Below are 72,089 nucleotides of genomic sequence, written 5' to 3'. Positions count from 1 at the left end.
TAAGGTATGAGCCGAGATATTTGTGATATGGTGTTGTACTAATCTAAAATGATCGTACATTTGTGATTGTTATGCATGAACGACAAATACTTATGAGCTTATGATGTGAACATGTTTGTTAGTTATTGTTATGGATATCATGATTTTATGTTTGAGTTGATATGTTGTGAAGTTTCATCATGGTAACTTGGATTGATTGTGCAGACAAGATTGCCTCCCCTGAGATACATTAAGGTATGAGTTTTCTTATGTCGTATACTTGGTACTTGACTGTTTGATTATGTTGTCTAGTTGATTTATTTAACATAGTATGGTTGCAAGTTGGTTGAATGTTTGATGAATTGCATAATATGAGTATGTGTTCAAATGATCTTGTTTTAAGATGGTTGTACTTATACATATGTGTTGAGACAATTGATATGTACTCGAGTGTAATAGGTGACAGTTGTAGTGTTATGTCTAATGACTATGAGTTGACTATGGATTATGACATGATTGTTATTCTTGGTAAAGATTAATTTAAAATTGATAGATATTACTGTCTTGATATTTGGAACATGTGGTTGAGGTGTGTGAGAAGTTGCAGTAAACATGCTTGGTATTAACGTGACAAGGTAATATTTGATGTATTTATATAACTAACAATTGAGTGACGTGACAGTACATAGTAAGCCTCAGTTTCAACAAGGTAAAATGATAAAAGAAAGGAATTGGGCAAGAATCCATTTGGCTATGTTTGGAAACCCTAATTACAAATGAAAGAGTGCCTTGCATACAAGGAGTCTTTTTAACCATGATTTTGTCTGACATTATGTGGATATGTGTTATAGTCACGAACATGTACTTAACAAGTATATTATTCAGTCTCTAGCTACAGGAGGATTTGTCAAGGGAATTGGAGTCCCTTGGGAGATGGCGTGGATGTGTTCGACTGCAAGCAATGTGCCTTGCACAACAAGGTAACGTAACCAGTGTATTGTTATGTTTATTTATGCACTGACAGTTATGTGTTTATGGAAATATGATGTAGGGGATTGCATGGAAAAGAGATTTCCATGAAATATTGAAGAAGGATCGGGTTGAGCATTCCTTGGGAACCATGGGGATTGAGTCATGGTGTCTGTTGTTAGTCATATGCTTTCGGTCTTTTTTGATTGTTACGCTTGATTTTAGATTTTGATTGTGTCTAGTGCATAGTTATGCCAATTGGGTTGTGGTGTCGTTAATGGTTTCATGGTTTCCTTCTTGGTTGTTTATTGTATTGCCTTTTTTGTTTTGAGTCTTGGGAGTTGGTTTGCGAAAGAGGTAAGTTGATGGAGCATGGGGAGAGTTCTGTGGAACCCAATAGGTCATGTAAGAACTCAGATGAAGCTATGTGCATGAGTAACTACAACGGAAGGTAAGACTATGACAGTCGGTTGTACTGGTTGGGTCCATTGTGGTAAATAGATGATGGTTGTACAAACATGAGAAAGGTAACCAAAATGGTAAAGTAAATGGACTTGAGATGTCGGATGGATTGACTAAGTTGGGAACGGTGGTTCTCAATGTTGTACATGAATAAAGGAAGTTCTCTTAACCTTGACCTTGATATCTAGTATTTATGTTGTGATCATGATTGATTTATGCTAATGATCATACGCATATATGTATGTATGTGCATTTTTATCAGAGAGGGTCATCATGGATCATGATTGTTTTATGATAATGTTTATGTATATGTATGTGTGTGTCTATGTGTCTATGTCACTATCGGGTGTGGTTATTAGGAATCATTCTGGTGGAGGAATGACTGCTTACGTAGAAAAATGACATGAAGAGGTTCTTGTTCTTATGAGGAATCAATTGGGAAGAGTAGTCATGACAAATATATGAGGTTAGTATCATGTGGTTATGAGTTGATATTATGTGATTATATTATGACTATGTTATGGACAGGTATGCCAAGGGATACATCAACAAAATGAAAGCAGTGTGGTCTACGACATGCTAGGATAAGCATGGATAAGACACTAGAAGTAAGGTTTCTTGGTAAGAACAATGTGGTTTTGGATGTGTGGTACTACTTTTGTGCATATGTTGTATATTATGCTTTACATGTTTCATTTGTGATGTTGTGTGCATCCAATATTGTGCATATGTAGTGTGTGTACATGTTGTTTATGAAATATTATGTACATGGTGTTAGTACAAATAGTGTTGTAAGAATGTTTCATATTCAGTGCTAGGTATAGATGGTGCTATGTACATGTTGGATATACAGTGTTGTCTACATATTGTACTGCGTGTATGATGGATATGTGGTGTTCTATGCATATGGTGCTCTATGTGTGTTGGATATGTGGTGTTGTGTACAGATGATGTTATGTACATGTTGGATATGTAGTGCTATGTACATGTGGTGTTACGTGCATATTGTACATGTGGTGCTATGTACATATGTTGTGGTGTGCATGATTGTACAAGTGGTGTTGTGTGCATATGGTGTTGTTTACATGTTGTACAAGTGGCATTGTGTGTAGGTGGGGTTATGTACATTTCGTGCATGTGGCGTTGTGTAGATGTGGTGACGCGTACATGTCGTGCGTGTGGTATTGTGTACACGTTGTACAATGGTGCAATGTACATATTGTGTTGTGTACACGTTCTGCAAGTGGTGTCATGCACTTGTGATGTTATGCACACATGGTGCATGTGTTGCAGTGTATAGGTGGTATTGTGTACATGTGGTACATATGGTACTGGTGTAGATGCATGTATTGCATGTTGTTGTATGACGTGTGTAGTTGTATGTGTGTATGTGCACATGGTTGAAGAGAAGGCGCTGGGTGTTTTTCAGGTGTGGCAACTGATCTTGAGTGCATACGACATAAAGACAAAGGTAGAAGCTAATGATTGATGAAAGGATAAGTATCAACATTTTATTTTATTTTTATTATGCACATGATTTATGACTATGGAATATGATGATTATATGTGATCTATGATTCTAATTTATGATGGTTACATGTTGATTTATGATGGTTGTGTTTTGAGCTAACCTTAAGTGATATTTTTATACATGTTGATTTGGTCAAAGACGTTAGTTTGATTTCTTGTGACAGGAAGCGAACAAGATTGCACGTGTACTTTATTGTCAAACTACTAATGAGGTAGGATTTGAGGTTATTTCAATTGATTTGAATCTAATGGAACTTATGTGCTTGGAACATGAATGCATGAACATGCCCAGTTGGGTGGTCGAAATCGACTGCAAGACTTTGCAGTAGTAGCAAAAGAAATTGGAACATGCAACAATGTGTTGGTAGAGTACTTCATGAGAAGGGCCATTATGGGGCACTAATATCCAATAGTGTCCATTGATTTCCATGAGCATGCTATGACCGGTATGATGGTTTTGAGGTAGGTATATTTTCTTGGTTTTGTATCTTTCGATGCGAGGAATCCTTGCCAAGGGATGGTGTTGTTGGGAAAAGTATCCAATTCGGAATGCCCCTATCCCACTCTAATATGTGATAGTGCCTTAGCAACAAACGAGGTAAACTAATTGAGTATTCTTCTTTATGAAATGTAAACGAGGAAGAAGGATCTAACTAACCTGTGTCTTCCGCTAGTTTGTCGATCCAAATCACTCCTCTCTTCAGTAGCTCCCAGCTTCTTGCTCCTTCACCGGCCCAACTTCACCGAATTCCTGCAAGATCACAAGAGAGAGAAACTACACGAAGATACAGATATACATTCATAAAAAGCTCAAGATCAGATTAAGCTAAACATGTAAGCATAACAAAACATCATTGGTACACAGCATGTAGGAGAAACTCAAATAGTTTATTGATATGATAATAAAGTCCAAGAGGAGATACAACCAAGTGAGTTCCGATCCAGCATCTACCTCCCAGCAAAGGAATCCCTTCCTCTCCTCCAACAAAGCATAAATCACCCAATGTACTAATCTCAATCTCAAACCAACAGCAATTCTCTGCAAAGTACAAAATTCCAGCCTCCTGAACCTCTGGGTGAGAGATCCATATATATATGTAAGCAGAGAGGATGAGTCAGCTTATGTTTTGACTTGTGGCTTCTCTCTGTCAGTTCTTGTTTCCACTTGGAGGTTGAGAGCCTCTTACTCATCACTAGTCGAATTCATTGAGGCAAGTGTCATTGGAGAAGATTCTGGAAGCTTCCAGGGTCTTTCCACCTCGTTGAATGAGCTTGCCATTTGTCATTTCCCGCTCAGCGCACCCTGGTAGTGCTTCCACCTACGTTGCAGTGCACCTAGCCAGTGTAGTCTCTGCATTTCAACGCAGGCAGCTAGTGGAGCCTCTGAATTGATCCTGAATTGACTATTTCTGAGTGGTTTTTGGTGGAGAACTTCTGGGAGAAGCTGTCATTGGTTGACCTTGTTCCTTTAGGAGCTGTAACAACATCTTTAGGGACTTTGGATCCCTTGAATTATGGACATTTCATGCTTATAGCTGTAAGGCACAAAAATGTCTATAACAGTTGCCCCCTAAAGTATGAGGCCGTTTATCGGGTGAAATGCTTTATTAGGAGGATCCGAAGTTCATTCAATGCTGGGAGGAGACCTGTAATAAGATACAATACAATACATTATTTTTCATACTGTTTTCATGATCTAGATGAGGCGGGCATTCCCATGCTCAGCTTTATAAATTCATTGTTGTGTACATAGGACAGACAATTGTCTGATGATAGACTGATGATCCTGCTGAAATCATCATCCCTTGGTAGGACGATTGTCTGTGCTGCAATGCTGTACATGTCAATGTCTTTATTTTTCCTGAATATATATTGCAACCCGGATGGATGAAACTAGATCCGGGGTCTTCAAAATCGTTCGATCTTCACTCTAAGTACAAGTCGATCCATGTGAGAGATGTTCTGAAGTCGAACATGGAAAGACATCGCTTGATTACCGGTCAATGAGGTAAACCGTTAACAAGCGCGAGAGGAATCACCGATAATGATAATGACCCTCAAGGTACTACAGTACAATTCACGTGGTGTGAATAAAGGACTTGGCGTCGAACACCACGCAAAATCTTTCGGTCGAAGGTCATTGATGTATACCTGTCGCCGGAAGTGAGAAACTTGCCATTGAGGCATGCAAGCTTCAAAGTACTGAAGGGGGTGTTCCTAGATCAACTTCTTGGATAATGAGTTGATGTCGACAAGAAGCGATCCGTCAAAGGAGGGCATTGATGTATCCCACATCAGTGACACGGAACGGAGCAAATGATTTTGATGGAGGTGAAAACGATCTGATGATATATGGTTCAGGGTGGCGGTCATGAAAAGAATGAAGGATAATGTATGGTAGTGGATGGGGCACGGTTGAATTCTCTGGATGACTTCTCTTGAACATATCGACGACACTTATGTGATGGATTGGTAGAATTTACCCCAAAGATGGATGGTATGGCGAGACCATGGCGATGTGACCGGTGAATGAAACAACCCAACCCGACTCAGGCACGGAGTGGAAGTGTCATGTTCAAGAGCGACTTGCTACCAATAAAGTTCTTTGAGTTTCTTCCCAATTTTTCCCCAGTCATTGCTGACCAGTACCTCTTTATTTTTGTCAAGCTTGAGGAGGATAACATATGCTTGTTCTATAATTTTCCCTTCGGGCAAACCCATCGCTATGTTTTAACGAGCCTAGCGATAGTGAAACTCGTTCTCGTCTAAAGACAAGTTTGTCGCTATTTAATGTTTTTAACGAGTCTAACGACAAAGATAACTCGGTCCTTTTCATTTTTAGAGAGTCTAAAAAGGTACGTAAATTCAACTCCGAAAGTCCTTTTTCGTCATCTAATCCCTTAAGTCCGAAAAAGTATAAAACAATACAGAAGGGATGCATTTTCGATCGTTTTTACGAGCCGAACAAAACAAGCGCTCGATCTTTTTGTGCAATAATCCCTCAGGTCCAAAAAGATTAAAATCTAGAGGAGGGATAGCACTTCCGGTCACTTTAACGAGCTGGAAGGCCAAAACTCGGCAATCTTTTCATATTTTACGAGTCAGATGAAAAGAGCTTAAAGAAGACTCGTCTTTTGAGGAATGAGTGATAAAACGGGTTAGCAGTTGATTCTAGGTAAGGGTTGGAATTTTCGAATCATGACAGTGTCACAAGGATGGCTAGTGAAATCACTCTTCGCAGCTGTTCCTCAAAATGGGTAAACAATCATATGGAGGTGAATGATCGGCCAATGGAAAAGTGGAGGTGACGGTGCAAACACGACCAAGGCTTTAATGGCTGATAATGTTACGTTCACGGTGGTTATTTACCGGAGGGTAGTTCATTTTTTAACGAGCTTAAACGCGGAAAAACACTGCTCGGCCTTATGTTTATTTTTTAACGAGCATGAACTATGTGCTAAAATTGCTCGATCTTATGTTTATTTTTTAACGAGCATGAACTATGTGCTAAAACTGCTCGATATTCCAGTCATATGATAAGAATGTCTCATGTAAGATGCCATTTTTTATGGAGCTTGCGCCTTACCAAAGCTATGCCCCGCATCCTTTCTTTATGCAAGTTCGGGAACGACTAATCCTACGAGTTTAAAGGGTTAGACCTACAGGTTTAAAGGGAGGACCTAAAATTTTAAAAAATAAATAGCCACCCCTTGCTTGCACTCAAAAAGGTTTGCATGCCCCCAGGCATAAAGTACGATTTCAAGGTTACCCCTTCTTAGTCCAATAAAACATTTGTTTTATCGGGAGAGGCCTACCTCTTTCAGGTTACCCAAAGGTTGTTCTATTAATCTTTCAAACAAACACTTCTTCGGCGATGTCCACCAAGATAGACAACGGTGAGTGACAACGAGCGCCAAACACATAACTTTGACAAAAGAATCTTATTCTAGAATAACCCCTCTTCCAAGACAGACAGGGTACAGACTAGTCATATTCTCCCGCGAAAACCTACCCTATACCCAAATTTTTCCTGCCGAAGCAGACCAGGACGCATGCCCCTTGGGTTCCAGTCATATCCTTCCGAATTACTCACACTCATCGGGAGGACGGATCGTGGGTTGAGACATTTCTTGCGTGAAGAGACCATTTAGGGACGGTATATGACTATTTGCGATGCGTGATCCGGGAAATGAAAGTTGGTCCACGAGCTTGACCACTCTTCCTTCGTGCGGAAAACACATTACTCTAAAGAGTGAGGAGACGATGGCTCCCATGCAATATATATAGTCTCGTCCAAGGAGTAGGTTATAATCCAAGGGTCCTTGAACGACCATCACGTTCATTTGAACGGTCTTCCCTTTCAATGTGATAGGCACATTGGGGAGGATCCCTAAAGGTCGATTGGTTCCTTTATCAAAGCCTGTCAGATTTCTCATTTCAGGCAAAAGTGCTGGCGAACCAAGCGCTTTCCAAGTAGTGGAGGAAAGGATACTCACAGATGCCCCTTCATCAATGATGGTGCCAGCCATGACCATTCTGTATATTTGGACGATAATTCTGAATGGTATGCTTGCTAGCAAACGGGGTCTGCCTAGTTGGTTCCAGTCGAAGGAGACAACTAGGTTTCTTGGTGGTGGGACCGAGTAAACGGCCGGGTATCGCTCTGACTAACTTCCTTCCTGCGATAAAGGAATGGGGGGAGTGCCCCCGTGCTCGTCGAAGTCTGTGTTGATGAAGAGAATTTGGATGGTGTCATCTTTATCCTCTTCAGTGACTGTATCATTCGAAGATAAATCCTCTGAAGGCAAGACTGGGTCAACTGCTGCCTTGACCTTTTGACTTTCGTCGGGTATGGATTCAGCTGGTTCATCTTCAATGACCGGCGCTTCAGCTGACCACTTGAGCGGGCCAGCTGGATTTTCAACTAACGAAGGACTCGGCAAGAGTTTTTTATATCCAGGAGGAAGTTGTAACGGTGAAACCGGACGATCATCCAAAACTCTTTTCGCTTCGTCTAAGAAGGGACAACGGTGGATGGCGTGATCGCCTTCGCACAGTCTACAGGGAGATCTAGCTCTCCCTTTTTGTCCAAGGACTTCACTTTCGCTAGTTGACGGTATGCATTCAACATGGCTATCAGAGGTTTATGCCACCGGATTGTGCAAACGGGGAGACCAGTCCCTTAGTATCCGAGGGATGCAGGGACAATCTCTGTGGAAGTGGTCTCCCTTGTATATGACACATGGCGATTTAGGCCTAGTCAGTGTTGTGTGTGGATTTTTGTCAGACGACACTTGTTTGCCTCGAGTCGCTTTTGGCTCCTTCTTCTTCTTTTCTTTCTTCTTCTTTTCCTTCTTCTCCTTAGGAACTTGGTTTTTTGTTTTACTAGTTTCGTCAAGCGAAGAGGAAGGAGGAGAGGAAGAATTAGAGGAAGTAGAAGGCTGGTGGGCAACTCTGGACTGGTCTAACTGTTGATTCAACTGTTCAGGAATAGTGGTGTTCTTAACGACATTGGTTGAGAAGAGCCAGACCGACAAGCCAGTTGTCAGTCCTGGAAGCGACAATGTGGCCATATGGGGCGCACCAACATCTCCCCAAGAGGAGAAGGGACTAGGATTTCCACCAAGAGGAATTCCTTGGTTGGTGGGTTCCATTTTCTCAACTTAAAGATCAACGTAGGAAAAAAGGGGTGATTGTTCCGTTTAAAATAAATTTTAACAACGCTTTAGACACAACTTGCTTTTTCAGTTTTAAAGAGTCGAGAAAAAGCTAAAGATGACTCTAGTCTCCTTCGATGTTTTAACGAGCCCGAAGTGACAAATGCTCGGATGGAATTTTTCCATTATAGAGTCTGAAAAATGCCAAAAGGAACTGCTCTGGAGTTCTAGGTAGAGGGTGTGCCAAACTTTTCGCAAAACCGCAGAATACTTTTTAAGGTACGGGCGGTCAATCTTCCCGAATGCTGTGTTTTAAGGATAAAGGTTTTGTTCCTATAGGGGTCTCCCAATATATACTCGACGGTACGTGGGAGCACAATCCGTACTGGCGCTATCGTCCCTCAGGAGGAATCACCCAACCATCAGCGAGATCGACAGTCACCAGGTTTTACGACGCTGGAACACGTCTCTAGCCTAGACCTCTATGTTGTGCGTTAAGTTACAAAGCGTTGTTAAGTTCATTCAATTTATTTTAGGTTGATTTGTCTTAGAAGTTTGCCTTTTTGGATCACCACGAGATGTATGATACAATTCCTAAATGCAGTCTAAAGATGATAAGCAAGCTTTTATATCTTTTCAACAATGAAAATCCTAGCTACAAGGGGAAAAGAAAGACACAATATTTTCTCAAAGAGCATAGAGCACACTGTAAATGCACTTTTCCTAAATCAAAGCATGCAAACTATCAAAATGCAAATGCACATATGCATGTATTTGTTTTTGCTTTCTTAATATTGATGCCTAAAAAGAAAGTTGTTGTACAAATTCGAATTCGATTTCAAGTGAAAACATAAACAAGTTCCTTTTTCAAAATCAAAAAGACGATTACGACACTTTATGATTTACTTGTTTCGACACTAGAAATGCATAAATTCAAACCAAATGACAAAAGTAAAAGCTCAATCAACTGTGAACAACAAACAAACTCACTCCTAAGATCAAAACGACACTTACGACAGGTTTAGATCTAAGGGCGACAGTATGACTAGTTTACTTTTGTAATGGGAATATGCAAATGATGTAACAAATACACAAAGAACAAATACAGTTTCTTTATACAACTGAGGTGGAATTGAGGCAAAGGAAAGGGGTTTCAGATAGGTACACTGACTGATAACAGGCTGCCAAAAACAGAGATAAAACTGAGCAAAAGGAGGCAGGGAACCACAACTGCACAAGTCAAAGGTTGATCAGCGCACCCTCAGCACAGAGAAACTGAACTTCAGTGCAGGTATCCTTCACGGGACCTGCGTTGAAATGCAGAACCTCTTGACAGAGTCTGCGCTGAAGCAGAAACGAGAGTTGTTTCTGGGTTCTGGGTCACGGTTTGCAGTTAAAACTACAGTTTTTGGCCGGATAAAAGCTATCAATCAAGTACAATTAGGAGGATGATTTAAAGGAGGACTAAGATATATCACAAAGGGCTGTTAGAGCACTTGTGGATCAGTTTGTTCAAATCATAAAAACAGGCCCAGTGAGTGGACTACAGTGGCAGATCTCTACTTTGCATTTGAAAATGGCAAATGCATTTCGATTCGGCACTCCTGAGTTTATGAGAAGAACAACAATAGAAACACAAATAAACTAACAAGATACTCTCCCTAGCGGAGTCGCCAATTTGTTGTTGGGAAAAGTATCCAATTCGGAATGCCCCTATCCCACTCTAAGGTGTGATAGTGCCTTAGCAACAAACGAGGTAAACTAATTGAGTATTCTTCTTTATGAAATGTAAACGAGGAAGAAGGATCTAACTAACCTGTGTCTTCCGCTAGTTTGTCAATCCAAATCACTCCTCTCTTCAGTAGCTCCCAGCTTCTTGCTCCTTCACCGGCCCAGCTTCACCGAATTCCTACAAGATCACAAGAGAGAGAAACTACACGAAGATACAGATATACATTCATAAAAAGCTCAAGATCAGATTAAGCTAAACATGTAAGCATAACAAAACATCATTGGTACACAACATGTAGGAGAAACTCAAATAGTTTATTGATATGATAATAAAGTCCAAGAGGAGATACAACCAAGTGAGTTCCGATCCAGCATCTACCTCCCAGCAAAGGAATCCCTTCATCTCCTCCAACAAAGCATAAATCACCCAATGTACTAATCTCAATCTCAAACCAACAACAATTCTCTGCAAAGTACAAAACTCCAGCCTCCTGAACCTCTGGGTGAGAGATCCATATATAGATGTAAGCAGAGAGGATGAGTCAGCTTATGTTTTGACTTGTGGCTTCTCTCTATCAGTTCTTGTTTCCACTTGGAGGTTGAGAGCCTCTTACTCATCACTAGTCGAATTCATTGAGGCAAGTGTCATTGGAGAATATTCTGGAAGCTTCCAGGGTCTTTCCACCTCGTTGAATGAGCTTGCCATTTGTCATTTCCCACTCAGCGCACCCTGGTAGTGCTTCCACCTGCGTTGCAGTGCACCTAGCCAGTGTAGTCTCTGCATTTCAACGCAGGCAGCTAGTGGAGCCTCTGAATTGATCCTGAATTGACTATTTCTGAGTGGTTTTTGGTGGAGAACTTCTGGGAGAAGCTGTCATTGGTTGACCTTGTTCCTTTAGGAGCTGTAACAACATCTTTAGGGACTTTGGATCCCTTGAATTATGGACATTTCATGCTTATAGCTATAAGGCACAAAAATGTCTATAACAGATGGATCGCCTGGATTAGGTTATTCTGGGGAACTTGGAAGGTGAGTGACTATACAGAAGGGGGTGACCAAATTTACCGAGGGATTGTACAACACAGAAGGTAAGGTAGCGTATATATTTGTTTTGGTCATGAGCTTTCCAAATTGAATCATATGCACATTGGGAGTGCACCCTGGAACATTGAGCTGGTAACTGTTCACTAAGAGGACAAGTGGTGTTGGATTGGAGCGTTGTACATTGGATGCAAATTTGACTTTGCAGTGGATTCTGGACTTCCTAGAAAGGAGGTGAATCCTGGTATTACTTTGAGGGTGGAGGTATGAGCCTCTGGATTCCCTTGTTGCAGATGTAGACATTGTATCCTTTATAGGTTAGTTTAGAAAATGTGCATATACGTATATGTGAATTTTGGGCAGGACATCCTAGGGGGTGTTCATTTCGTTATTTATGGCTAAGGAAATTGGGAAAGGGAATGACTAAGGCTTTGGAAAGGAAAAATGATATTTTTGGCACATTTATTTATGAAAATAATGAAAATTAGGAGAAAAGGAAGGTGAAAGGTCACAGGTTGCAAGTGAGGAGGAAATTGAAGGAAAATAATGGAAATAAAGAAAATAGAGGCCTCATATATAAAAAGGATTTTGAGGATCAGTTGGTAACCTTTGTTAGTTGAGTTTTGGAGCTCTCTCATTATTCTATCTCTCTATCATAATCTTGGACACTTAGATTTTTCTTGGAGCATTTTGGCATTGGAGCAAGAAAGGAAAAGAAGGCAAGAGGAAGAAAAGATCAAGTAGGGAAAGATAGGATCAAGCAACTACAATAGGATTCATTGTAGGTATCGACTTACATGTGTATTTTCCTTGCTAGATTTGGCATGCATGGTATTGCATGTGCTTCTTTTCTATCATGGCATGTGTTTTTCCAGGTGTAACAATGTTTTCAGCCTAGCCTTTCCATTTCTGGATAACCATGGTGTGATGGGGTTCTCATGTTTTGGTTGAGCTAGATTGTCAGATGGATTCGAAGCTGAGTGGGGTGGATCTCCAAATGATAGAGCACATGGCCTAGTGGTCTCTGAACCAGACTGTGGATCACGGTAAAGTCACTGGCCTAGTGACCCCTGAGTCAGAATGTAGGTTGCGGTAAAGCCAGGATTGTGTTGCCTCAGTGGGCCTAGGAATCCTTTCTGGTGAATGGAAGGATATATGGTAAAGCCAAGAGGTGGTTGCTCTCCATTGGGCTAGTAATCTTGGGTTTGGGATATGCAGTAAATCCTAGAGAGTGGGTCTCGGTTTAGGGCCTAGTGATCTGAGTTTGGATTGCGATTAATCCCAAGAGACTAGGAGATAGGAAAATTCCTCACATTGTAGGTGGATAAATCTGGTGGCATCCATGCTTGTTTGGCCTAGTGATCAGGTGGAGATCATGGTAAATCCTGTTATGATGCATTCATTGTGTTGGCCTAGTGATCTGAGATGGATTACAGTAAATCATGGTTTCTGTTTATGAGGGTGAGGTTGTTTAGCCTCGATATGCCCTAGTTGGTTCTTTTGGTTTGAGTCCCACATTCATGTATGGAATATTGCATGGGGTGAATGGATGAAGAGATATTTGGCTCAACCATTATATGGTTGGGTGGAACATGGTAGTCCCATCTCCAGTTGGTTCATTGCATTCATTAATGAGAAATTCATTCCCTTGATTTTCATGTGTAAATGTACTGATTTATATGTGGATTTTGATGGCTGATATGTTTATGGTATTTTTGTTCCTATTATGCAGGTTATATGCATATTTTATGACATCAGCTATGTATGCCTCTCAAAAAAAATTTACTTGTACATGAATGGATAATGTGTCTATGACTTAATATATGATAATGTAGCAAATGACATGAGGGAACAATGGTTCATAGCGAGTCTCAAATAAGTATGACATCCCTACGCTTAATCATGTTGTTTACACCTGTAGGTTACATGTTGATGATATGTTTGATGAAATGCTTGTCACGACTAGTATGGGATAGGTTATGGTCTTATTCAGCTTATTTATCTTGTATCATTATTTCCTTATATTTTTACTAATTCTAAGTTATCACTCCATTCTGGGCAGTGGCCTGAAAATGTGGCTTAAATCTCAGGGTCGCCGGCACAAAACTGGAAATTTTGGTTTCTGGTTGCTAGCATGTAAGTCTATGAGAGCAAATTGAGGTTTTTGGTCTCTCCCTTGCCATAGCATGAGAGCGACTATGGCCTAAGAGATCTCGAACAACAGTGGGACCTAGGGACAAGTTGTCTAACAGGCTGACATGTCTCCTGAGGGTTTTGTTGTTGATGTTGGATTACTATGTTTGATGTTTCCATCGATTCCACTTCCTTAAGGTCACATAAGAAGTCGAATCTGATCATAGTAGCCTCTCGTCTCATGTTTACCCCTGTTGGCATGGTTACTTGGGTGGATGTGGGAGGAGGATGTTACACATGCGAGATGCCAAAGTGTATTTGCTACCAGTTGCTAAGGTATCTGAATTTTATGAGGTATGTATAGAATATCATAATTGTTTCAATATTATATTTTGATTTAACTGTAACATTGGGATGGAAATTTAAGCCCTGAGGAATGACAAAATATTACTCTTAACACAAGTTAAAATTCATATAGCACTCTTGAGTAATGCATGGCAATCATATAAATATGTGAGTAAGTTTTGTTCCTAGTATATTTGGATATCCCGATGTTGTTTAAAGATAAAGCATAGCTAGAAACACAGACTTTGATATATGGTATATTGATATTGTTGTCAATACTTGTAATGATTATGGTGACCCTGATGGAAATAGTGTGGTTGTAAGATTGATACTTATGATCTATTGACTATCTTCTTATTGATCTTAATAAGGCTTTGATAAACTGTAACTGCTATGATGACTTAATGGATGCCCTGATTTGATAATGTTAGGACTCTGATGGAAATGATTGTATAACATGATTGTATGAAATTATACCTTGATGATTGATGACATATACATCAAATCCAAATTGAATAGATGATATTTACATGTCATGAAAATGATATATATGAGAACCCAATATAGTTTGACTCTTGGATCTGATATATTACAGTTTTGCATGAACTGATATGACTATGTCATGAAGAAAAAATTATCCTGATCCATTGATGATGACTATAGAAGCCTCCAATTTAGAGGGAGAGACCCTTGATGAGATCCTTGCACCCATTATTATTTACATAATAAATATAAAATTGAGGCTTCCTCAGAAGTTTTGAGATGGATGAATATGAGACCTATGATTGCAAATTAAAACTACTCTCCTGAACTTGGATTGATGATCATTTGATGTTTTCTTTGTTAATAAACTTTATGAGCTAATAGTTCATTGCTGACAGGAATGGTTTACGCTAAGAAATTTTAGGAACCTCTTCTCGTGTAGAAGTGTTTTGTTAGAATCATGGCATACTAGATTGCATTGATGAATTATTGTTGCTATATTTGATGAATCCTTGCATTAATTCACCCCAAACTAAATAGATTCTGAACACACACACACACACACACACAAACACAAACACACACAAACATATAGCTAGAACAGATACATCTTCATGTGTTTAGAGAATGTTGTTGTATGAGACAAGTTTAAGCTTGTGGTTGTTTCCTCCCTACGTGAGAGGGAGAAAGGATGAATATGGTATTATTTTCTTTATGATATGTATTTTCTCTAATAAAATATTTTATTGATGTCCAGTATGAACGAGAAATAAGAGGACTACTACTCGAAACTATTGCATAAGGCAGTGTGGTTAAACTCATTAATGAGTTCTTTGAATCAGTGTTAGATATGAGCACTTTGATATGTTGTAGAGAGAAGTAATGATGCTCCATCATATTTTCTAATATTTAGAGAGAAACTTGGATTGATGTATGTGAAATTATTGGGTAAGGGTCATAGTTGATCGAGAACACTTAGTGTTCCTTTCCCCCCTTATTGAGATCTCAGGGTGAGGAATGTAGCAGTAATGGCTCCCGGGGTTGAGGGACCTCTGGACAATAGGATAGAGTGTGTATCCTTACCCCTGTGGTGAGTCGATCTTGTCTATTTTTGCTTTTAATGAGTATAACCCAGTTGGAACCTTACCCACAAGTTGGGCTTGTTGGGATGCACCTCCCCATCTAGCTAATGGGTTGAGGTGACTTAAGATAGGGTGTGATCCTTACCCAACCTGGTAAGTCAATAACGCTCAAGTCTTGGATGTAGGTGTTCTACCACTTGACTCTTTAGGGTCTCGATGGAGGATCAACAAGGAATAGGACTAAGTGTGATCCTTAAGTTTATCTTTCCTATTGTCACTAGATGAGGACACAATGTGATCCTTGAGTAGATATCTCCTATTGTACCAGGTTAATAGGACAAAGTGTGACCCTTTCACTTATGGTAAGTAGATCTCACCTATTGATATAGGGTTAAGCTAGGCTTCCCTGTGATGATTCATTGGATAGAGGGTGGTATAATTAGCTCCCATATGATGTCAAATTCTTCTTCTTTAGATTCAAGACTATTCAACAATTGGAGATGGGAAGAAATGAGCCGAGACAAGATATGAATTGATGTCAATGATGATTTTACTTCATTTGACTGAATTGATTATTTGATATAGAGTGAAATCATGATGCTCCCCTATGATTCTTCTTCTTCTATTAGATCGAAATTGTTCAGCCGATGATCAAAGGAATTAAGTTATGTCGATATATGATGTGATGGATGTCTTATTGATATAACTATGGGATATTTATTCAAGACATGTAGGTTTTGGAGGGTTGATCTCCCCTACCATTGGTTATGGATTCCTTTTCTTTTATGAGATGATATGATATAGTCCTTATCGATGATACAATTGTTTGTCTTCCTTGTGATTGAGATATAGATATGATGAGATATCCTAGATAAGGCTTAATGTTGTTGATGGAAATTCCTCCCTAGCTAAGAGGGAGTGTTAAAATATGGGGCAACTTTGGGAATAATTTCCCTTAAGAAATCAATTAAACCTCAAGGGTAAAATTCAAAAGTAATTATTATTAATTGGCAAAAAATTTATTTGCTCTTATATTCAAATTTGAATTTAAATTTTAAGTTTCTTGCCAAAGCTCAAGGTCATACTAAAATATGGTTATGTCAGCTTGACACCTTTGACTCCCTTCTAATGGCTATAAATTAAAGTCCAAAGTGTATTTGTAGGGTACCATGAAAATGATCTGAGGTCAACTCTAGGAAATGGGTGTGAAAGTCTATTTTTTATTCGTGGATTGTTTGGTATATATGATCACATCTCTTTGCTTGGAATTGGTTCAGATAAACCCCTCGTGGTTCGCATTTAATTGATTAAGATAAAAATATGATGGCTTACACCCTTGATATATCTCATAGCTCGACTTATATTTAAGAAACATATATGTTTATGGTTCTCATGGATCAATTGTTTATGGTTTACATGTGGCCCACACTCATTACAATGATTCACATGATCTGATCACATGGAAAATCCTACAGACCCACATTTTGATGTGTGAATTGGAATTTTATCTTCTCTAGGATCAACTATACTTTACACAATTCATTGCATCTCTCTGTTGAGGCTCACATGTCACAGTGGTCTAGTTCAATGGTTGGCTCTACATGGTTCGTATGGCCCAGATATCTCGCTCAGATGTCCCACTCACTACATGGTTCGTATGGCCTAGATAGCCCACTCAGATGGCCCACTCATTGCATGGTTCATATTTCCAGATAGATCGCTCATATGGCCCACCCATTACATGGTTCATATGGCCAAGATAAGCATCTCAAAATGCCCACTCATTACCTGGTTCGTATGGCCTAGATATCTCACTCAGATGGCCCACTCATTACATGGTTCGTATGACCTAGATAGCCCTCTCAAATGGCTCACTCATTACATGGTTCGTATGCCCTAGATAGCCCACTCATTACATGGTTCATATGGCCCATATAGATCACTCAAATGGACTACTCATTACATGGTTTGTATGGCCCATATAGATTGCTTAGATGGCCCACTCATTACATGGTTTGTATGGCCCAGATAGCCCTCTCAGATTGCCCACTCATTACATGGATCGTATGGCCTATATAGCTTGCTCAGATGGCCCTCTCATTACATGGTTCATATGGCAAAGGGTGGCATGGTTCGCATGGCCCAGGGTGGCTTGATTCACATGGCGTAATGTGGCTTGGTTCCCATGGCCCAATGTGGCCTAGGGTGGCTCGGTTCCCATGGCCCAGGGTGGATCCTTTAGTGACAGTGGTTCGCATAGCCCGAGGTGGCCCACTTAGTGCTTGGTTTGTATGGCCCATAGTGCTTGGTTGGTATGACCTATAGTCCCCATTTGGTATGTCCCACAATGTCTGATTGGTATGGCCTGTAGTGCTTGATTGGTATGGCCCGTAGCACCCACCTGGTATGGCCCGCATGGCTTGATGGTATGGCCTGCATGGATGGATGATATAATTATTTTACAATCATGTTTGTATATCTCACTATGGATGTACTTTTTATCTTAGTTGAACAATTGATAAATATATAATATAAGACGAAGAATTTAATTCTAGGATTTTCCCCTTGTGGTATTTTTCCCTAGTCTCCAACCAAATCATGGTGTCTCTATTTGTGCATGCTTTTCTTCTAATGTTCCTTTTATAGTTCTGTTGCATTGTTGATGATATCGTTCTTTCTACATAATTGCTAACGATGTGATGATGTTATGGGGTGAATGCATATGTAAATAATAAAAAGTATAAAAATGCAATTATCAACAACAAAGAAAAATATAGGCCTAAGAAAAATTAACATGAATATATATAATACGACATCGACAAAAAATGTATGAAAGGATATATCAATGTATCAATGTATGCCAATTTATAACACAACAATACCATATATAATGTAACAATAACATCAATGCCTTATAATATATATAACAAAGTAATAATAAATATGTAAAGCTATGCTTCCAATACACCACTATATAACACTCCCAATACACCATTGTATAACACTGCCAATAGGCATGTGCTACCAATATAATGCTCACACTGTATAACACAACCAATATAATGTTGATGATATTTATAATGCACCATAGCATTATAATGTTGTGCATTAACACAATCATCAATATATAAGTGTCAAATAATATAAAGGCAGTGGTATAATATATATCATTGCATTAAAACACAGTGGAATTATATATATTGTGGCACTTGAATAATATAATCCTGCCAATGGTTGTATAATATATGCCACGGTGGTATCAACCTACATATGGTGGGTCGTGTTATTCAAATGTACAAAATTTGATCAACATGTATTCAAAGTGATAACAAATTTTTAGATTTCCTTTTTCTTGTGCAAATAAGTAATCATATGTCATTTTGCAGCGGCCTGGCATTAACACATAGATTCTTCTAGCACATCCTTTTTCCTTATAAAATTTGATTGGCATTGCTTCAATAACCTTAAAAAACGCAAAACCAACACCATTTGAGGCATACAATGCACCACATTCATAATGTAAGATATGTCCAATTGGCTTCTTAGTCACCCTCTAGCATTATAACTTATTCAACCTCTAGCATTCCTCTGTCAACCTGGCATGATTGTCATTCCAATGTTTTTGACTTGTCATTATTCCTCTAGCATTTCTCTGAAGTTTTGATTACTTACCTGACTACTTTGCCTCTCTGTCATTTGTCATCTTTTTCGTCCCCATCACATAATATTATTTGTGTTACCTTTGCTGAGCAACTTTCTTAGATACTCTATTCATACATGTTGTCTTACATATATGAACTCTCCTGGTTGCTCAAGTCCCTTTGGGTCGTCATTTTTTGCATCTTGTGTTTTATCTCTGCAATGGTTTTATCCCTACATTTTTATCTCTACTTATACAGTAGTAGTAAATGTTCACATGTATTTTCTACTTGCATTATCTGAATCGGCCTGGTTAAATTCCTTAGTGCCCATCCGATAACGTTATATTGTTGAGAAAATGTAGCAAATTCAATTGTTGTGGCTGCAAGGTTACTAACATGAATATTTTAAACATATTTTCTCTTTGTTTTGTTATGCCCATAGGTCTTCTTGATTTTATGCTCTGGATTTTGATTTGATGTTCTTCATGATGTGTGCGACTAGTGTTTGAAATTTGCAGTTTCTTTATTCCTGTAGTTTCCATCCTTATTTGTATTGTGTAATACGGAAGATCATTATTAATAGAGGACGATAATAGAGTTCTCCATTTTTGCATCTCTTATATCACTTCCCTTCCTTATGGTCTTATAGAAATATTTCATTTAGCATATTTCACTCACCCTCAACAAAATTAAATTTAGTTTAAACATACGATCCCTTTCTTCTCCTCATTTCATATGAGTTGTGTTACTATTTTTCATTCTTGTTACCTTCTTCCTTGGTGTTCTATCAAGTTAGTTCCCATTGGGAAGAAAATAATCCAAAGTGCATCTTGTAGGTCCTTGAATGTTAAGAGCATTGAATCTATGACTGGCTCATCTACTTCCCATTTTATTTCAGATAGAATGAACTCAAGAATGTGGAAACCCCAACCAAAAGTTGGTGCATTATGGACACTTCTCTTGAGGATGCACTTAATGTAACCGAACTGACCTTTACACAAAGCAAGGTCCCATATGTACAAACAATCTACTTTTGTATGGCAGTCTGCAAGAAAAAAAAAAAAAAACATGCTCCCTAGTAGGAACATGTTCTCCAGCAAATATAATCTTTGATCCATTTATTTTCTCAACCCATAGTGGCCACATGCCTATCCAAAGACCAAATAAAAAAGATATTACCCTTCTGCTATAATTTATGTTAAATAGGCATAGTACCATAAATGAAGAAGAAGCAAAGACAAAAAAAATAGTGTTATAAATGTTGTAGAAATAAGAACCATAGATATATTTCCCCTCTTTGTACCCTCCAAAATTTCAAGGGCCTATGTGTTTGAACTTTTTGATTCTCCAACAGATTATTTTTCTCTGTAAATCTCTCTATAAAGTTCAAATTCTTTAGTTCATGAGACTTCAAGATTCCAATTTTTTTTGCTTCTAGGATAGTATGATTAGGGATACTCATAGAATTGAATTTCCCATCCAACTCTTCATGATTCATACTTTCATTTCCATTCATTTTGACTTTGTCACCCATAGGTCTATATATCAATTGAGTACCTTAACTTGCAGAAGAAATACTCCAAATTATAAGTACTTTCACTATTTCCACACAAATCATAGTGAGTTCATGCTTTCCCTCTCCTACCGCTCAAGTATCTTTCAAAACAATGATTATAAAGCATCATAGTTGCTTTCTATGAAGGACTCCTTCTTCCCAAATACCACCATGCTTGAGTTCTTTTAACAACTTCACAAATTTCAATTGCTTGTGTGCAAGGATCTTCTATTTTATTCTCGCTCTTCAATATGAGCCAAGAAATTATTCAGTTGAGTATTGGTAGTCACAAGGACAAACCAACTCATTTTTTTCTACCTATATAGGAGGAAAAAATGACTTATCTGTCATTCTACTCTTCTTTTGTTGTTGCTCGCATGATTATAGAGACTTCAAATTTGACAACGACTTCTCTAACACTGAAAAAACCTGATTTTTTAAGCAACTCCCCATGAGACTATGTTGACTTCACTTTGTCATTGAAGTCAGAGGTTACTCCTTTTTCATTTTGTTCCATACTTTTGTAGGTCACCTTTTGTTGTTTTCCTTTCCTTTTGTCTCATTGTTTGGTCTATTTTTACTAGCCTCCATCTTTTATCTCAACTTCGTTAGGATACAAACCAACTTGCATTCTTTGGATTTGTGGCCAAGATTATTACAAAAATACCACCTTATATGTCTAAGAAATGGAGGAAATGGTGTGTTTATTCTTGTGTTCAATTTTTTCTTTGCATACATTTTGCATTCAAATGATTTATGTCCAAATCCATTACTCAAATAACAATAACCAAAGAAATGATTTGTGTACCTGGTGATGGTTGTCTTCTCCATTTGCTTGCTTGAGGGAACCTTCTTGTTTGTTGCTTCTTTTGTTGTTTAGTACTTGTTTTCTTCTCTTACACTCTATTACTACATGTCCAAGTTCATGACAAGAAAAACACTTGATATCTTTCGAGTAAAGAATCTCCTTTGAGATCTTCTAAATTTGCTCAATTCATCTCCGGGAGAAAATGATATTCTTGTAAAGAACCTTTTCTTCACCACATTCTTGGATTTTGATGTTGCTTCTTGTTTTTGTTTGCTTCTTCTACTGTAGGACATTTAGATATTGGTGTATTCTATTTCATGGTTCCTTATCTGAGTTCTTCATGGAGACAATCTCATCTTGTATATTTGTATACAGTCTATTATTTTCATCTATTTCATTTCTGGCTAAAATAATCTCAACCTCTGATCTTTCATAATTTTTCTTCACTCTCCTTCAGTTTACTACTAAAAACTTCTTTTGATCTCATTTCTCATTTGCAAGTTTTTTTATTTTAGCTAAGGCTGAGTCAGTCTTGGCTTAATGTTCATCTATATTTTCTTCATGAGAATCATGTACATTAACATTAGAATAATTTCTGCCTAATTTGATTGATCACTTTCCTTTTTAGATGCCTTTTTCTTATTATTATTTCTCTTCTCCTTTTTGGTATTACACCTACTAGTATCTCCTTCATGCATGAGCCACAATCTATCCCATATTTATTTTGCAGAATTTAAATTTGTTACTGTATCAAAATCCTTATTATGAATATTTCTATACATTTCCCATTTTGCCTCAACATTCCACTATTTTTCTTTAGTAGAGGGGGAATCATCTTTACTATATCCATCTCATACAAGCTTCCATACACCAAATCCATAAGCTACTAGTTCTATTTTTACCTTATCTCTCCATTCATGAAAGTTTTTTTCACTTAGCATAAGTACACTATGATAAGCCAAAATCAACCAGGTCTACCTTCCAATTGTTAGGTTGTTGCATAAGGAACCGACTCTGATACCAATTGCTGGAAAAATAACTAAACTAAGAGGGGGGGGGGGTGTGAATTTGTTTAGTACATTCATGACCATTAAATTTTGATTACTTTTCAATGGTTAAATTAAATATTAAATGAGTAGAATACACCTTACGAACAACATATTTAATATGTAAACAACATATAAAATGTAAATCTCAGCATAACAACTTTCATGACAACATACAATCATAATTCAAGATCATCACATGTGAACACTAGATATAAGTGGAAACCCATAAAGGGAGAAAACAATGAATTTATTATTTTTATGATGCAAAGGCAAGCTCCTAATGTCTTATTACATCTAATTTTCCAAGGCTCCAACCTACAGGAGGATTCTACCTCAACTCTGTAAAATTCAACTTGCAAGGAAGCTCCGACTCCTACAATTTTTTTGTAGGCTACAACACATAGGAGTATCCTACCTCAACAAGCTCCGACCTATTATTTATCGAGCTACAAATTGAAAGGAGACTAAAATCCCCCGATACACAAAATAAATAATATGTTGGTTTACTTGGTGTATAAATCTACATACCTCCATCTCAGTTTCTTTTCCTTCTTCACTTCAAAATTGCTTCACATCTTCTCTATATTTTCCAAGTAACTAATGGACAATAACTCATTTAACTCTCACATTCTCTAACTCTCTAAAAATGAAAATTTCCAACCTCACATATTTTTATAAATATACTTTGATGGTTTTTGGTATTCCAAACATGAATATGAAGTGAAAAGACTTGTCTATTTGCATTCTACTCGTTCATTTCACACCTTTTCATATTTTGAATATTAAAATAAAATAAATGCTTCACCAAATATTTTTTTCAACCACCTGTAATGATTAAATCGACAAGCATAGCAACCACATTCTTTGTAACATACATTAGCAATACACCAACAACTATAACATCACAACATCACAAGAATAACAATATTCTTCATGCATTTTCCTTTTTTTGTGCCTTATACCTTTTCCTTTGCATTGCATCACAAAAAACTGCAATATTTTTTCATTAGCAACCAACAAGCATATGTAACCAACACAGATGTGTAACATAAGAACTCCAAGAAAACCATGACACCCTTTTCCATCTTACATTGTTGCTCCTTTTCCATAAAAATATATGCAACATCATCAACATGCAATTAGATCAACATGTAATAACAACATATGAAAGAAAGGTCTAACAAGTTGTTCTCCTTCACCTCCAAAGCATAAAAATACTTGCATCAACACAAACATGCCATCAAATATACATGTTCAACTATGCATACATTAACTGTGCCATTATACTTTGTTTCTCCTTTGTAGTGTCTTCAACAAGTAACATATCTCTATGAACATCACCTTCTCACACACATATGGTGACCACACTTCTTGTTGCTCCTTTACTCCTTTTGCATCAATGACAACAATGCCAACATATGAAGGGTTTTTAGGGAATATATTAGTAGCCATAGTGATTGATATCTCAATAAAATATGGGATCATGGAAAACATTCATATAGGTGCCTCATGTTCTCTTAAAGAATTGTGAACCTCTACGACCCTATTGAAATATTTCTGTGATATTTTTATTGGTCCTACAAAGAAATTACTAGTATCAATCCACAGATTGTCGTTCACAAAATTAAGACACATCCTAATGTTAATCATGTTTAATAAAAGCTTCTTCCAATTCACCGATGAAAACCCACTACTATCAAAGCTGAATTTGAAATAATTCTTAAAGCAAGTTTTATTTACCTTATACCTCTAATCGATTGGGTTTCATTATTCTAGTCAACAAGAAACATGGTATGATCCACTTATGTATTGATTATAGGGATATAAAAAAGCCTTCTCCTAAAGATAATTATCCAACCCATTTTATCAACAAGGTTATCAATGATTTTGTTGTTAGTGAAATTTTCTCCTTCTTGGATTGATTTTTCGACTATAATTAGATTGATATACTACCATCGAGTCAACACAAGACCACTTTTATTCGTCCTTGGGGGACCTTTGCTTATTGAAAGATTCCTTTTGAAATTAAGAATGTTGTTGCCACTTTTCAATGAACTATGTCCTATGTGTTTCATGACATTAATCATATTGCACAACCCTATCTTAACGATTTATATTCACATTCTATGCAACGTCAAGATCACCCGACACATTTATGAGCCATTTTCCTCCATTATCGACATTACAATATTTGATTGAATATGCATAAATGTGTTTTTTGTGTGGAATCCCAATTTCTTTTAGGTTTCATCCTATCCAAGAAAGGAATCCAAGTTGATCCCTTGAAGGATGAGGTTATTCTAAATCTACCACCTCCTTCTACTTTATGCCAACTCCAAAGTTTGCAAGGGAAGGAAAACTTTTTATGTTGTTTCCTTCCTAATTACACTAATCTTACTAAAGTTTTTTGTCAACTTTTAAAGAAAATGTTTCCCTTTATTTGGGACGATACCACACACAAAGCACTTGATGCATTGAAAAATGTGTTAATCCACACATCATTGCTACACCCCCCAAATTACCATCAAGATCACTTTTTATACTTAGTTGCTTTAGAAGGTACCATCACAATGGTTCTTGTCTAAGAGGATGGTTCACATAATGAAAATGTGATTTATGTTGGACATTTGACATTGTCTGGATGGCTAGTAGTTGAAAGTGTGTTGGCATTGATGTCAACAATCATGCTAAGGAGATGTCTTGGGCTGGTTATATTGTATGATAGTTGGCAAGGGTGTTGGCAGTAATTTCGACTGGACCAATATGATAGTTTGTGGCAACAGATGTTGGCTTTGATGTCCCCTCTCCTAACTAAGATGGTAATTGGACTATAATTGATGTGCTTGTGCTTGATGTGTCAAACTTAAGGGTAGTCCTATGGTTGTTTCAGTCTGTGGTAGAGAAACAACAGAGTAGTAGGTTTACTGGAGAAGTCATAAAAAGAAGACTATGGTGGTTGGGAGTCTTAGAATTTGGAGGAGATTCTACCCAAAGACACCAGCTCATGTACTCTTGGAATTAGGAATGTTGGTTAGTGCTCTAAAAGATATTTCCAATGATATGTGGAAGTCCAAAAATGGCCTCCTAAATCAAAAGTTATTGACTACCGAAGTTAGGGTCTTAATGTCCAAGGCAGATTGAATTTTGGAAATCAGAAGGGTGAATACTGCAGTAGGAAAAAATTTGGAAGGAGAAATATTAGAGGTTGGAAAATTGGAACCTCATAGATTTGGAACCTCGGGATCAAAAAACATAGGGAGATGAATTTCAGAAGGCCCGATATAGGAAGGCTCAGAGCATCAGGACCCAATATAGGAAGGACTGAGTAGGTCATATTAGAGGATAGAGTAGATGGAACGGGAAGGCCTATTGGAACCTTTGAACATAAGTAATATCAGATCCAATTTTTGGTAGCTTGGGCGCGTTGGAACCTTGGAAAGCCAGGACACATAGAATTATTTCAGAACCTCAAAGCATAGGCCATATCAAAGCCAATTTTTAGTAGCTTGGACATGTCGGAACTTCGACAAGATAGGACACCTGGTAGCATTTCAGAACCTTAGAGACTTGGGACATCGGTATTTTATTTTAAAAAAGGGGACCCGAAATGGCATGAGGGAAGAAGAACCTTGGAAGTTTTGAACATCAGGTTTTCAGAACCTTGTAAGTTCTTATGAATGAAATTCTCTAAAAATCACCGGGGATGCAAAGAATAAGAATTACAAAGGAAATTGTTGCAAAACCAAAGATTTGAGGGACCCTTTCTATCTCCTCAAGACAGGACACATGGGGAGAATTGATTGGTCCTTAGGGTTTGATGAGGCAAATGTCGTCAGCATGGCGTGGTTCTACTATGGACATGTGGCAGTCAAATTTGAAAAAATTGGGTGGCCTAATAGGGAAAATTCAGGTGACATGTGTCACCACTAAGGAGATACCACGTGGAGTTGATGACATCAACATGATGTCATCTCGGAGGTCGAAACTTCGGAGGTTGGAGTTTTCGTAACTCCCTCGTAATTGTATTTGAAGAAAAGTTTTGATACCAGGGGCTATAATGTCGTGTTCACACTTGGTCATGGATTTCAAATAATCAAGGATGAGGATCAGGTCTAGCACCCAAGTGCTATGAGTATTTCGAAGGTCAGAATTTCAAAACTCCTCTGAAATTGAATTAAGAGGAAGTCTCAATACATGGATCTCCAATGTGGTAGCGCTTGGTTGAGGATACTAAAGAAACCAAGGGTGGAGAGCAGTCAATAAAGGACAATAGACCCCCAATAGGATATGAATGCCTTAGCACTTAAGAGCTAAGCTGCTAGTCACAACTCTCAGTCCCATGGTGCAAAATAAGAAGGAGTTGAGGAAAAGGGGCTAAAGGTAAAATCAGAAGCTCGTGATTTCGGAAGGTCATTATAATAAAAGATACGGTGAGTGGAGCTCCGAGAGTGTAGAACAAAGGTGTTAAAGGATGAATCGATCAGCAACAGAGTAAATTTTTACATAGTGAGGTTGGTCATAGGAGTAAATAGCAATTATCAAGGGTCGACGGAGTTAATGGTGACTGTTGTAGGCTAGAGACCATGATAGAGAGGACCATGGTTGCACAGGTTGAATTTTGGGGCTTGTCATGAGCTAAGACATGCCTCAATCAATTAAGTGAATTGCAGAGAAGCCATCCTAGGGTACATTCAAGCTCAGAGAACCATGAATAAGTATGGAGAGCCTCATTGAATGTGCAAGTGGACTGAGGATTTATTTCTTAGTATGGAGAAGTACTCAGATGCCCATTCTCAATGGTTAATGAGGTAGTAGTGGTCATGTTAGAAAAAACATTAGGATGTAGAAGGCATGTATAGGTACACTCGGGTAGAGTGAATGACAAAGTGTGGGCAGCAAAGGCAACATCGACTAGAGTGTAGCAAAGGAACAAAACACATGAGTGCAGTTGAGCAATGGGGGGAATACAACATAGTGGCCTATGCGCTAAGTGTGGAGAACTCTATGAGTGTCAGTGCATTGTTGAGGAAAGGTTGAGTGAGCCTAGTCTATAGAGAAAGGTTGAGAGTGCCTAAGCATATTAAAGAGACCTCGAGAGAGAGAGAGAGATTGTGTTGTTGTGAGATGTCATGCGAGAGAGAGCTTGTGTGTTATGTGAAAGGTCCAGTGTTGATTGTATGTGTTGAGAGCAGAGGGTTGTGAGCAGAGATCCTAGATGAGTAAGTTGCTACAGAGTGGGAAAATTATTGAGAGAGTTGTGTGAGTGGTTGCTATTAAACAGAATAGTAGGCTTCTACAGAATGAGCAAAGTTAGAAGAGGACAGAGAATAGAGCTAAGAACAAGAAGAGTCGCTACCAATTATAGTGAACATTGAGTTTCTCTTGAGTGTGGGTTGGAGCTTTCATACAGGAATTTGGTGCTTCCATCTCTAGTAGGTTCTTGAGAAGGCTTGGAGGTTAGTGCCTCCTACAAGTTGGTGATTTCATAAATCTAAGGAGCTACAAGTTGGTTTTTGCAAAAAATAAATGAAGTTGGTCCTTGACATGGTGCTTCTAGTAAGCTGGACTGGTGTCTACAAAAGAAGGGAGTTGGTTCTTCCTATGAGTGGTGGCTCACAAATAGATTGATGTAATAGAGTAGGTGCTCCTATTTTACATCAATAACAACAACAAGCTTTGGTGGTTTTTTCTTGAAGGGTTTCCACGTAAAACCTCTGTGACTCATGTGTTTTTTGCTCATGATGTGTATGCTTGTGTTGATTTATATGGTTGTTGTTATGGTTGGTTAAAGGTTTCTCTCATATAATGGATGCCAAGTTTGAATGAAAAATAAATTGGCATAAAAAGTCAAAATTAGCCTTAATATTGATTTACCCCCCCCCCCCCCCCCCTCAGTATTAACATTTTTTTTTCCAAAAATTGGCAACAGATCCAAGTTCCTTTAGGAATAGCTTAATCGCTAGAAGGTAGATCAAAGGGAAACAATGGCTAATGAAACTTCACTAACAGAAGGTGTTCCATTCTTAAATGGATCAAAGTATGTGTTCTAGAAGGTTATAATGGAAACCTATTTAATGACTTTGGATGTTGAAGTATGGAGCTTCGTATTGAATGGAGAAAAGAGTGAGTAGAATGAAGAAGCCCAGAAGATTATCATGAAAGTACTATCTAAGCTAGATGATGATAAAGTGAGGCATTATGAGTCAGAAAAGGAAGTGATGGAGAAACTACAATGGTTGTATGGAGGAGATATCCATGTGGCTCAAAAAGAGGTTGAGGAACCCTGTTGCTCAAGTAATGAACTAGAACATGTACCTTATTGTGATAAGAAGAGAAGGAAGAAAAAGGAGAAGGCATATAAAAGGAAAGATGCTCAAAATATTGAAGATATTTCTTCGTGTGAGGAGATTGTTCATCTTCACTCCAAGGTTGATGATGAAGAAGTCTCAAAAGGGAGACCATGTTGCTTAGAAGGTAACTATATCTTTGTGATGAATGTAAAGAAACAAGTCATTCATTATCTAGATGTTCATGTGAATCACTTGAAGATAAATATTGTCATACTTATAGTAGTAGTAATGAAGAGAGACCCGCTTTAGTAGCAATAGAAAATGAGGGATCCTCTAAAGGAGAAGAGAGTATATCTTGTGAAGATAATAGGGGTATCACTGAAAGTGGTGAAGATGGAATACACCTTAGACTTGTGGAAAAATCCATGGAAACAGAGATGGGTTTAGATCTCTGTGGTGACTCAGCTAGCACCTCTGATAGTGAAGAGAAGGATCTGAATGAAAGGATCTCTTTTAGGAAAAAGTTGATCTCTGCTCTAAAGGAGATTAAGGACCTACCAGAGGAAAATATCAAGTAAAAGGAGAAGTTGCACGAGTATGAGCTTGAGAATGAGAATTTGAGCAAAACAATATTTGATCTAAATTCTCAACAAGAAGAGGCTAGTAGGCTGAGTAGCATGTTAACTAGTTAGCTAAATGATAGAGAAGCTTACTGTGAGAGACTACAAAGTGAAGTAGACTCATTGAGACATGACTTAGTAAAGTCAAATAAAGAGTTGCCTCAATATCAGAAGCGTGTGGAGAGCATGAAAGTCATGGATGAGATGCTTGTCAAGAAAAGATCTCCTCTCATCAAGGCTGGTTTGGGATTTAAAGAAAAACCAAGCTCCAAGATTGCGAAGGATGAAGGGTCAACTTCCCAGTAAAAATCAACTCAAGGTTCTAACAACAACATAGGAATATAAGTTGTTGAACTCCAGCAACAAGGAAAACAACAAGAAGTAAAGCAACAAAAGAGAGCAAGAAAATTGCATGAAAGAGTGCAAGGGAGAAACACAAACTGTCATGAAAGGCATATTAAGAAAAAAAATAGGTCCCTTCATCCTCAAGGGCAAAGCCCTCAAAAGAATAGGTATCTTCATTCCTCAAAATTAATTTCATGGTTATTGTTTTTCTTGCAACAATTTTGGACATAAAGCCATAGATTGTAGATGACAAGCAAGGAAACAATATGTGTTGGGTAGCAGCAACCCAAGGATGTGTAAAGAGGCTAGGAGAAGGCATGTTGGTACCGAAAGAAGAATTGAAAAGATTGTTGTCAATGATACTAATTCCTTTGCTCCATTCTTAAGCCCAATCAAATGCTACAATTGTAGCAATATTGGGCACAAGAGAGTACGTTGCATATATGATAAGTAATGGAATGCTTCCTAGCATATGCATGAAAATGTAAAAACTCGAGATTTGAATACAAGAAGAAACAATGGAGGTGAGGAATACAAATTTGTCTTCAACGCTCAGTTTCAAAAGATCAAGCTGAAAAGAGGAGGAAGATATCAAAATAAAACCAGGAAGAATGATCCTCTTACTCTTGTGGTGGACCCCTTTGTAAGGAAGAAAGGTAGCAGGAAGATTTGGGTTAAGAAAGAGGAATTGAAGGAGAAGTTTCCTCTATCCATGCGCATCCAAGAGAAATCCAAAACATGGGAAAAGAAGAAGCTGAAAAGTAATGCTTCTGTCAGGGCTTGACCAAAGAATTTTTAAATGAAGAAGGAGGATGATCTACTCAGGGAGAGTAGATCCTATGTTTCTCTTCATTAAAAGAAGAGAATGGCCTCAAAGGAGTCCAAATAAGTCAGGTGTGGGCATAAAATCTCATACAAGTGAGATGCATCTGAATAATGAAGGCATGTCTGAGCCCCATGTTGATTACAATAATGTATTTTCTTATTTCAAATATATTAACATTGAAGAGAAAGGAGGAGTGCAACCATCATGAGTTTAGGGGAATACACAACAACACTTTATGTTGTGAGAAAAGAATATGGGCTACAACAAAAGTGTGGAATGACAGGAAGCCCACAATTATGTTAGGTCCATAGGATCAGTCCCCATGCAAATGCAAGGAAGAGAATGCAGGAGATTAGCGAGAATTGGATAAGGGAGTTGCTTTAGTAGGAAGTAGCAAGAAATGATTATTAGCCTCAAGAAGAAAGATTGATTAGGGAAATTAAAGGTTTGCATATTGGGTGAAATACCCTTATTTCATTTCAGTTGTGAGTTTGATTATCCCTAACATCCTTGTGTTCATGAAACACAATTGGATTAAACTTTAAAGTCCCTTAGTCTTCAATTGGTATCACTATGAAAAGTGAGGGTCTAGGTCCATATGGAGTAGCCTTTGTGTGTAAGTGGACATTTATTTTTGAGAAAGTGTTATAAGAGGTTGCCTGGTACAACTTCCAATATGTATCTATTTCTTAGTGAAATTGGTATTGTTTAAGCAACGGTCCATGTTTTGGGGTATGATCTCAATTGAAAAAAAGTGATTGAGATGCTCAGGAGAAGTGAGTAGAGAGGATGAAGCAGCAGACACGGTGAAGAGTAAGTTGAAATGCATCACTAATGATTGACATTTGCAGCAGAAACAATACCATGATTAGTTTAATTGGTATCAATTTTCTTTAAACTAATAGAAAAGATGAAATGGAAAGAGGAGTATTGAACCATCAGTCAGTCATAAGGTGTTCTAGAAAATCAGAGGAAGCATATGTTCAGGGGGAGCATATCACATAATGTCCAGTTTATAGAGCAGAAGCAGTGATCAATCCTTGAAGAGAAATCCGTAGAGAAGAATGCACATTAGTAGCTAGATCCTTGGTCATTGATAGCTAATGATTGCATGGAGAAGAAACGATAGCTTGTAGCCCTTTTCCATTGATCTCAAAGGGGGAGAGAAGTATTGGAGAAGTTTTGATGGCCCATGCAGAGGAGAGAAATCCATTGGTGGCTTATGCTAGGAGAAGTGTGGAAGCAACACGTGAAGTGGCCATCAAAGTGAAGACGAGGTTAAGGTGCTTCCATCAATGCCAAAGGGGGAGATTGTTGTAAAATTGGCATTGTCTTGATTGATAGTAGCTGCAAGTGTGTTGGGATTGATGTCAACAATCATGCTAGGGAGTTTTTGGTATTGTTTGATAGTTGGAAAGAGTATTGGCATTAATGTCAACTAGACTAGTATGATAGTTTGTGGCAATAGATGTTGGATTTGATGTTCCCTATCCTAACCGAGATGGTAATTTGGTTAGCATTGATGTGCTTGTGCTTAATGTGTCAATATTAGGGGGAGTCCTATGGTTGCTGCAGTTTGCGGTAGAGAATCACCATAGTAGTAGGCTTACTAGAGAAGCCATAAAAAGAAGACTATGGTGGTTGGGAGTCCCAAACTTTAGAGGAGATTTATCTCAAAGATATAAGCTCATATACTCTTAGAATTAAGACAAACGCTTAGTGCTCTGAAATAAATTTCCAGTGATATGTGCAAGTCCATAAATGGCCTCCTATATCAAAAGTTATTGACTGTCGAAGTTAGGGTCTTAAGTCCAAGGTATGCTGAATTTCGGACCCAAGAGATTTCACAACCCAAAATATCGGAGTAGGTCAGTAGTTCGGAGATTCAGAAGGTGAAATATCAGAGGTTAGAATATCAGAACCTTAGAGATTTGGAACCTCGAGATCAAAAAACATAGAGTGATGAATTTTGGAAGGCCCGATATCAGAAGGCTTAGAACATCGGGGATTGATATTTGTAGGACTAAGCAGGTCATATTGAAGGACGGAGCAGATGGCACAAGAAGGCATATCGAAACCTCAGAGAAGAGGTCATATCAGAGCCAAATTTTGGTAGCTTGGGCACATCAAAACCTTGGCAAGATAGGAAACATCACAACATTTCAGAACCTCAGAGCCTTGGGACCTCAACAGTTTATTTTAAAAAATGGAACATGAAATGGCATGAGGAAAGAAAAACCTTAGACGTTCAGAACATCGGGTTTTTGGAACCGCATAATTTCTTATGAATGCAATTATTTAAGAAGCATCGAGGATGCGAAGAATAACAATTACAAAGGAAATTTCTACAAAACCAAAGATTCGAGGGACCCTTTCTATCTCCTCAAGACAAGACACATGGTGGCAGTTGATTTGTCCTCAAGGGATGATGAGGTAGATGCCGTCAACATGATGTGGTTATACTATGGACACGTGGCAGTCAGATTCAAAAAAATTAAGTGGCCTAATAGGGAAAATATAGGTGACACATGTCACCATTAAGGAGATGCTGCATGGAATTGATGACATCAACATGAAGTCATCTTGGAGGTCAGAACTTCAAAGGTTGGAGTTTTAGTAACTCCCTCATAATTGCATTTGAAGAAAAGTTACGATACCAGGGGCTTTGATGTCCTTTCGGCACTTGGTTATGGAGTTCAAATAACTAAGGGTGAGTGTCAGGTCTAACACCCAAGTGTTATGAGTATTTCGTAGGTCGGAATTTTGAAACTCCTTTGAAATTGAATTAAGAGGAAGTCTCAATACATGGAGCTTCGATGTGGTGGATCTTGGTCGAGGAGACTAAAGAAACCAATGGTGGAGAGCAGTCAACAAATGAAAATAGACCCCTGGTAGGATCTAAACACCTTAGCAACTAAGCATTAATCCATTGGTAACAACTCCTGGTCCTATGGTGTAAAACAAGAAGGAGCTAAAAAAAGGGGCTAAAGGTAAAACCAGAAGCTCGTGATTTCGAAAGGTAATTATAATAAAAGTTACAATGAGTGGAGCTCCGAAAGTGAAACATAGAGTTGTTAAAGGATGAATGGGTTGGCAATAGAGTAAATGTGTGCACAATGAGGTTGGTCGCAGGAGAAAATAGCAAGTATCAAGTGTCGATTATTGAAGATAGGAGACCGTGACAGAGAGGACCACGGTTACACATAATGACATGTTGGGCCTGTCATGAGCTAAGACATGATTCAATTAATTAAATTAAGTGTAGAGAAGCCATCCTGAGGAACATTCAAGATCAGAGAGCCATGAAGAAGCATGAAGAGCGCCATTGAGTGTGCAGGTGGACTGAGGATTTATTTCTCAGTATGGAGAAGTACTCAAATGCCCATTCTCAGGTGTTAATGAGGCAACAATGCTCAATTTAGATGCAACAGTAGGATGGAGAAGCCATATAGAGGTACACTCGAGTAGAGTGAATTACAAAGTGATGGGAAGAAAAGGCAACATCAACTAGAGTGCAGTTGAGGAACAAAACACATGAGCACATTTGGGAAATGGGGGGAATGCAACATAGTGGCATATGAGCTAAGTGTGGAGAAATTTGTGAGTGTGAATGCATTGTTAAGGAAAGTCTAAGTAATCTTAGTCTACAGAGAAAGGTTGAGAGTGCCTAAGCAGGATAAAGACACCCTAAGAGAGAGAGGTTGTGCTACTGTGAGAGGTCATGAGAGAGAGAGCATATGTTTTGTTTGAAAGGTCGAATGCTTACTATATGTGTTGAGAGAAGAGGGTTGTGAGCAGAGATCCCAGGTGGGTAAGCTGCTGCAAAGTGGGAAAATATGCTGATAGATCTACGATGAGTGACTACTATTGAGAAAAATAGTAGGCTGCTACAGAATGAGCAAAGTGAGCAGAGGACAGAGAACAAAGTTGAGATTAGTTAGAGTTTTCGCCAATTACAATGAACATTGAGTTTCTTTTGAGTGTGGGTTGGAGATTGCATATAAGAAGTTTGTGCTTCCATCTCTAGTGGGTTCTTGAGAAGGATTGGTGGTTGGTGCCTCTTGCAAGTTGGTACTTGCATAAATCCAAGGAGTTACAAGTTGTTGCTTGCAACAAATCCATGAAGTTAGTGCTTCACATGGTGCTTCTGGTAAGCTGGACTAGTGTCTATAAAATGAGGGAGTTGGTGCTTCCTATGAGTGGTGGCTCAAAAAAATATTGATGTAATAGAGTAGGTGCTCTTATTTTACCTCAATAACAACAACAAGATTTGATGGTTTTTTCTCGAAAGGGTTTCCACGAAAAACTTATGTGTCTCACGTATTTTTTGTTCATGATTTATATGATTCTTTTGATTTATATGGATGTTGTTATGGTTGGTTAAATTTTTATCTCATATAATGGATGCCAAGATTGAATGAAAAATAAATTGGCATAACAAGTTAAAATTAGTGTTAATATTGATTCACCCCCCTCTCGGTATTAACATTGTTTCCAAAAATTTATGACACTCGCCTATACTTTGAAATATTATTAGTTGTATGAACAAGACATATACCATGTAAACTCACAAACTCATAAGTAGGTGTATAGATCACCCATATCTTCTACACTTTGAGTAAGACCCTTAAGGTTTTGTTTCACCTCTTAGAGCTCCTATGTTGCTTCATGGTCATAATCACCTAATCAATCCTGTTGACCCCACCTATGGATTGGTGACATCCTAGCTGGCCAAATCGAACTAATATATGCATGTAAAAATTGTATTACTCTTAAAGAAGGAAAATTTTGGGGGTTAATATTCGTAGGTCGGCTAATTTTCCATGATTTTTGCAAGAAATTGATTCGCCAATTTCCATTTTTTCTAAAAAATATTCGCCCAAATTTTATAGTGTAAAAAATATTTTACCTTTGATATTGCCAAAATTTTATAAAGACTATATACAAAATCATTAGAAATTTGAATATGCTTACAAGGATATCAACAAGCATTTTACAAATTTCATATTAGAAAATAGTGAGATTCACTAAGGTTTCTAAACTTTAAGATAAATTTCCATCCTTAAAATTTTCCCTACTCTTAACATGATAAAAAAATTAAAATAACAAAATACATAAAAATAAAATATTTCAAAAGTCCTTTTCACATGATGCATGCCACCACTCTCCCTCGGGAAAAGCTAAACCTCGATCTCCTCAAAAATTCATGTTGGCATATGAAAATCCTCAATCATGAATAGTTGGTTCTATAACCATTTGAAATTCAAGACCAAATGAGGACATATGACCCCCTCCATGGTGTGCCAACAACTCAAGCCATCTCCTCATGCAAGGTACTCTCAATGGAAGATCATCCACCTCCATACCTTGTGTACATATCAAGGGCACCCTTTCTAGGAAAAAAGACACCAAAATGGACCCATAACTGAATTGCTTTAGTCAACCTGTCTTCCAGTTAGTCAATTAATAATTCATGTTTATTGCTTGCCCTTCACACTAGTTGAAAATTGTGGGCTCCATACATTCCAATGCATATTACATTTGTGCTTTGGTAGCCAAATGTGGAGTTTCACTTCCTGATATGCGGGTTATGGTGAACAAAATAGTTCTGAGTGGAAAATCCATTACATTTTTTATTGGAATTCTACCGCTATTTTTTTTCTTGTTCCCGTAGAAAAGTACTGAGAAATATACTCATCATTATTTTCACCATCTCTTCTTGAACCGACTAGTAAAAGTCAGGCTCCTTTTCTTGAGAGCTCAGTAAAAAAATATTTATACTCCAAATCAATGGTAAGGATATTGAAACCAACTCAAACAAATTGTTCATTTTCATCCCACATTCTCACCAAGTGTTCCAACAAGTGCAATGGAGATCTCATGCTCAGAATTAAGAAAAATTTCATTAAACCACACTCACAGTATAAATTTGATAGAAATTGCAACTGCTCAACTTTTCAAATTGAAAAACAAGAGACACAATTCTACTCTACAATTCAGTGGAAAGGAAAACACAATTTGGAGACGCATACATAGACATGAAACAAGAAAAACTACAAGTACACGATGATTTCTAGGCGAACCCAACTAGGAAAAACCCATCAAGCTTCTTTGTATTAATCAATCGAATTGAGAAACTATTACAATTGCTTTCTCTAGCTCTAAACACAACCTACAAAAGCAACGTTGTTCTCTCTACTGAATGAGAACTTCTAGCCAACGCTTATCCAATGTATGCCTCCTATTCCTTGCAAAAATATAAGCTAATTTGAGCTCCTAAACAATGGGAAAGGTCCTTATTTCCTTGCACAATTCCCAAGGATTGATCCACTGTCTTCATACTACAGCTGTACACTCAACTAGTATACAAATAATTTTTCATTGGCCTTAATTCCTCCACTCTAGCTGAGGAATTCGAATTACATGCATGCATGATCTATTTTGGGCTGAATGATTAGTTAATTGGCATATCTTTGATTAGATTGTTGTCTCATTGCATAACTGACCTTCAAAGGACTCTATCAATAGTCATAGGTCAGTTAACTAAGTACAACTGAAAATAACTAAACTAGATTGCTAAAATTATGCAATCAACACATGCATGACTGAACTCCTAGCCCACTAACTTGAGTTTACTGAGCTAACTGAGTGACAAGAGCCATGTCACACTATTTAGCTACCTCCAAGTTGCCCCACTCATGTGGAAATTCGATTTATTCAATTTGACTAAGACTAAAGTCAAATTGAGCCATTTTTGCTACACTGTCTAACACTCTCTCTTAAGAAGAAAGGGGTTTTTCACCATCCCTATCTTGCACCTGTGGAATGTACTGTAGTACTACCTCTCACTGTTGTTGTTTCTACTGCAACAACTGCAACTGAGAAGCTTCCAAAATACAAAACCAGTTGTGTCTCTGCAATTGTCTATTGGGAAAAAAAATTACATTATTGTTGATTCTGCATTGTGCCTCCTACACTTCTATCAACACTCCTTTGTGCTATTCAACATCTGACTACACTAACTGACACAAATCCTTTTGTTGTTGAACACTATGGGCCTCTGTAGCAAGGTAATGATCCATGGGGAGGACACCTTAATGGACCTTACCCAAATCTCTATAACTCTGGAACTAAGGCTCTACATCTCCCCACCACACTCCTGGAGGTATAGCTACATACATGGAAAAATATACCTCTAGCTTGTAGATTTTTTTCACTCTAAATTTAATCTGTTTCACTTTCCTGGTAGTTACATGTTTCAGGAAGGATTTCCCCTTATTGAAAGTAACTTCATAGCCTCTATCCTCTAATATTGCTAGAGATATCAAGTTCTTTTTTAGCCCAGGTATAAACATAACATCTTTGAGGTGAATATGGAAGTTAGAATCCATCTTAAAGGTTACAATACCAATCCCTGTAGCATTGTACCTCCCATCATCCCCAAGTTCTATATACATATGGAGATCCTTCTCCTCCAGGGTACTGAAAAATTCTTTATTTCATGTCATACGGTAAGAGGCACCAGAATCTAGGTACCAATCACTCCCTCATATTGTGTTGTCCAAGAAAGCAAGGAGGGTGAAATATAGCTCAAATTAAGAAGCCAAGGTATCTCCTCTTGCTCTTGTTGCAGACTCCTTTGTAGATTTCCTTTGCAGGCACTTTGTTACATAGTGTCTGAATTCAAAGTAGTGAAAACATTTTAACTTTCTTATATCCTTCTTCTTTCCATTGTTCTAGATGGGCTTAGCCTCACCTTGGGAATTCTTGCCCTTGGCCTTCGTTCCTTTTGTAACTAGAGAAAATTCCTCTTCCTCTCCTTTGGATATTACTCCATCTGTGGTATTTTTCTTTAATTCTTCTTAAACCAAATTGGATCACAACATTTCCCAGTTTGATATTATTTCCCTTCCATTCACAGAGTCCTTGTAGTTGTTCCAGGATTTTGGAAGGCCGAGAAGAGATAGGCTCACCAGATCACATTCTGAAACATTCACTCCAACCCCTCCAAGCTCATCTTGAACTTGTGTAAACCTATAGAGATATTGTAGAATAGTTTCATTTTTATGCATTCTAATGTTTCAAAGTTTTTCTTTCAAGGCCAATTTTCTATGGTCACTGTTATTTCCAAATAGCTTATTTAGTTTCTTCCACATATAAAATGTTGCCTCCTTTCCATGGAGATTTGAGACCACATGCTCTTTCAGAGCTTCCAAAACAATTATTTTGGCCTTTGCAACATCCTTCTTCCACTGTTTTAATAGTTGTTCATTCGACTGTGGAGGTTTTGCAATATCATTTTTAGCATATTCTAACACACCATCATCATCAAGCAATGCTTCCATCCGGTCGTTTCAGGCTATGAAATTTGAGCTACCCTCCAGGGCATAATCCAATCTTAGACCGTTGAAATCGATTCTCCCAAATATGAAGGAAAATTGTTGCACTGAAGCTACAAATTCAAAATTGTCGGGGGACAAATTCAAAATACTGGTTTTAATGTGATTTCAGGGCTCTAATACCATGAATGAATTTGATATAAATTGAAATTGATCAAGATTTCAAAATAAAAAACAAAAGACAAAATTCTACTCTACAATTCTGTGGAAAGGAAATCACAATCTAGAGACACATGCATATACATGCAACAAGCAAACCACAAGTACACAGTGATTTCTAGGGGAACACGACTGTGAAAATCCCCTCAATCCTATTTGCATTAATCAATTGAATAGATAAACTATTACAATTTCTTTCTCCAGTTCTGACCACAACCTACAAAAGCAACACTGTTCTCTTTACTAAATGAGAATTTTTGGCCAACACTTTTAGCCAATTTATGCCTCCTCTAGCCTCCTATTTCCTTGTGCAAATCTTAGCTAATTTGACCTCCTAAACAATAGGAAAGGTCCCTCTTTCCTTTTGCAATTCCCAAGAATTGATCAACTGCCTGCATACTACAATTGTGCACTCAACTAGTATACAAATAATTTTTCATTAGCCTTATTTCCTCCACCCTAGATGAGGAATTCAAATTCCATGCATGCATGAGATTTTTTAGAATAAATGATTAGTTAACTAACAAATCTGTGAGTTAGACTGTTGTTTCGCTGCACAACTGACCTTCAACTGACTCTATCAATAGTTAGAGGTTAGTTAACTAAGTACAACTAAAAATAACTGAACTAGATTGTTAAAATTTAGTAATCAACACATGCATGACTAAACTGCAGGCCCACTAACTCGAATTTATTGAGCCAGCTAAGTGACAAGATCCATGTCACAATAGTTAACTGCCTCCAAATTGTCCCGCTGATGTGGACATTCGATTTACTCAATTTGGTTAAGGCTAAAGTCAAATTAAGATTTTCTTGCTACACTTTCTAACACTTAGGAAAGGCCAAGAATGTTTTTGGATCATTGGTTGCTACCAAATATTTTCATTCATGTTCTCTTTCTCTCCACTCTAACATCTTGATGATAAAAAAACTTTTAAACATTAAGGAGAAAATTGAATATCTAGCCAACATGAATAATTTTTCAGTTTTCCCGCTTAAAAGTTAAAAACCCTTCTTTCCTTGTAGATGTCACACTTGTCTAATTAGTGATAGTGTCACAATGTCACACCTTTCCTTTTCACAACCTACGACAACTCTAAAGTGTTGTAGTTCCCAATATGGGCAGGGTGCGACTTTTTAAGAGTGCATTTTTTTCCTAAATATAAGTTTGAAAATAATAGAAATCATCACGAAAATTAAAAATAATGACATCAAAAATGGAGAGGGGCTCAACAGCTCTTACGTGGAAGAAATGAGATAAAAAAGCGTCCATTGGAGTGCTCGAAATCGTTACTTCAAAATCAAGCTACAAATGGGGTTTTTTTCACCTAGGACTTTTTCACCAAATTCAACTAGAGCTTGTGTCATTCAAATATTGGATCTGATTTTGCCATATTTCACCTTGATTTGTTGGAGAATGTAGTAGGGAAGCTATTAATTCAAATTCTCCTTAACCTTAATAATTGCTTGTGAACTTTAGTTATCTTCTTGTGTTTCTTTATTAGATATTTTCATCAAACAATTATCAAGAGAAAAAACAATAAAGACAATGGACACAGGTATTAGGCTCTAAGCTAGGACAAAACCCCTCCAAGGGGAAAACCCAGAAAGAATTTATTCTCTTCTTATAGGATATGATTCAAATAAAAATACAAGACCCAAAACCCTAGACCAAGTCCTCCTCCAAGAACCAAGTCAACCCTCCAAGAATTCCTTCCAATTGGGGCAAAGTCAACTAAGACAACAAAGGTCAATTCTGCTTCAACTAGCTTCTAGCTTCCAACTTCAACTTCGGCCCCCAACTTTGAACCTTCAAATTCGAATTTCAATCTTAAACCCTGTAGAAGTCGTAGAGACCTTAATTCTGGCACATGTCAATCCTTCAAGAAGTCTTCCTTCAAACAAACCCAAGTCTCCAAAGTCATTGAAAGTCAAACTAGAACCAAATCAGAGTATTCGACCCTCCTACAACTTGGATCTACAATTCTCGATCTTTTGCAATTCAAACTCACAATTCTTAGCATCAGTAGATGTAGAAACCCTATCCTTCACATGTGTGAGAGAATAACACCCAAAAACATTTTTTATTGACTCCTCCTTGCTTCCTTGATCTTCACTCTAGTTTCTTCCTTTTTCTTTGCCTCAAATCAAACTTCTTTCTTGAGATGATAGAATTAATGATGATTGAGATTGAAGCTGCTTGTATTTATAGGCTTTCCACGAGGTCAAATAACATCCTCTAGGTTGACTCTTCACTGCCAAACTCGACTTGTGCTTGGAGGCTCATAGGATTTTCTAGACTCAAAATTAATATATTTTACATGTTACAACTTTGCAAATAGGGTCTTAAACAAATGGTAAGGACTCTCTTGACTCAAGAAAAATATTCATTTGACATGAAAAATCATAGAAGCATGAAAAACATGCTTGACCGACATGACCATCAAAATAGAGCATGAAACCCATGCTTAAAATAATTTTTTTTTTTTTGTTTTCCTTTTCTTGTAACATAAGATATAAATAATGACTTGAGTACATTGACAATTATGAAGACCAAAACTAGTTACATTTTCCAACACTCCCTCTTAACTAGGGTTGTATTCATAATTGTACACCTGGTACAAGGTTATTCTCAAACTGAAGAGTTCTCATAAGAAGAGTCAGATTGTTAAGCCATCTTAAGCGTCAATATCATGACCAACATTGTTAACATAGTAAGGCCTTAACTTGATAAGCTCTTTCTTATACAAGAGCATAATGTTAGGAGGTTTTACGTGAAATACCACACTACCCGTTCAAAGTACATACCCCATCTGAATGTTCATTAGGTATGTCCTTTAAGGACTATTCTTGTCCTGGATTCCCAATCCTCAAAGAATATAGGTCGTCTTCGACCACTCTTGTCTTTAATACATGTCAAATCTTAAAAGAGTGTCGGTCCACTTCATATCTTGGATTTTTCTCTCCTTGGGAAAATCACATATGCTTATCCAATCCTTTGTTCTCCATTCTCCCTCCATGGAATTCACTTGGATGTACAATTTTTAGTCCTAGTCAAGTGCATGACGCATGAAGAAAAGAATACAATGTGATGTTCATCACCAATCCCTCTCAATCAAAGAGGAGATCATCATTCCCTTTTGATTAAGGAATTGATCCTTGCTCCTTTTAAATTATTAAGGGAGACTTCCTACTCCCTATAAAGCATAAAGAGAATTTTTTCACTTCCTTTCAATTGGGAATTCATAACCAAAAGCTCTTTAGCTTGTCTTTATAAGTGTATCACATACCAGTTCTTCTTGGAGATAACTACGTGGCTCCTTTCCTTTGTATCTCATCATATTGAGTTTTCTTTCTTCCTAGATGTCGTAGAGTCATCTTTAATATTTTGACAAGATTCAGGCCATCAATCTTCCATACCAATTTCCTCTGTAAATCACCAATGAAGACATTATATTGAGCCTTATCAAACTTCAGGCTAGTCATATCTCCCTCCTAAGTGTGATCTTTATTGATGTAGGAACATGAAAATAAGTTTATCTTCTTACATTGCTACATTCCAATTCCAAGATGATGATATAAACATCTTGAGTTCACAATCCTTTAAGGATTACCAAAACCAATCACTCAATCCATATGTTCTTTGAATCAAGTTTTAACATCAATAGTTGAACTTTCCTCAATTGTCATTATGTATTTCAACATCCTTACAGGTAGCAAAACAATATGTTAACTAGATAACCACAATCAAAATATTAATATTAGACTTACCTTATCATGATGGCCTCTTTGATCAAAGTATTTGCTTAATTAAATCCTTTGAGATCAACATCCTTTCACATGATCCATATCCATAAGAATCTTTCTCCATGCATTCATTTTAATCAGGGTGCCCAAGGATTCAACTTGATTACCAAGCTATAACATCTTCCTTGGAGTTGTCATTGTCAACTCCCTTTATTTCATTCGAAGACTATACTTGGTGTTGATCAATATTGTCATATCTATGCCATGCAATCTTGTGTGAGAGTCTTGATCTCTAGCCACTACAAAGAATGTCAAATTTCTTCTTTCAAGCATCATGTAACCATATGTAAGACTTACCAACCATCTATTTCTTGTAAGATTCTAGATCCAGGTGGATATTGTTGGTCACCCACCTATTCCACTTGGACCCTCACCATTGTTTCTTTCATTTTTTCAATTTCCTTAATTGTAGCACAGTTTACTATTTTTGGTTATTTTTAGGTCCTGAACTTTCAAATCTGTTTTGAGGCCCTAAACAACGTTTTCTTGGCAAAATTCCTCTGGGGATTATTAGGGCAATCGCATCGGCAGTTGTATTCCTCAGAGAGATCTTTCCAATGAGGTATCATACGTGTCAAACAAAAATAATATGACCAAGTCATGACCCCAGGAAGTTGGCTGCCCAACTAACCCCAACGGGGCCCATAAACTATTGGTGTTACATCTCCTTGGGTTAGGGTTTTGGTTGTTTAGGGTTTTCTCTTATTGTTCAATAATAAAATGGCCCTTGAGCCTTATTATAACTCAGTTCAGAGCCATGTAGCCGCCACATCTCTTCTCAGAGATAAGCTACCATCACCCAAGCTATATTATTTCCATTTTGTTTGTAAGCATAGCTCAAGGTTTTTATATTAAAGAAATGAAGTGTTTTTCTGCTGTATCTCTCTGTTTATGATTATATATGTAAGTTGTAGTGTTCCTGTTTAAGTTCGGATCAATGATATCAGAGCGGGTCTACTCTTTCTTTGTTTTTCTTTGCATGTCCCCAACGAGGTCATGGTATAAGGAGTTAGGGCTCGATCTGGTTGAACCATTGCAGATCAGACTCGCAAAACCCGACGACCTCCCATGGTGTAAGAAAAGAAAGATGAGGGGGCAGGAGATCCTTTCAAAATGTTGCTCGAGGAAGCCCTCCAATAATAGAGGGACGCGATGATGGATAAATTTTCTGAGATCCTTCGACGACTACCCACAAGTGATGCATATTCATCCAGCAGCGACTCTGGAGGTGCTACTCCTTTTAAGGTACAAGTTAACTTCACTATTCCCATATTTGAAGGCCTGATAGATGTAGACACCATAGATAAATGGTTAAATCTATTGGAAGGATATTTTTCAGTTCATGACTTTTCCAAATGAGAGAAAAGATTACCTGTGCACTTCTCAAAGTCACCCCACACGTCAAGAACTCAGGGAAATGTACTATGAAAAAAGGGACGAGAGTGAACCCTTGTTGTTTTCAACCGCACCCACTTGGAATTCTTTCTGAGATTCCATCAAGGAACAGTATTACCCTTTTGGGAGCTATGAAGATAAATACATAAAGTGGACCACGCTACTGCAGGGAAGGGACCAAGATGTGTCAGAGTTCACAAATTATTTCCATTCCCTTTGCATGAGGCTGGGTATCAAGGATACTGAGCGACATTTGGTGCTCAAGTACCACAACTGTCTACACAAGTACATTTAAGACGAGATGGAGTTCCTGGACATCTACTCACTTAGGACGACGTATCAGTACATTGTAAAGATTGACCAGAAGTTTAAACAGAAGAAGAGGGATTTTGGATCTGCGAATCCAAAGAAAGGAAAAGGCGCCCCAAACCACAAAACAAAGGACCAAGCCAAGGCAAGGCTACCTAGGAAAACCCACCAAAGGTGCAAACAAAGAAAAACACTACAAAGATGAATAATGACACGAGAAAATGGTGTGAGTTCCATAAGAGCTCCACTCACAATACAAGTGAGTGTCGGGCCAATCTGTCCCTAGTGGCCAAGATGCAGGTTTTGAATTTGAATCAGAACCCTATAAGGGAACTGACAAAGGGAGGCAGACCATTGATGCGAAGCCTAGTGCAACTGTGGCTACCACAAATATATAGAAAATTGAGTCTGAAGATCCAGAGGAGGGGGAATGCCTCTTCCACTCATAGATGTTGGTGAAGGGTTCTCGTTGCAGTTCATTGTCAACAGCAGGAGCCAGAAGAATCTCATTTCAGAAAAGGTTGTGAAGCAGTTGGGCCTAAAGACTACCACACATCCATAGCCATACACCATTGTGTGGCTTCACCAAGGATGAAATCTTCACGTCAGCCAGCAGTTTTTCCTTGCCTACAACATCAAGCCCTTCATGGGTGGAGTACTGTGTGAAATTGCTCCTCTTGAAGTTTCTGACATATTGTTAGGACAACCATACTTGTGGAAGCAACATGCTATATATGAGTCTGGACCTCATTTTGTGATTATTACTTTGGATAATAAGTTTTACAGGATACCATAGGTAGCCTCGCCTACTGCCATTTCTTTGATCACTGAAAAGCAATGTTGTAAGATCATTTCCCAGAATAGGAAATTTGTTTTTCTTATGATTTTCTCCCAAGGGAAGAAGAAGGTTGTGGCCACGGCTTCCAAGCAGGGCTCCTTTTCACAGCAGCATCAGATGGACAAGGTCGTGGAGGAGTACATGGATATTTTTGCCTCACCCACAGTGGTACCTCTACACTGTCAGGTCAAACACTCCATCAATTTGAACCTAGGTGCACCACTTCCCAATGGACCAATCTATAGACACTTTGTTATGGAGAATGATGAGATCAATAGGTAGATTCAGGAACTACTACATAAAGGGCACATCAGGCTAAGCTCATCACCCTATGGGAGCCCGATTGTATTGGTACAAAAGAAGTATGGGACCTAGAGGCTCTGTATTGACTATCGGGCATTGAATAAGATCACTGTCTAGAATAGGTACCTAATCTCTCAAATTGATGACCTTCTGGACCAGCTCAAGGGGGGAAAATATTTCAGCAAGATTGACTTGAAGTCAAGTTATGACCAGGTGCCTATCAAACCCTCCGATGTGTAGAAGACTTCCTTCAAATCCAAGGAGGGCCAAGTTTTCGAATGGTTGTTCATGTCGTTCGGATTGACGAATGCCCTTGCAACCTTCATGAGACTGATGGATGACATCTTGTGACCATTCACCAATGCATTTGTGGTGGTGTATTTAGATGACATATTGATCTTCAGCCAAAGTTGGAAAGAGCACCTCAACCATATTCGATAGGTCCTTCAAATCCTTCGACAACACAAGTTGTGTGCTAACTTGGAGAAATGCACCTTTGGCCTAACCCAGGTTCAATATTTGTGGTACATCATTGATGAGCAAGGTGTACATGTGGACCCACCCAAGATACAAGTTATTCGGGATTGGCCAGCCCTAACCACTCTAACAGAGCTCCACAATTTTTTGGGTCTTGCCAATTTCTACCGTAGGTTCCTGTTGGGATTCTCTCATATCACTTGGTGTTTAAGTCAAGTCACCAAGGGCGGAGTGAAAGAAAATTTCTTTTGTGATCCAAACTTGAAAAGGAACACAACAAATTAGAGATATAACCATAAACACTGAGATGCAACAAAAATAACACTTCCTTTCATTAATATCAAATAATGAGATATGCTTACAAACATAATGGAAATAAGATAGCTCGGGTGATGGTAGCTTATCTCTAAGAAGAGATGTGGTGGCTACATGCCTCCAACTGAGTTACATTGAGGCTCAAAGGCCTATTTATTATTGAGAAATAATGGAAAACACTAAACATCCAATAACCTAACCTTAGGAGATGAAGCGCCAAAATTGTGGGCCTCGTTTGGCTAAATTGGTACATCAAATTCCCGGGGTCATAACTTTGGCATACGATCTCCATTTGGCTAAATTGGTACATCAAATTCCCGGGGTCATAACTTTGGCATACGATCTTCGTTTGGCTATCATAATGCCTCGTTTCAAAGATCTCTGTTTTCCCTAAAAATGTCGTTTAGGGCCTCAAAACGGCTCCGGAAGTTTAGGACCTGAAAAACTGCCAAAAATAGTAAACTATGCTACAATTAAGGAAACCGAAAAACTGAAAGAGACAATGTTGGGGGTCCAAGTGGAATAGGTGGGTGGCCATCGATATCAACCTGGATCATTTTTGTTAGAAACCCAACAACGAGCGTTCTTCGAGTTGAAGAATTACCTCTGTTCTGCACTAGTGCTCACATTACGGGACCTACAACAACCATTTGAGATTAAGACTAATGCCTCTGACTATGCTATTAGTGTAGTTCTTACTCAGCATGGGAATCCAGTGGCTTACCACAGTGAAACACTGTCCAAAAGTACCCCACTTACGACAAAGAAATGTATTCCATCATGTAGGCATGCCATCAATGGAAGCATTACATTATGGGGAAGGAAACGTTCATGCACACAGACCACCAACCTCTACAATTCATACAAACACAAGGGAAGTTTCAGAATGATAACCATCATAAATGGTCAAACTATCTGCAATAGTTCTATTTGAACATTAATTATAAGAAGGGAAGCACCAATAATGTCGTTGATTGCCTCAAGCGACCACGGTCATGGCGCTAATCACTGTGCTTAATTCCTGTGGACACGAGACATTGGGGTGGCCGCATCTTTACAAGAGCGATCCCGAATTCAGCAACATTTACCACACACTCCTCAAATGGAAGAAAGTTCCAAATTTTCACCTTCAGGATGCACTGTTATGTCACTTGGGACACATCTGTGTTCCTTCAAGTGAGTGTGCCAAGATGATTTAGGATGCACACTACAGTCAGGGCATTGGACATTTCGTAGTAGAGAAAATAGTAGCATTATTGCAGAAACTTCGTCAAGATGTTGGGAAGTACATTAGATCCTGCACCACCCACGCCATTGCCAAACCAACCATCAAGAAGCAAGGCATGTATACTCCTCTACCTACTCCTAGTTGGCCTTGGGAATCTGTCTCCATGGATTATATTTGGGCCTTCCTTCTACTAAGCACAGAAATGATTGTTTTTCATGGTCGTCAACAGATTCTCTAAGATGACCATCATGGTGGCCTGCAAGAAGAGCATCACAGTAGAGGCCATTGCTAAACTCTTCTTTGAGCGAGTGTGGGTACACTTTGGGATCCCACAGTCCATTATCTCATATCAAGGCAACAGATTCCTGAGTGCATTTTGGTCAAGTCTCTAGTTTATGTTGGATACAAAACTTAATAATTCTAGGGCTTTCCATCCCCAAACTGATGGCCAAACAGAGGTTGTCAACAGGATGATCATACACATTCTGCGCATGTATAACTCAAATCATCCATGCACATGGGATGAAAGCCTCCCCTATGTCCAACACAGCTATAACAGAGGTCTCCACAGCTCAACAAGTCACATCCCCTTTCAGGTAGGGCTGGGATTTCAACCATTATGCCCCATTGATGTGGCCATACCATTTGCAGCCACTCAAGTAGATTCAACTCATGTGCAGTCTGAAGCTGAAAGGGTTGGCAACTTCATTGAGTGCATTCAGCACATCTGCCAATAGGTCCATGATATATTAGACAAAGCTAATGCTAAGTACAAGCAACGCCATGAACAACATCGAGTGTCGCACAAGTTCCATTGGGCGACAAAGTTGGGCGACAAAGTTTGTAGAACAATTTACTATTTTGGCAGTTTTTGGGTCTTGAAATTCTGAAGCCGTTTTGAGGCCATAAACGACTTGTTTTGGGCAAAATTTGTCTCATGATTATTGGGGCGATCGTGTTGACAACTGTAGTCCTCGGAGAGATATTTCCAACGAGGTATCATATGCGTCAAACGAAGATAATATGACAAAGTCATGACCCTGGGAAGTTGGTTGCCCAACTAACCCCAACGGGGCCCATAAACTCTTGGTGTTACATCTCCTCAAGTTAGGGTTTTGGTTGTTTAGGGTTTTCTCCTATTGCTTAAGAATAAAAATTCCCTTGAGCCTTATCGTAACTCAGTTCAGAGGCATGTATCTGCCACATCTCTTCTTAGAGATAAGCTACCATCGCCCAAGCTATCTTATTTCCATTATGACTGTAAGCATAGGTCAATAGTTTTCTATTAATGAAATGAAGTGTTTTTCTGTTGCATCTCTATGTTTATGATTATATCTGTAAGTTGTAGTGTTCCTGTTTAAGTTCGGATTATATTCTTATATTTATGAACCCTACTCTAGAGAAGAGATACTTATAATATTTGTACCTTTGCTTCCATACAACCATGTAGTCAACTTTTCTTGAATGAGCCTGCTTCTTATACCTGTCAAAGATAGGTTTCCTTTTCCAAGAAATATTTTCATTATGCCTTTCTTACTACAACTTGACCATCTACATTCCTTCATCCTTCAAGAGTATTGTTTCCATACTAGATGGAATATATACCAGTCATGTCATAATGTTCTTTCCAAGAACCTTCCAAAATGATGGTTCGTATAGGATCTTGATGATCCCTCTTTGTAAAATGACTACCTCTAAGTATATGATGGAAAATTCTTGAATGAACAATAATATGCATTGTGGTCACAATATTCTCATTCTTGAAATCTAGATGGTTCCTACCAAACAACTTAATCAGGTAGACTCTAATTATTCTACTATTATATACTTCTTTCTATGATGCCATGTTTTTAAAAAAATCAAGACACTTGTTATTATACTTTATACTTAACAAAAGAAAGGAAAATTTCATAAAGAACCTGGTATGGATAAAGCTTCTTTCAATAGTAAATATCCTTTGGATCTTCTCCTTTCGACTTCTTCTCAATTTCTCTCTTCTCTTTAGCTATGCGAGCTTCACTTATTTCCTTTATTTTGTTATTCACCTTGTTTGGTCAATCCCTCTTAAAGTGTCCATACTCATTGTATCCAAAGCATTGACTCTTGGAAATATCTATCTTTTTCTTGGACTTTCAAAATTTCCCTTAAGTCGTCATTCACGAAAGTTTTTGACATCAAAGCAAACCAAAATCCATTCACATTACAACACAAAGAAGCAACTCACATAGAGAAGGTTTACATAAGTCGTTCACTAAGAGCACATGGAATCCATTCAAATAAAACAACAGTTAATTCATTGCACAAATTCCCTTACGGGAGTGTGTGTTCCTCATCTCTCGGGTATGTATATGACTAGCTATGATCATCTATTCTCGGCACACAAGGATCGACCCCCAAGTATTGAAATTTATAGTTCTAGATGCCCTGAAAATGGGCTCTAGTCATTCAGCTTAGGGAAAACAGAGATTGGCCAACTGGGCCTCGTCATTTCGAGCCAGAAAAGCTTCTCAAACACAAAAAATCATTTGATACAGAGGTCGAAACCATGATCAAGTTAAATTGGTGAAAAAGATGGAAATGAAAGAAAACATTTACGTGCAAACCCAACCAAGGCATCTCCATACCAAAAATTTGGAAGATGGGAGCAAACTTGATATAATAACAACTAGAGTTGTGCTACTTGACTCCTACGATGTAGAAGACGCTAGTGCCTACTCGCATTCTTGTGTGTGCAACATATATTATTATATTACTCTCGGAAACTCCATTCTGTCTCAGTAAAGGTCATGCCAACAGGTAGGACCAATTACTCCATAAAATATTGAAAACAACTGCCAAATCCTCAATATTATCACTTGAACATGTGGACTATAAATAAGCCAATACATACATCAATCATAAACATCTAGTTGTTGAACATAGTGACAATGTTTGTTCACTTTACAAAAATACCTAAATAGGTAAACAACAACAAGTAATTACAAAATTTACAAAGCAACTTTACAATAAGTCTACCCAAGCTTTGCCTCTCCTAGGCTTATGGGTTCTCTTCTTGCATCATATTTTCCTTGAAGGTTGCTTTGGATTATTGCAAGTCCTCTTTGCCACCTGTTTTTGCCCTTGCATTTGTTGCACAATCTCTTTATCCTTCTTTGAATGAAGCTCTGGATGTAACTTCCAACATAATTTAGTGTCATGCCCATGCATCTTCCAATGAGTATAGAAGAAATTTCTCTTGTTTGCTGACATAGAATTTCTCTCATGCGAAGGAGAGTCATTATGCTTGATGCCTATAATTTGATTCATTATTTTAACCATTATCATATGTTTCTCATATACATCCATGCAAGGGTCAAATGCATCACAAAAAGTACAAGGGTACTCATTCCACAAGTATTCCAAACTACCATGCATTGGAAAACACCCATGAGAGTTATACCTGTCTCCAGGGCTGCAACTTTGACAGAGTGGAGTGGATGATTCCATGCAAGGTCCATTCAAGCATTCATCTTGCTTGGGAGATGAATGAACATTGTCACAAGGTGGTGACATCTCATCCTTAGATGGCCGATGTGCCTCAGGTCGTTTAGAGCATTCTCCAAACTCCCTTCGACCATATCCCAATCCCTGATACTTCGGTCTCTCCTCCACCATAATTGGATTGGTAATACCTTGGCAATTTTTATCGAGGCCTCCACCTTCATAACCCATCCTGGAAATCAACTTCATACCTCTGCCTTTGGTATGTTGCTCAAACGCTGCAAAAGAAGTGCTATGCACATAAACGGAACGAATGGTACTTGAAATGCTAATTACCTCCTTAAACTTATCATTCATGTTTTTGGCTTCTGATGACGACGACAATGATATTTCATATGAATATAGCCACCCACTCTTATCCACTAGCATATGGTGTGTTTCTTGAAGATGTTTTCAAAATGCACATGCATCATCTTCGAAATATGGTCCAAAACCACTATTTGAACCATGACCACATACTGGCTTCATTGTAGAGGTTTATCTGGATGGTACAAGAGTAGAACTTTCAGCAACTTGTTCTTCAAAACACATGCTGAAACTGAAGTCACACGCGTCTCTTCTCCTCTTCAACCATCTTTAGCATCGTTCTCAACTCTATGTTCTCCATACGAAGAGCCAAATTCTACTCCTCTAGCTCTTTTGAGAGTCTTTTGTCTGCCCATTCTTGCAACTTTGTCAACTGGTGCTCTGATACCAAAATGATCTAAAGTTGGAATAGGTGTCTTCTTCCTCTTTTCTAAAATCAAATAAAAACAAAAATAGGATTGTGTTGACGCTTTGCAAGATAAAATGGGTCTTGAAACAAACAGGTTTTTTCAATGTCTCTTCAAGTCATGAATTAGTCTTCACATGCAACTTAACATAAGAAACATAACAACACATAACTCTTGCAGGCATAATGAAGAGATAACAGATTATTTGTTGATGGAGTTCACCCTTTCTGGGCTACATCTATGGGCCTGGTAACATAGCTAGACCACTCATATATTCAATAGAAAAATGGAGTACATAAATAGTTAGCTGATGGTAAACATGTGGCTATTACCCCTACAAGGTAATTTTCTCATGAAAATAACTCTCAACAAACAACAACAACACAAAGAATCTCCTACAAAGATGTCATACTGCAACTGAAATGAGCTAAAATGAGCATGTGGGCACTTCAATTCCACATTGAAGCACATAACAAAACTTCCCCCGACATAACATAATGAGAAAAGTGAACCTAAGATAAACACTGCAAGTTACAACTGTTGTAGTAGACTTTTGAAGGTGAGAATACCCCTACAAGGCCTTCTCCATGCCCAAACACCTTACAGAAATCGCATTTGAGTTACATGATTAATTGTTTGATAGTTGACAAGTTGAGTAAAGTGAAAAGCCAAGGTGTAGGTGCGTGACCTTATTTAAGATATCCATGAGCTTTGTTGACGAAGACCATCTTCAAAGAGGCACTCCATGGAAATGGGAGTTATTAGTAAAAGGGCCATGAACAAGGTGACAACGAAAGATAAAAGCACGAGAGCAAAGGTGAAAACAGTACATCAGAGGGAAAAGATAGAAGTGAGGAAAAAGCCTTTTTTTTGGTGTGTATATTTGTGAGGAAGGAAATGGAAATCTTAACCCGAATGGCAAAATTTTGCGACAATATTGAGTTATGTTATTTATTGTGCACGATTACGATTACCATTATTATTGGGTGAAGGTTCCAAACCTTCATATGAGAGAGAGGCACTGGTTGGACAGAAGCGCGCGCATTTGGGATTTTTACAACGGTTAGTTCCACACGATTTTCAAAATTTGCGACACATGAATAGGAATAATTAAGTTTGTAAGATGTGTGGGCCAAAACACACTTGTGAATCTGAGAAGTAGTGGTGGCATCAATATGAATTGCAAAATTCGTATGGTCGTGTTGTTTCTGGTGATAGGAATTGGAATTGTTGGGATAATTTATGCTTGGCATTTCATGTGGTTCCATGGTCTAGTGGTGAGGACATTGGACTCTGAATCCAGTAACCCGAGTTCAAATCTCGGTGGAACCTCGTTGCTCTGTTTCACAACCAATGGTTGTGTTTTTCTTTTTCTTTTAATGCGGTGCGGTGTGTGGGATGATGAAATAAGATTTGAGCACTTTGTGTTTGTTTTTCTTTTAATGCGGTGCGGTGCGGTGCGGTGGGATGATGAAATAAAATAAGTCCATACTTCTCCTTTTTGATCATAGTAGATTGAGGCAATCTATTATTAGAGTAGAGTGAGTGATGGATGTGCCTCTGGGTTTCACAGAAACGTCCGTGCACAAAGCGATCACAGCTCCGTTGTAGTCTAGCTGGTTAGGATACTCGGCTCTCACCCGAGAGACCCGGGTTCGAGTCCGGCAACGGAATTTTAATTTTATTTTACATTGCGGGTTTTAAAAATGTTAATGTTTTTGTTTTTGTATGAGGGAGGACAGAGCTGGAATGGGATTGTTCTTTTTTCATCGCGGCAACGGGGTTTCAAAACTGTTTTTGTATGTATGAGGGAGGACACAGCTGGAATCGGATTTTACTTTTTCCATTGTAACATCGCGGAGCGGAGATCTTCTGGGATTTAAATGTATGTATGTATTTGTATTGGAATCCAATCTAATACAAATCTAAAAATAGGTCAAGGACCTGACGATGCGTCTGCCGGGAGTCGAACCCGGGTCTATTGCTTGGAAGGCAATTATCCTAACCGTTGGACTACAAACGCTTTGCGGCAAACACCTGCCGCAAGCCTACTCACCTTCCGCACAAGGAAGGAAGGAAGCTCTAACCGTAACCGTTGGACCGCAAACGCTCTCGCTGTAACAATTATGGTAACCGTCTTGCAAACCACAAAATGTAAATGTGAGAGCGCATAGTTGATGATAATACTAAATTCCCACTGAGATTCAAACCCCAAATCTCACGCAAACCAATGAATGAATATTATTCGACACAAACATCATCGGCTTCTTGTTATTGGTAACACGTACATACAGAAAGACGGAAGGGAAGGCGTGGAACGTCGCAATATATTCCCACATGCGTAACGCGAAATACATTTAGACATTGGATAATGAAGTAGAGTGCAGTCTCTAGTGTCTCTTCGGAGACATCCGATAAAATTGGAACGATACAGAGAAGATTAGCATGGCCCCTGCGCAAGGATGACACGCACAAATCGAGAAATGGTCCAAATTTTTTTATTGATTAATTAATCACAGCTTCTTTTTATTTTTATTATCCTCGTTTATTTATTAATTTAATTAATCACAGCTTCTTTTTATTTTTATTATCCTCGTTTATTTATTAATTAATCACAGCTTCTTTTTCTTTTTATTTTTATTTTTATTATCCTCGTTTATTTATTAATTAATCACAGCACTTTTTTATTATCCTTTTCTATTTATTAATTAATCACAGCTTTTTTTATTATCCTCTTCTATTTATTAATTAATCACAGCCTTTTTTATTATCGTCTTTTATTTATTAATTAATCACTCCTAGTACCCTTGCTAGAATAGGGGTTTTCTTGCTAGTACCCTCGATAATAATGATTTTTTGATACTCAAAGTGCACCTAGGATGCATGTATGAGCCTCCAACTCATGGTTATGGTCAAAGTTGGCAACAATTTCCAAGAAATGATCTTTGAAGGTGATTTATGTGCGAATGAAGGTGAATCTTAAAGGATATAGAACATGGGTTTCTTGGTAGGATGCCCCAAATTGAGTAAGGTGAGGGCCATTTGACAAAATAAGGCATGATTTGAGATTAATGGTTGGTTATTTAATTAAGGTTTTCCTAGATTTCATGTTGTGCCCATATTTAAAAAAAACAGGCAAATACAAATTATGCTCATATTCGCAGAATAGGCAAAATAAAATTGGCTTATGGTTAGAAATTAGGTTGTAATTTATTCTCAAAGATACCTAATTGATTCATATTCTTTCAGATTGAGTAAATGGTATTTTGTAATTTCTTCCCAATTCCAAGATTGGGGAAATGAATTCAACATGCTCTTTTAGTCCAAAGAATTGAGCTCTATTATTCTGTAATTAGAGGTATGATATTTAATATATGAGGTTGGTTGATTTCCAAAGACATTTCTCATTGGTTGTGACTTGATCTAATTTTCCTCCAAGCACGTTTCATAGGTCGGGAAGGAAACCTCGACCCAAGTAACATCCCATTGTTTTGTATTTTTTTACTTAAATTAGTTTCCAATTTTGATTTGGGTTTTATATTGTAGCATTTAGATCATCTTATTGTAGCACTTGATTTTATCTTTGTAGCTATACAGTTAGGTAAATTGTAGCATTTTATTTTTCCTTTCTTTTTCATATATTTACCCATTTATTTATAGTCTTCATGTTGGTTTGATATGTTGTCTCTTGCATTTTCTTTTGTGCTACTATAATTTAATGCAATTCAGAGTTATTATAGTCATATTTTGATAAATGAATAATCACTTTCTACATGTACAAGAAAAATCAAGGTGAAAAATTGTACTTCAAATCCCTTTGGGAGGTTAGCTGTAAAGAAATTAGCAATCAATTTTATTACGGCCTTTATACTTTTCCTAAACGATACCTTATTTCACATTTCAGTGATATGTTTCAGTTGATTGTGAACAATATCTATAATTATCTAATGCTCAAATCTAACCTCGTTTTTATAGCAAGAACACTTAAGCTGTTAAGTCAAAGACTACTTCCTATGCCTCATAAGGAGGTCTAGAACAAAGAACTAGTCACTGACTTTTGAATCTAGTTTGTTCATCAAAGATTTAATTTCCTTTGGACACAAATGGTTTATAAATTCACTAAATGGCATAGAACACAAGATCATACTATAGTCATATTCGTGCATATATAAGCAATCTAGACATGATATTTAGAGCAATTGAATTCTGGTCACACTTACTATCAGTTATGTGAAGAAAATGAGATCGTCTTAGGTTTCCTTCATGAATCAGTTTCTTCATATTTGATTATATTACAGAATGATTCCTTTTCTTTACAACTAGAATGATTCATGAGCTTTGATCCCACACATACTGTGCATGCATCTTGCAAGCTTACAAGCCCCGGGTTGGCATTTAAATGTAATGGAATTTATCTCATATAAATCACCTAACAATGATGATGATAACAATGATAAAAATCAATGACTAATAACGAAAGTGAAGAATGTGATCACAATGATGAAAAATACTCATTGTTGTTGTTTTTCTCATGGTTATTGATCATTTTTTTCATTGTTATCAACATTATTGATTTTATTGTGAGTGCTCTAAATTGATGCTATCATCATTATTAATCAACCCCTTTTGACCCTATAAAACTCTGCTCTTATTGAAATATTATAATCTTTTCCATGCCATTAATGGAAAAATTGCACCTAAAGCGATACAAGGTAACTTGTTAACTATTTATTATTATTTCCAATGTTTTAATGATTTAAAGGGATTAATTAATATTATTTAGCACTAATGGCGATTTTAATCCAATCCTTGTAACCCACACAACATTCAATAATCCCCATCCATGGTTGATATGGTTGTGGACCTCCAAAGTAAGAAACAAAACATGGGTTTTCTTTCTGGCACCTTTAGGAAGCTCTTGTGTTCATTGGATCAACTCCAAGATTATTGAAGGAAAAATTAGTCACTAGTAAACATCACAGTCAACAAACCTCAATATGGACCATTTAAATAAGGTAATTGGTCCTATGCAATAGTTCACACAAATTCACATGCCTCCAATGATGTGCAGTTTGTGTAATTTGGGTTAAATTCTAAAATTGCATGGGAATCCACTAAGTTTACCCGACATGATTTATTTTTATATGTATTCATAATTGCTATGCCAAACACAGGGTATTCATGGAATACACCTGCTTGTTATATTCGCCATGTAAAAACTATATAACTCGACCCTTGCATATTGTAAAGATCCATTAGTCAAATCAGTAAATATAGTATAATGTTCTAATATATATTTCGATTGATCTAATCGCTAGGAACTTTTGTATTTTCTTATGTATTTTTTAGATAGATTAATAAAACTCCATTGTTGGTTTTTTTTCGAGAGGTGATTTTGGTTAAATCCTGCGTGTGATTTAGTTCCCTCTCAAGAAATGTGATGTTGGTTGAGAAGGGACCAATAATTCAACCATGTTGCCCCTGTTTCATTAACTTTGTAGTGTAGCTTGGATTGTATCTCATTTATAGATCAAGTGAGTAACTCTTTCAATTTATACTTAAGTCACATATCAATCCTTTGCTCTTTATCTAAATTGCATACTAATACTTTATAATTAGATTTTATTTGATTCCCTTTCCTTTCATTTATCATCGGAAATATAATTAGATATTCTTCATTTCATAACCCAAATTTTGTTCTAATCTATTAACTCATAATTAGATTTGTGATTCAATTTTTTAGACGCATTGATGCTCTATTTTGGTTAATGCTTCTAATTTATTTTCATTTTCAAAAGCAAGACTGACCATTGAATGACAAGGATAACATGTTGCAACTATTCATGGTTACATGAACACCTTGTTCAATAATCGTGAAATATCATAACTTGTCAAGAAGGATGTTTGTGTTGACACCACAATGATCACGATATGTCTTAGAATTCCTTCCTTTCCTTGCAATTACATTGATTTTTGATAGAAGTGATATTTCTTAGAAATTATGAGGCATGCCCTCTATAATGAGTATTTGGCGTTCAACTAGAATAAAAATGCCACTGCAAGGTATTAGGAATCATGGATGGGTCTAGGGTCCTTGACTATAACTAGGGACTGGAGGGTTAACGAGAACCCCTCGCACTAAGCCTTACTTCTTTGGCTCAGGCATCATGGACGACAATTCCTCAAATCATCACATATGACCTTTGTAGGGCATCAATCACCTCTAAATGGTATAGGTTAGTTATGAATAAATAATGGGTCTTGAGGAATATACCAGGTTAAGGAATGAAAATAAGGGTGTTAAAACCTAAATGAACCTTATTAAGCTCAAGTCGTATGAATAACAAATATAACCCATCAATTTAATCAAGCTATAGCAACATATGCATCCTCATACTATTATTAATGCATCAGATCCCATTAGAAATCCGTAGTTAACTTAAAGTTCCCCACATTAAAAAATTGTTGTTGCACATGTGCTCCTGTGAGCTCCCCTGGCGCGCCCAAAGGCCTCAACTACCTTGCATTCAGATCAACCCACAACGGCCTTTTGATGTGTCCATGGAGTGACCGAAGCCACTGGAGGATGGAGATCTTCCTCTAGGAAGTCAGACTGAGCAAAAAGAAAATGTAGATGCCTTTGCATTCTTGATCTCAACCATTGGCCCTCCAAAAACCAGACTGTCGACATCCAAGTTTGTGAAGAAACTCGAAGATATCCCAGAGATCTCTCTCCCTTTGTCTCTACCTCTTCAGACGGCGTTGTCTCTAGAAGAAAGGGGATTGGTTGGCCAGTTTACAGGACTATGGCCATCCCCTCGTTTGGTTCAAAAATGGGTTGAAAGGAACCATACCTCTTCATTAAGCAAAAAAATCTCCATAAGATTTTGTTGAAGAGGGTATTACACCTTTCACTTTGAAACAAAGGAAGATCGAGACTTAATCTTCAGAAACGACCCATACCTCATGGACATGGTGGGGTTGTATCTAAAAATATGGACTCCTGACTTCGACCCTGAAATGGATGCTCCCAGCGCTGTGCTGGTATGGGTAAGACTTCCTCACCTTCTTCTTCATTGCTTGGGAGATGAATTTTCCAAGGCCATCGGGAATGTTGTCGGGAAGTATATTGACATATGTGAACCAAAAGAGAACATGCATGCATGTCTGAGGATTTGTGTCAAAGTGGACCTAGGAAAAGGCCTTCCGGAGGTAGTAAAGATCAAAGTAGATCAATGGACGCACATACAATAGCTGGCCTATGAGCAGATACCATTAAAATGCAAGGTATGTCATGAATATGGTCATTTTACAAATAGATGTCCAAAAAAACAAGAAAGTGAAAACCTAGAAGAGTCTGAAACAAAATGGGAACAAGTTAAAAATAAAAAATCAGCAAACTAACAATCCCTCTCTTCATCAAGCCAACCACAAGTTCCCCTTGATCCTTCTCCATCATCTCCCATCACAGCCAATCCCCCCATAATCCCTTCATCCTTCATTAATCCAACCCATTTGGACCCCTTGACGATCCTAATATACCTCCTTCATTCCCCACCTCGCCCCCTCATCTCTCCCCTCCCATACCCTCACCCCATCAATCCCTAGTACCCATCGTAGCCCCCTTCCCTCATCAGTGGATAGAATTCTAACAAGGAACCAATCTAAGGAATCTCTCTAGATCTTAGATCACCAAAAGAAAGCAGGAATAAAATCTAACAAAGAGCTTAGAGATGAAGCGGCAGAAAAAGAGATGGATTTAGGAACACAACAGCCCATGGATTCCTTTTTTGGGAAAAGCTCTGGGAACAATGAGAAAAACCAAAATCATCAAAGAGGGAGAGGTCCCTCAACTCACCAACCAAATAAATAATGATTGTGGTCTGTTGGAATTGTCATGGTTTGGGGTCACCTTTTAAAGTAAATGCAACAAAAGATATTTTAGTAAAGGAAAACCCATATATCCTTATGCTCCAGGAGACCAAAACTAGTTGCCAGGACTCAGAAAAAATGATAATTTTTTTTTTTAAATTATGAAGGAACAGCTCAACAAGCCATAGGGGCCTCAGGGGGAATTTGTACACTATGGATGAAAGGAAAGTGGGAGTTGCTACAACAAAAAAAGGAAAAACATTGGATTAGAACAGGTCTTAAAGAGATAACCACCAATGAGCAATTTTGCATCGTCAACATATATGCTCCTAATCAATTCAGGGAAAAAGAACAATGCTGGAATACAGTTCAAGAGACCTTAAATGAAACTCATAACAGAAAAATAATTTTGGGAGGGGAACTCAATATTGTCCTAAATTTAGAGGAGAAATTTGGAGGGACTTACCATGCAGACCCCTCAAGGGATGCCATTGAAACCATTATGGAAAAAATGAAGAAAATGAGATTTCTTAGGTTTCCTTCATGAATCAGTTTCTTGATATTTGATTATATTACAGAATGATTCCTTTTCTTTACAAGTAGAATGATTCATGATCTTTGATCCCATACATACTGTGCATGCATCTTGCAAGCTTACGAGCCCCGGTTTGGCATTTAAATGTAATGGAATTTATCTCATATAAATCACCTAACAATGATGATGATAACAATGATAATAATCAATTAATAATGGAGAAAGTGAAGAATGTGATCACAATGATGAAAAATACCCATTGTTGTTATTTTTCTCATGATTATTGATCATTTTTTTCATTGTTATCAACATTATTGATGTTATTGTCAGGGCTCTAAACTGATGCTATTATCATTATTAGTCAACCCCTTTTTGACCCTATAAACTCTGCTCTTTTTTAAATATTATAATCTTTTCCACACCATTAATAGGAAAAATTGCACCTAAAGGGATACAAGGTAACTTGTTAACTATTTATTATTATTTCCAATGTTTTAATGATTTAAAGGGATTAATTAATATTATTTAGCACTAATGATGATTTTAATCCAAGCCTTGTAACCCACACAACATTCAATAATCCCCATCCATGGTTGATATGGTTGTGGACCTCCAAAGTAAGAAACAAAACATGGGTTTTCTTTTTGGCACCTTTAGGAAGCTCTTGTGTTCATTGGATCAACTCCAAGATTATTGAAGGAAAAATTAGTCAGTAGTAAACATCACAGTCAACAAACCTCAATATGGAGCATTTAAATAAGGTAATTGGTCCTATGCAATAGTTCACACAAATTCACATGCCTCCAACGATGTACAGTTTGTGTAATTTGGGTTCAATTCTAAAATTGCATGGGAATCCACTAAGGTTACCCAACATGATTTATTTTTATATGTATTGATAATTACTATGCCAAACACAGGGTATTCATGGAATACACTTTCTTGTTACATTTGCCATGTAAAAACTATATAACTCGACCCCTGCATATTGTAAAGATCCATCAATCTAATAAGTAACTATGGTATAATGTTTTAAATATATATTTTGATTGACCTGATCACTAGGCACTTTTCCCCAGTGTAGCCAAGGTTGATATACGAACAAATCAAATCGCTATATAAATGGTTATATGGAGCTAGAGCCGATATATATATATATATATATATATATATATATATATATATATATAAAGTGATAGTTGCATATTGAAACAAGAAAGAAACAAAGTAATATATCGGATTCGCAAAAGAAACAAGTGTTAAAGTGTTTAAGATCTGGACCTGAAATATATATATATATATATATATATATATATATATATATAGTGCATTTTATAAAGTTCGGCGGGTCCGCAATGTTATGGATGATTGGTTCCGCTGATAGCACCGATTGCGATTTGCGATTGTGGGCCGGACCCGAAACATATATACATTGTGTTTAAAAGTCCCGGCGGGTCCGCAGAGCAATGGGTGTTGGTTCCGCCGATTGCGATTTGCGATAGGCGGATCCGATATTTTATATATTACATTTTAATATTTCTGGTGGGTCCGCTATATAGCATAGCGCATTATGTACAGGCATTTGGTTCCGCCGATTGTGATATGCGATGGGCTAGACCTGAAGCATATATATATTATGTTTTATAAGCCCCGACAGGTCCGCGATCATCGCATAACACTTTGCGATATGCGATGGCCGGACCCGATATGGTATATATTATGTTTTATAACTCTGGTGCGTCTATCATATCGCAAAGCGCCTTTGTATATGTATATGGTCCCACCGACTGCGATCAACGATAAAGATCCCAGACCCAATAGTTTATATGCTATGTTTTATAACTCCGGTGCGTCCGTCTTATCGCAGTTTATTAAGGATTGGGTTGATATAACAATGGAAAGCGCCGATTACGATTTGTGATGGGAAGTCAACGGAGCACTGAACAGGCGGATCCGATAGATTTATTAAACAGAGTTAATTCCTTTTAGTTTCACTTTGCGTGTTTTGCGTCAATTTCGCTGTGTAAACGGAAAAATTAATGTTAAAACCGAATCTGAAGAGGAAGGCAATTGGGTGTATTTTCTGGTGTTTTGGCCAATCAAAACGCATCTGATACATACGTAAGCCCAGGTTATGCACAAGTCAAGCACAATTTATTATGATTAAAGCGGATTAATTATTATTAAGGCATATACAGAGGAACTCGACAGCAGATTAACAGAGCCGAAAGACCAGCAGTCATTGTCATGTTCAGTTATTTTATGTTCTTTGAGATGTCTTTACCCTCTATGTAATATTTTGTAATAATTCTTACTTCAGATAGTTTGAGAAACAATTTTAGTAGTTTGACAGTTTTAGAGATCATCAACTGTTTCACAATGTATAAAAAGAGGAAAATTTACAAAGAAGTGGGGTGTTGTTCGAATTTTGGAGGACCTGGAGACTAAGCCACTGTATTCCTGATATAGTTGTTGATTAATGAAAGAATCAGAAGTTTCCATGAATTTTTGGGTATAATTTTGTAACTTCTCTGTCATGTGTCATCTTATGTTTTCTTCTTTCAAGTATATTAATGAAGTTGCAGGTCTTTATTTGCTTATGTAGATAAGTTAAAATCCCTTAAAAGAGCGCTCATATACTTGAAGTTTTCATCTTCCTTTCTAAGTTATAGATAATAGTTTTTGTGTAAGGCAGCATATTATATTTAACTTCTCCAAGGGTCGCAGATAATAGTTTCTGTGTCAAGCAGCATATTTTCTATGATTTAGTTCTCATTTTCATAATTCTTCTAAGTGACGTATAGTAAGTTCTGTTTTAAGCAACATATTATCTTAAACTTCTCCTTATAGCTTTATTCATTCATCATTTATATCTAGCAACAAATGGCATTCTGAGATTTTCTGATCACACATGTATTAAGGGTTAAACACCAAGTTTTCCAGGTCCTTCATTTAAGAATACAACAAACAATAATGTGACAAATAAGTGACAACAAACAATAATCATTAATGTCTTAAGCAAAATTTCTCCACAGCCAGGAAATTGGTTTCTTAAGGTACAACACAAGGGATGAATGGAAGAAGGACGAAGACGTGTGGCCACTCATTCAAAAGTTGCAGAAGATCCCAATTCAAACAATATTGCTAGAACTTGAAGAGGAAGGAAAAACCTATTGGAAACTGGAGCAGTCACAGAAACAAGAACCCGACGGATATGAAATCGATCAATTTCATAGTATCTCATCAAGTGGAAGAACTTACCCGTTGAAGATTCCACATGGGAGGACAAGAATTTTATACAGAAGCATCAAGAACTACTCAAGCATTGAGGACAACACTTTTTGAAGGAAAGGGGCATGTTAGGCCCCTATACTACTAGTGTAACTCTTTATTGTTATTAGTACAACCCCCTTATTATATTTTTGTACCCATGTAGTCCCCATATTGTTACTATTGTGCCCCATAGAAGCCCACTATTGTTATTATTGTGCCCTTACATTATTATTGTTATGTTGGCTCTAATTATATTATGACCTCTTAGACTCTTATATATAAAAAGGAGGTCGTGTCATTTGTATCATCCAAGAATTGTTCATTTGTGTAATGTAAAGGAGGTTGCCCCCTCGAAGAGGCTGAATTCTAAGGCATTTATCTCTCTTTTCTATCTTTTTGTGAGGTGGTTACATAACAGATTATTGAAGGAAGCGTTAGTCACTAGTAAACATCACAGTCAACAAACCTCAATATGGAGCATTTAAATAGGGTAATTGGTCCTATGCAATAGCTCACACAAATTCACATGCCTCCAACGATTTGCAGTTTGTATAATTTGGGTTAAATTCTAAAATTGCATGGGAATCCACTAAGGTTACCCAACATGATTTATTTTTATATGTATTGATAACTACTATGCCAAACACAGGGTATTCGTGGAATCCCCCTGCTTGTAACATTCGCCATGTAAAAACTATATAAAGATCCATCAGTCTGATAAGTAACTATAGTATAATGTTTTAAATATATATTTTGATTGATCTGATTGCTAGGCACTTTTGCATTTTCTTATGTATTTTTGAGATAGATTAATAAAAATCCATTGTCCGTTTTTTTCGTGAGGTGAATTTGGTTTAATCCTGCATGTGATTTAGTTCCTTCTCAAGAAACGTGATGTTGGTTGAGAAGGGCCCAATAATTCAACCATGTTTCCCTTGTTTCATTAACTTTGTAATGTAGCTTGGTTTGTATCTCATTTATAGATCATGTATGTAACTCTTTCAATTTATACTTAAGTTGCATATCGATCCTTTTCTCTTTATCTAAATTGCATACTAATAATTTATAACTAGATTTTATTTGATTCCCTTTCCTTTCATTTATCATCAGAACTATAATTAGATATTCTTCATTTCATAACCCAAATTTTGTTCTAATCCATTAACTCATAATTAGATTTGTGATTCAATTTTTTAGATGCATTGATGCTCTATTTTGGTTAATGCTTCTAATTTATTTACATTTGCAAAAGCAAGATTGACCACTGAATGACAGGGATAACATGTTGCAACTATTCATGGTTGCATGAACACCTTGTTCAATAATTGTGAAATATCATAACTTGTCAAGAAGGATCTTTGTGTTGACACCCCAGTGATCATGACATGTCTTAGAATTCCTTCCTTTCCTTGCATTTACATTGATGTTTGATAGAAGTGAGATTGCTTAGAAATTATGAGGCATGCCCTCTATAATGAGTATTTGGCATTCAACTAGAATAAAAATGCCACTGCAAGGTATTAGGAATCATGGATGGGTCGAGGGTCCTTGTATATAGCCAGGTAATGGAGGGTTAACAAGAACCCCTCGCACTAAGCCTTACTTCTTTGTCTCAGGCATCATGGGCGACAACTCCTCAAATCATCACATATGACCTTTGTAGGGCATCAATCACCTATAAATGGTATAGGTTAGTTATGAATCAATAATGGGTCTTGAGGAATATACTAGGTCAAGGGATGAAAACAAGGGTGTTAAAAGCTAAATGAATCTTATTAAGCTCAAGTCGTATGAATAACACCTACAACCCATGAAGTTAATCAAGCTATAGCACGAGATGCATCCTCAAACCATTAGATGGGACTTTTATGGTGTCTCTTTAGCATATTATCAAAATTGGATACTTATATTGTTTTTCATCCATCTTGATGCACTCAAAGTGGAAAAAGTTGACGAATCCGCTTACAGGTCCATTTTTATCAACAGGATCCAGTTTAGCAAATTGGTGTTTGAAACCTTCCAGGAGTGTTTTGAGGCATTAAGCGATATTTTTTGGGGTAAAAATTTTCCACCCTTGGGTGTACCTTTTTTCATATTCACACACATACACCTTTCCAACGACATTAGAATCACCTTAATTGAAGTCCATATGCAAAAGTTATGTCACTCAGAAGTTGACTTTCCTATTTTTGCCACAACAATTTGAGAGGATGCCACGTCAACCTCCATTATTCATTGAAAAGGGGTTATCCATGTGATCACGATGAAGAAGGCTCAAGAATATCCCATATGATAACTTTATTTAAGAGTTCAGGAAGTCAAACCTAACCACTAGTATGCTATCAGGATGTGGGCCACTGGGAGGAAAATGGGTTCCATTCTTTTCGAGTGTACTTTGTTCCATAGACGAGTAGAGTAGCCGAGAGGGGTAGCGAGACAACACATAGAGAGGATTTGTGCATTGCAGTAGCCCATGGGCCACATACCTTACTTCTTTGTACCTGTATCTATTTTCTATTTAGAGAAAGAAAGTAGAGCGACCTCACCTTCTAGTTGGGTTTTCTTTCGAAAGGGATTTCTAGGTTATATTTTGTGTCAATAATGGTTTTTTATTTTTTATTTTTCTATTCCATATTTTATACATGATTATAATATGCATGCATACATAATAAACAATAACTTACAAATCCAAAAATCTAAAGAGAAATAAAATGTCATTGTAGATTTTGGATTTTTAAGTATAATTTATCAGATATGTTATGACAAACTGTCCAGTGGAATATCCATGAAGATTTATGAATCATATTGGTATCAGATCACATTTTTTGGGTATATTATGGATATTTGTAGGTGATCTAGATCGGAGAAGCCAGATGTCATAAAACCCTAGTTACAACCAACAAATCTATGAATAACCTTCACAATCTTCTAGAGGAGAGGTTTTTTGCAGTTGGAAGCACAAGTTGCAGATATAAGCCATAATGTGATTCTCCCAATGGAGACCTTGAAAAATAAGCTTGAGCTATTCGGTGAAGATGGGGGTTCTAATGTAGAGGTCTAATCATAATGTATATCGAGAGATCAGGAAGAAATAAAGAATGAGTCGAAGAAAGGACTAGAAAAAGATCAACCTAGTTCGAGTGTTGTGAACCATTCACAATCCCTATTCAAAATTGAAGTGAAGGTCAATATCAAGTCATACGAAGGTGATATCGATACTCTGAAGCTAAATCACTAATTTCAACAATTAGAAGTTCATTTCAATGATCATCATATACATGAAGAATATAATATTTCATTTGTGTGACTAAAATTAGAGGGCCATTACCTATCTTGGTGGGAAATCCACACAGAAACCTTGAGGTTTGACGGAGATATTCTTGTGACTAAGTGGGATGAATTTAAAACTCTCATAAAGTCACAATTTTATCCTATTAGGTATGTAAAGGACTAGTGGATTCGGTGGCACTACTTCATGGAGAAGCAAGGGAAAAGTGTATAGGAGTACATTGCAGAATTTAGAAAGATGGCCATAACGTTCGGTATATCCTTAAAGAACCTAGATGTACTCCTCAAGTATCTAGGGGGTCCACACATCCATTTTCGGAAGAAAATTATGATGTTCAAGCACATATCGGTGGATGAGGCTTGTGTACATGAACAATAGTTGGAGAATAAAGGCTTGAAGAAAGGGAAATCAAAAGTAGCATCCAGATGAAGGATGGGAAGAAGAAATGGAAAGGGGGAAAATATAAAAACATGAGGGCCATAACACATTAGTGCAAAGATATCAACAACCACTACAACCACTTTAACATTGATAGACATATAGAGGAGAGTGTTGGAAGTTGCATCCATAGCTTAACTAGAAGAACAAAAAGAATGATAAGAAGAAGAAGAATCTCATGGCCATTGATTCAAGAAACCAAGTTTGAAGCAACTTGGATGTAGATGAGAATATTGTCTATAATTTAGTGTAAAAGGAGGTGAATTTGACTAGCCTTTAGCAATAGGAATAGAAGGAAAATACCATGCTCTTACATATAAACATATAGGTTATAAATAGTAATATAATTTTTTTTTTTGACTCAAGATCGCAAAGAAATATCATTGCAATAGAGCTGGTAAAAAAATTGGGATTGGAATTTCATGATCATCCAAGCCCATATCCATGGAAAATTTTAGGGGCTAATACTTGCAGGTGGGCTAGTTTTCCATGAGTTAAAAAAAAAAGAAAAAAATCGCCAATTTCCACCTTTTTTAAAGGTTCTCCCAAATTTAACAATATAAATTTATTTTACCTTAAAAATTGCCAACATTATATAGAAACTATATGTAAAATCATTATAAATCTGAATAATTTTACAAATATATCAAAAAACATTTTATAGTTTTCATATTAGGGCCTAGTGAGGTTCGCCAATGTTTTTAAACTTCAAGATAATTTTCCATCCTTAAAATTTTCCCTGCCCATATCCATTGGGATGGGTAAATAAGGATGCAGAGACAAAGGTAACAAAAAATGCAAAATTAGTTTTGCTTCTAATTTTATTGATGAAATAGAACTATATGTAGTCCCTTGATGCATACAGAGTGGTATTTGAAAGTCCCTGCATGTACATGAGGGATGAAATATTCATGCAGAGAGACAACCAATACTGACTCGTCAAGGATGGAAAATATTCACCATCAACGCACATAAAGTCAAGTCAAAACTTTCACTAGGAAGTTCCAACTAAGACAAGAAACTCATCAGTTATAAGCAGAATTATGTCTTACTTTTTTTAAGAGAAAAATAGTTTGTAGAAGATTCAATAAGAGAAAATGAATCCATGGAGGGGTGTAATAAGAAATAAAAAAAGAAACTGGAAGAGTTTCTACATGCATACAAGGATGTGTTCCAAGAGCCTATAGGGATACCACTCAAGAGGGAAGTGGAGTACAAGATCCATCTATTGTTGGACTCCCCATAGCTAAACATTAGGTTGTAAATGAATTTTTTTATAGAAGCAAGTGACGTGAAGAATCAATTGCAACAACTACTAGAACAAGGTGTCATTTGACCGAGTATATCACCATGTGGGTCACCCATCATAATTGTGCCGAAGAAGGATGGGACTTGGTGAATGTGTATAGATTACATGGTGTTGAACAATATTACGCTCAAGAATAGGCACCCCCTTCCCAGAATAAATGATATGTTGGATAAGTGCAACAGGTAAAATACTTCACCAAATTAGACTTAAAGTTTGGATATCACTAGGTTTGAGTCAGAGAGAAAGATACCTCAGACACCGCCTTTAAAACTAGGAAAGGTTTATCTGAGTGGTTGATGATGCCATTCAACCTATGCAATGCACCAACTAAATTTATTAGGTTATGTCAGGCAGAAAGAGTCGATAGTGCGGACACAACCAACCTCCCTAGGAGCCTAAGACTCTCTAGTGACAAACAAGACAAACAAGAGCAATCATTCTCTAAACATGCATTTACTATATAAGAAATCAAGTGTTTAGATCCTACCTGTAGTCCAACGCTGTTGTAGCAGTCCAGCCTCGTTGATCCGGATGAGATCCTCCTTCACTTCGAAACCTGCATTCACTAACAATCAAACGATTAAATAACACTTGGTAATCTCATAAAATAAAACATATTTAACACATAGACCAAGGAGTACATGAAAAAACTCATAAATAACAAGTTATTGAGAAGAATGGACTCATTTTCATTAATAGGAAACAAAAGGAACAATTACAACCTGAGCCTTGGTGTTGTGCAAGTCCCTCCTAGGGTCCATCAAGAGTTCTCCTTTACTTTGACAAAGCTCACCCACTTCCAAATAAAACAAGAAAAGATGGCAATCTCTCCTCAAAAGCTTCTAAATGGGAGTCCTAATTCCAGCAGCATCTACCCTTAGAAATGTTTAGCTTTCAACCTCCCCTCCTTCTGGCCCAATGCCTGTATTTATAGTGCTCAAGAGGAAGTTATTCAGGTCCACCATCAATGGGATAAGCCCCTCTTTGGATGGGATAGCTCCCTTATTGATGGGATAAGTTCCTCTTTGGTAGGGGTACATGAACCATCTGGAGGCGCTTCATACACGTCAAACAACCTTCTAGAATGCTCTAGAAATGAACACAAGTAACTTTTTAAAGATGAAACTTGCGCATTTTGACCTTTACAGGGGTACGCACCTGCCCCTTTACATACAGAGCGTACAAGTACGCAGCTTTTGTGGACATTAGGTGCATACCCGCAGGTAAGGTTGAGAGAACCTGCGTACCCATAGATAAACACATTTACAAAGACTTTCTCTCTTTCTTGGAGTTTGACATGGAGAGCGGAGGCATAAGACTTGCCCAGGAGGATAGCATGACTGTTGATAGAGCCACACCAACTGTAAATAGTCATGGTGACATTTTTTAGTGTAATAGATTAGGGTTTTGTATTATCTAGGAAGGGTGAAGCGCTTTATCATTTCAAGGATTATCTCATGGAGAGCCTAGTCAGAACCTGCAATTTTCAACACAAAATACATGTATAATATTATATCATCGCTGAGGTAGGCATTCCCATACTCAGATCAAAACTTTAACTAACAGACTAACTACTCTGATACAGGAATGATCTTGCAGTACATCATAATCATAGACTTTTGTAGACACAGTATGGGCGCAGCCATCTGTTTATGATTAGTCTACTAGATAATCAATACAAAACTCCTCGCAGCCTGGATGGTGGAAACGAGATCCAGGGTCTTCATTTCTACTTCCCGAATTGGTACGATTCTAGCCATGCGAATAAATGAGTTGATGTCGAACATGGTAGAAACCACTTTATTACCAGTCGATGATGTAAACTGTTAACAAGTGTGAGAGAAACCACCAGTAATGTCAATGGTTCTCAAAGTACCCAGTACAATCCATGAGATGTGAATGAATGAGTTGATGTCGAACATTTCACGGAATCCTTCGATCGAAAGTCAATGATGTAAACTGACGTCAAAGGCGAGAAACCTGCCATTGATGCATGCAGACTTCAAGGTACTGACGATTTCTAAGTCATCTCTCTAGATAATTTGCTGATGTCGATAGAAAGCGACCCGTTGCAGGCAAGCCTACAACACGAAATCATTGTTCAAGTTGAAGAAATGTTGATGTAAGGACTGACTCAGGGATGGTCAAATGGATGACAAGTATTTTGCAGATGAAAGTTTTGCTTGTAGACCTCTTGAACACATAACGAAACAACAGATGGCTTGGTGATGAATGACTCAAAGTTAATCCCCAAACCCGGCTGAAGACTTTCAATGTGGTTCGATCAACTGTGAGATAAAGGATTTCCCAACCCAGGTGAATGAAAAGTGTCGTGTCCAAGAGTGGTAATAAAGTTTCTTCTGAGACAAATGATAACAAATAGGCTCATTCTTCTCTCTTTTCCCCCACCATTTCTGGCAAGTACCTCTTTATTTTTTAACAAGCTTGAGGAGGATAACATATGCTTGATTATAAGCTCATCCTTCAGATGAGTCCAACCTAGTTTTGATTCGAACCCTAGGAAGGAGTGGTTCGTTCCTGTTTGTAATTGAACAGGTCCTTTACTGTGAAATTTAACGAGCCCAGTATAGGAGAAACTCGGCGTTTTTCAATTTTAGAGAGTTTGAAAAACTTAAGAAGACTCCAGGTTGAACTTTTTCGTAAATTTGTGTCTCCCAAGCCCGAAAAAGTATAAAATAATACCTGAGAGAACCGCTTGATCTTGCGACCAAGGAGTACTTTCATGATTAGTGCCTCTGACCTGAAAAGTAAAAAGCGATCAAGGACACGTCGTTTTATTTCTAGTATCGAGTTTGAAACGACAAAAACCCGGCAATCTTTTCCTGTTTTTACGGTCAGAAAAGAGCTATAAGGGGACCGTCTTTTAAATCCGTTTTAACGAGTGTAAAAGAAACGCTCGGAGATCTTTTCATATTTTGAGAGTCTGAAAAGGGTTTAAAAGAGAGCTCCAAGGTTTCACTTTTTCGTAAGTTTTAACGAGTTCGAAAAAATGATAAAAATGTACTCATGGTTTTCATTTTTTCGTAAATTTTAACGAGTTCGAAAAAATGATAAAAATGTACTCATATGGCCGACTTTCAATTTAATTTACGAGCAGGAAAAGACGGAAAGAACTCAGCATTTTCATTTGTTTTAAGAGAATGAAAGATAGCAAAATAATCTCGGGATTTTCACGAGTTTAACGAGTCTTGAAAATAACTGAAATTGACTCGAGATAGGTTTCATTTTTACAAAAGCTTGAAACAGATAAAAACTATGCTTCAAAACAGTTTCATTTTTATACAAGCTTGAAACAGAGAGAAAACTGTGCTTGATGCCCCCT

General features: G+C 37.5%; 4 non-coding genes and 1 pseudogene across 4 annotated transcripts; 3 read left to right on the top strand and 2 right to left on the bottom strand.

Annotated features, from left to right (window-relative positions):
• Positions 1 to 19,818: 19,818 nt before the first annotated feature.
• On the bottom strand, positions 19,819 to 20,588 carry LOC149188828 (putative 1-acyl-sn-glycerol-3-phosphate acyltransferase 5 pseudogene; annotated as a pseudogene).
• A 32,702-nt stretch (positions 20,589 to 53,290) lies between these two features.
• Positions 53,291 to 53,362, top strand: TRNAQ-CUG (transfer RNA glutamine (anticodon CUG)). Its single transcript has one exon. It is a non-coding gene; the product is annotated as a tRNA-Gln (tRNA).
• A 269-nt stretch (positions 53,363 to 53,631) lies between these two features.
• TRNAE-CUC (transfer RNA glutamic acid (anticodon CUC)) lies at positions 53,632 to 53,703 on the top strand. Its single transcript has one exon. It is a non-coding gene; the product is annotated as a tRNA-Glu (tRNA).
• Positions 53,704 to 53,981: 278 nt separating this feature from the next.
• On the bottom strand, positions 53,982 to 54,053 carry TRNAG-UCC (transfer RNA glycine (anticodon UCC)). Its single transcript has one exon. It is a non-coding gene; the product is annotated as a tRNA-Gly (tRNA).
• A 372-nt stretch (positions 54,054 to 54,425) lies between these two features.
• Positions 54,426 to 54,528, top strand: LOC149188824 (U6 spliceosomal RNA). The gene has a single exon (XR_016256618.1). It is a non-coding gene; the product is annotated as a U6 spliceosomal RNA (small nuclear RNA).
• Positions 54,529 to 72,089: the final 17,561 nt, after the last annotated feature.

This window comes from Pinus tabuliformis, chromosome 3_1 (genome assembly GCF_031772625.1).
Source record: "Pinus tabuliformis cultivar Carrire ecotype Pingquan chromosome 3_1, CPIR1, whole genome shotgun sequence".
NCBI classification, from domain to species: Eukaryota; Viridiplantae; Streptophyta; class Pinopsida; order Pinales; family Pinaceae; genus Pinus; species Pinus tabuliformis.
This window is presented reverse-complemented; position numbering and strand designations above follow the sequence as displayed.